This window comes from Paramisgurnus dabryanus, chromosome 7 (genome assembly GCF_030506205.2).
Source record: "Paramisgurnus dabryanus chromosome 7, PD_genome_1.1, whole genome shotgun sequence".
In the NCBI taxonomy this organism is placed as follows: Eukaryota; Metazoa; Chordata; class Actinopteri; order Cypriniformes; family Cobitidae; genus Paramisgurnus; species Paramisgurnus dabryanus.
In genome coordinates, this window is record NC_133343.1 from 24,219,070 (window position 1) to 24,291,158 (window position 72,089).

Below are 72,089 nucleotides of genomic sequence, written 5' to 3' on the forward strand. Positions count from 1 at the left end.
ATTTTATTACCTTTCATTTTTAAGTAATGGACTAAAGTCCTAGCAAGAACAATTGAATTTACACAAAAAAATGTAATCAAGTGTGAAAACTGAATAGCAAACAGAAAGCAAAACTGAATAGAATGTAAACTGACACCGGAGAGAGCAAGTCTCTTTGTAACAGATGACATGCTCAAACTCATGTGATAGCTATATATCATTAACAACAATCTGAAGCATTACAATGGAAGTAATCATTTCAAATAATACTTGTTTTATGTGAATATGTGGAGCAGATTAGAGAAACTGTGAAATAAAAAATGTGCATCGAACAAGAGATCATTAAAGATACATAAGGAATATCTTTTTCTAAAGTCTACTTCTATAGAAACCTTAAGGGAAAACACCACCATTTTTCAATATTTCACTATGTTCTTACCTCAACTTAGACAAATTAATACATACCCATACATACATTATACCACGGTTAGACATTGCTAAGACATTGCTCTGGTGGTTATTTTAAGACATGTGACAGGTCAGGTGTGCGTTTACCGAAACTTAATGCATACCTGTGGAACATTTCTCAACCAATCAGAATAAAGCCTTCAACAGCCCTGTGGTATAATCAAAAAATAACAAATCCAATCATTATTGGCCACTGCTAGTGTTTGTTGAACACAAAAGAAGATATTTTGATGGCAAGCACACAGTAGATGATACCTATTGACTTACATAGTACTGTATTTTCCAGACTATAAGATGCTAAAAAGGGATTAGCCTTGTCCTAATAATTGTAAGAGCTGTCCAAACTCAAAACAACTTGTACTGATTATCTTAAAATACATCAGTGCCCTTTGTTGTGCCTAAAGATGCACACAAGTAATGTTTTTAGTAAGGCATGTTTGTTAAAACTAGTTTTATTTCCTAATTAAACTAAGGCCTAGTCCTGGGTTAAGCTAATCCCTGTCCGGGGAACCACCCCTATAAGACTAAAGTCGAAAAACATATATAAGTCGCAATGGACTACACAACGCATTTATTTAGAAAAAAAATTCACAAAATCCAAGCCGAAGAATAAACATTTAATCTGGAAAGACAAGTTATTCAACTAAACAATTGCACACAGATCAGCAGGCTGAATAGATGACCGTACATTAACGTAATACAAACAGTTACAAACACGATACACAATAACATACTGAACATACCTGGAAGGGCTGAATAGGCTAAATAAACAGAACAAGCCAACGCACATCAAGTTTGCAGCCTCGTCAATCCACATCACTGAATCCATTGACTTACATAAATACAGAATCAGCATATACCGGACTCTCTCGCAAAACGATGAAAAAAAATTTACTTATCCACAAGTTTCCTGCGTCCCATGAGGCCTTGCGTCAAAAGTGGGCGCGTCTTCCAGTTCAAAGTAAACAAGCGGGCGCATAGCGGGATGTGACACTCGTTCATTCATTAGTTGGCAGTCACTAAATATATAGCAATCCAAACGTGCTAACAATGTGGGAACACAACCACAACGAAATAAAAAAGGGTGAAATAACAGTACCTTTACCCTCCGCAGTAGATGGTTGGGTACGGATTATCCTGTGTTGGCTTCTTATCCACGAAGTGAAATGAGCACACAAACAAATGTTTTGGGGGTGTTTTTAAATTTAAAGGAATATTCCATTTTCTTAAAAGAAAAATCCAGATAATTTACTCACCACCATGTCATCCAAAATGTTGATGTCTTTCTTTGTTCCGTCGAGAAGAAATTATGTTTTTTGAGGAAAACATTTCAGGATTTTTCTCATTTTAATAGACTTTAATAGAGCCCAACAATTAACACTTAACTCAACACTTAACAGTTTTTTTCAACGGAGTTTCAAAAGACTATAAACGATCCCAAACGAGGCATACGGGTCTTATCTAGCAAAACGATTGTCATGTTTGACAATAAAAATAACAAATATACACTTTTAAAGCACAACTTCTCGTCTAAATCCGGTCCAGCTCGACCTAACGTAAATGCGTAGTGACGTATGGAGGTCACGTGTTACATATATAAAACGCACATTTGCGGACCATTGTAAACAATAAACTGACACAAAGACATTACTTAGTATCAGTTGACATACAACAGCGTAGGAACGGTCCTCGTTCTCAACACTTGTAAACACTGGGGCGGAGTTTCGCGTTCGTCCTCTGTGACCTCTTGTGTGGGGTCATGTTGGCGCATCACGACCGAATTTAAACGAGAAGTTGTGCTTTAAAAGTGTATATTTGTTATTTTTATTGTCAAAAATGACAATCGTTTTGCTAGATAAGACCCTTATGCCTCGTTTGGGATAGTTTATAGTCGTTTGAAACTCAGTTGAAAAAAACTTTTACGTGTTGATTTAAGTGTTAATTGTTGGTGTCTATTAAAGTCCATTAAAATGAGAAAAATCCTGCAATGTTTTCCTCAAAAAACATAATTTCTTCTCGACTGAACAAAGAAAGACATCAACATTTTGGATGACATGGTGGTGAGTAAATTATCTGGATTTTTCAGCCATATTTTTTTTGATTCGTTGTCTTGGGAGGTGATGGAAACACAGGTACAGTCGTTGGCAGGAACACTCCTATTTAGTTTTAGGCTTATGTTCAAAACACTGACGTTTAAGCCACTGACCTAGTTTATTCCGGTTATATGTACAACCACGAACAGCACGTTGTCGCTGAGCTCCATAACATCATCTCTCATAAAGATTTGCGACTTTAAATATAAAAAAATATTCGAAAAACACCTAACCTGTTCACTATACACCACACAAAATACCATTGATATACTACTTCCACTGCCTCACTGGAAGTTTTACCCACTTTTTTATAGTAACGCCCTCCGGAAACTTTTGGATAGCTGGAAAATATGGTAGATAAACACAAATGCTATGGACGTCAATGAGTAGTACTATCTACTGTGCGCTTAACATCCTTTAAAGCAACACTATGTAGTTTTTTTTACCTTTTAATAATGTCTCTAAAATTATTTCAGTGATAGAACAACTTTTAACTGGACAAATTGTACTGTTGCTGCAACCTGAGCAGCCTCCTAGCTGCTACAAGCACACTCTGAAAGTGGCGGTGGAGGGTAGAGCACACAGCCCCGCCCCTCCCCCTGCCTGCAGAAGAGTGTCTGATACCAGGCACTGTTGCGCTTTTCAACCACATGGGGGAGCTGTAAGTCATTTTTACATGGAAACTACATAGTGTTGCTTTAACAAAATATCTTCTTTTTTGTTCAGCCTAATAAAGAAACTCACACAGGTTTAAAACAACATGAGGGGGAGCAAATAAATACAGAATTTTCGTTTTTGGGTGCACTACCCCCTTAAAGCCTCATAGTCATACAGTGAACATCTTTCCTATGAGATAACTCCATAACATAGCTGCTGATATTTATTGTTTGCAAAACTATTTGAAGATGATCCATCTTTTGTTCTCGCCATGCACATACTAGTCTCCATGAGACCTGACTGTGGTCCCTGCATGGTTTTGTAACACTTGAGAGAGAAAGTGGATTACACGAACAAAAGTCAACACGGATGGTTGAGGAAAATATCCTGTAGCCAACGGCTTTTTTTACTTTACTGTATCAGTTGAACCACAACAAACCACAGTGAATGCAGTGTCACTAAAATATGCAATACGATCAACCAAAGGCCCAAAACAGAAAGCACAGTGGTTGAGGCATAAGCCATTAATTTGAGCAAAGGCAGACTGTGCATGGGCTGAATGTGGCAACAAAAGGAGTTATATAGTTATACTCCCTTGATGGTAAGACAAAATCCCATGCACCTGTGTTTCAGGTTAGCCTTGTAATGTTTAAGAGGTCTTTCGGTAACTGTGAGTGAAAGACTCTGGTCTCAAAGCATTGGACCAGGGGACGACTGCAACCCAGCTGTGTTTATAAATGAGGAACATCCATCTGAACCTCTTTCTACTGGCAAAGGAGAACAGATAGAGAGAGAGCTCCACACTGTGGTGAGATTTCTGCATGCATGTTATGCTTTTCTCCTTAATGAGGAGCAAGATGAGTGCAAGTACATTTCGGTTATACTGCTGAATCAAGGTATTGTCCCTGGTACTTCTGTCTCACCATTTTATAATAAATGTAAACAGTGCAGTTGCATATTTTATATTTATCTATTTTTACTTTTTTGTCTGTATACTGCGCATAACATTTATTTTAATAAAAAAAAATGAATCCAGCCTGATCTCACAAGAATTTGTATATATTTTACGTGGATCATACAAAACCAGTAATGAAACCACTAACCCAAGTGGTGTAGTGCAGGGTACGCAGGTATACGGAGTATACCCACCTCTTTATTTGATGGCAGGGGGTATACCCACTTCTACTGGGGCATAAATTAAGAGTATACCCACTTCCCCAGACACCACTACACCACTGACTAACCCCAACCTCATGGGCGAGAGAAAATCATACAAAAATGTATGAATGTGGTCGTATTAATACGAAGCCACCTCAGGAGATTGCTTTGTATAATCAAACTGCATGAGAAAGTATCATGTGAGCATGACTTCTCAGTAGGAATAAACAAACAATATTTACATCAAATGAACGGCCTATAGATGTTTAATTTACTTCTCATTTACATTTTTAGGATTAATTTGAATATATGTTTTTTTATCAAACGCTAGTTTATGATCTTGGGAATGCTCATCAAGGTCATCGAGCGGTTAACATCTAAATAATCGGAGTTTTTTTTTCTCATCAGAACAATGTCTGTCCTTAACTAACCCTATACAAGGAAACACACACATAAACATGCTTTACTTTTGTAAGGAAGTTGTTTTTAAACCAAACTTGTGGGAAGCCAGCTGCATCGGCTGTCTGCGCATGCAAAGACCCAGGGGATTCCCGCCTATCAGGTCGATCAGATGATGATGATGGCATTGTGGCAACTGAGCGTGGAATCCAAACTTTCTCATCCAAACCCAAATCTTTTTTGTATGTTAATGAGTGAGGAGGTGGATGTAAATGAGATGATTTAGATATGGAGCTCCCAATCCAGCTCCTGTCATAACAAAAAGTTAATTAAGAAAATAATCATTCTATTCGGCACACTCATTCAGCTCTCGCGCCACGTTCCCTAAAGAAAAGAAAAAAAATCCACTTTCTGTTTTTCTTACAAATGAGCATCCTACATTAGCCATTCGGAATGCTGTGGGTTTAGTGTTGGATATTCAAATCAGGATTGCCTGTGGAAAAACTTAACTCAATTACTTTAGGGAGCCCCAATTGCCTATGCTAATATGGGGAGCTATACGTGATGTTTACCTTCACCGTCAGCCCTCAAGTGATTCTTAATAACTAACTGTCTATTAAAGGCATCTTCGACATTTACATGAACAGTCATATCTCTCCGAGCTTGTTTGTTTTCTCTTATGGTGGGGTTTGCATAGAAATGCTTTAACTGTGCCAATCCTTGGAATTTTAGCATCACATTTAAACTACCTCAGTTCAGTCTCAGATAAGATATTTTAGCATTGTACCTGCCATGTGTTTCCTGTCATTCCTTGTCATACAAAGAAAGTCGATAGTAATATGAAATATTTGCTTCTCATTACTACAAATGGTAAAGTGAGTTATTGAAAGAATGAGTTTGGATATTCAAATTGGATATTTGTGCACCAATTACTATTCTGATAGATTAATACTTGGCAGTGATCATCTCTGACAGGTTTTTGCTCAGAATTCCCAGCTGAGCTTCACATGTAAATCCCACCTGCATTGGTCTTTTACAACACCTGTTCACTTTCTCTTCCATGTGAGCTATGCAGGTTTTTTGCAGCTGATTAACAAATCACATCAGGTGCATAAATGGAGTGGACAGGAAGCCCATTCCTCTTGTTATCAGTCATTCCCATGGCCCACCCCCAAACCTGCCTTCACCGCTCTTCCAGTTCTGAGGTTTGTAAGAGATAAATTGCTAAGAAGTTTATTATGAAAATACTTTAATATTCCCACATTATTTATACATTATTTTAAAAAGAAAACCTTATGAAGATGATATGATAAATAAATGAGTCACCTGTGGTTTACAGTAGCATCTGCCAATATGTTTGTGCAGTCTTCTATGTGGGATTTTGAGAATTGCTTTAGAGAATTTCGAGCAGGGTGGTGAAGTACTCGGTGTTAAATATGTTTACCCATAGCTCTGGGGAATCTCTTGAGAATCTCTTGCGGAATATCTGGGAAGTGTTTCAGGAAGTCAGTGAGAAATATTTCATTATTGAACATACATCTCTGTCCTAAAGCCTATGATGCTTTAAGTCCTCTGATATTTTATTAAGACATTGCAGCTTTTAAAAAATCTGTTGTTTCTAAAATGCATCACAAATATTTTATTTTCATTTATGGTAAAGTTTTATGCTTACAAGAATTTAAAAAATATTCTCAAAAGCCATAATGCATTAAAATAAAATCATATATTGCAACAAATAACCAAATGTCTTTGCAGTCTAGGCATGGTTACTGTTCTGCATGCAGGCGTCTTGATTTAAAGGGTCCCTGCCACTTTCACATTCTTTTCTCCCTCTAAACTTCAAAAGGGGTGAAACATACCAGATGTCACTAATCCGAGGTGTACGCTACGTGAATATATTTATACTGGAGACTGCCGTTCTCTGCAAGGATAAAATTTTTTTAAGTAGAAATAAAAAAGGTAGTAAAAATCAATAGTGCGCACCCAGGGCCATGCACAGACCTTTTGAGGGGCAGGTGCTGAAACTGAAAAAGGGCACCCCCTCCAAATAAATAGCACATAATAATCGTCTTAAAATCTTTATATTTATTCACTAATAATGAATGAAAAATTACATTTTATGATAGCTTGGCATACAGTGCAAAGGATATCTGGCCTATTTGTAGTTATGTGTTTGTTAACTGCTTATGAGCTAATTTTTATTATTTGGTTAACATGTTTTTGTATGTAATTGAGAAGAAGAGGAAATAGGAGATTAAAGATCAAAATAGGAGATTATAGCCATACCATTAGGATTTCCAACATTAGTATCTGCCTACCTGGCAAAAACTGTGCTGAGGACCAGGAACCTTGGTCTGGAATCCAGGGCTTACCTTTTTGTTATAAGGAGCACTGTAGCCCCTGACAGAAAATATTAGGAGTGCAAGCAGAAAATTTTGAGCATACCTTAAATCAGCCTGCAATTATTCAAATTTTTCCCAAAATAACTGCATTACTGAACAAATACTAAATAGACTCAGTTGATTTCAGAATAAAAAGTTATGAACCAAAGAATCATACAGCCCTCTTTACTAATTCTAGGCATAATATACATACACATAAGTTATATCCAGATATTGTAATGAGATAAGTGGCAGGGCAATATACATACTTGTATACTTTACACGTTTCTCATCTTCTATTCTAACTGGGCATCTGATGTCTACGACCTTTCTAATCTGTAATGTTTTTTGGGTTAATGTAGGCTAGAAGTTATCTATATCTCTCATCTCTGCAATGTCTAATTGGCCTGTCTTCTCACGGTTCTGAGTGAGATGTGTTGACTTTACCCGAGCTGTGTAAGCCCATCGGTTGAGACGAGTTATGCAAATAAGCGATACAAACTTGATCATGCATTGTGCATTGTTGTCACGGGTGCCCTTCACATGAATTTTTGACACTGCTCGCGCTTTGTCAAAAACTCCATTTGGTTGCAGTTTGGAGCCCTTGGTGCCCCCGATTGCCCACTCGCCCAATCTCGTCTATGGACAATCCGGCCCTGCTAAATGCTCATATTTATAAAACATGAGCCGTTATGGACATACTAGTGTTTCTTTCGTGATGAGACAGGATTGTACTCAAACAACAAGATATTTATTTACCGTTGCAAGACGTTCAGCTGCTGCTGTGGAACTTCAGCTCGCTGCACTCAGGGGGCAGAGTTAAGAGGTTTGACTGACAGTTTGAGCGGATCCAAAAAGATTTTGTCACAAGTTTTTTTTTTAATAAATACTGTATATTTGTAAAACAGACAGCCAGACGTTATGGGTTACCAATAGCATTGATTTATTAAAGAAAAAAATCTAATAAAGCACCTCCAAAAAGGGAACTTCGGAGTGTAAGGACAAAAAAGGCATGTGTCTGCACAGGTTGAGCCCTATCTGTGCACGTGTCTGTGCGGAGCAGACGACTGATGGAATTATTTTTTGGGGGAAACAACCTGAAAAAACGTTTGGCCGGACTGAATGTAATGGTTAGCCATTTGGCATGTTTCATCACTGCTTTGTTAAAAATGAAAGATTACCAAAGCAAAAAAATGTAATTTATTATGTGTTTACAGCAGTAGCAAGGAACCAGACCAAATGAAAAACATTGTAGTATAATTTATTATAGTCAACTGTTACATAAATATTAATGTCTACTACAGTATTTTCTTCAGTTTATCAATTCACTATATACACAACTGAAAACTTATATATATACATTGATAAAGAAATTGCTATAAAATATAACAGTTTACACTACAATTTACCACAGTGTACTATAGTAAATTATAAAGATCACTCACATGAGGTCAAAAACCTTGTGTACCTACATAGACATTTGGCTAGCTCATTTGGCTGCCGCCCCACATGTAAATTAACCAAATAAAATTGTGAGTAATATTTTTTATAAATGCTAATCAGGCGAACAGTGCAAATAATAACATATAATAAAAATAACATATAATTTATTTATGTTTAGCTTGTTTAAACAGTCTTTTTCTCTGAATAATGTTGCTAACTGTAACAGTAAAAGTGGAAAGTTGGATCAACTTCAAAAAATACTTCAATTGGTAAAACTTAAAAAAAATTCACTTTAGGTGAAAATTGTAAGTTATTTTTTTCTACCAATTGAAGTAATTTTTTAAGATAATTCAACTTTTCAATTTGTGTGGTGCAATCATCTTACCTTCTCATATCAGAATTCCAAACATAAAATGAATTTTCTTTCGAGTTCCTTGTCATCCTTGTTTTTCAGTTTCTTGTGACAGTACAGTCCTGTATCCTGTGTCTAATCATGTGATCTAGATCCTGACACATTTTAGTTCTAGTCCTGGTTCTTGCCCCTCATGTAAGGATCTAAACTTATGCTCTGTGTCTTTTGTGCTCAGTGTTTATCCTTATACTGTATGTTGGAAAACATACCTCATGATGACCTTCGTTGGCGATGTGCTTTTCTGTCTTGTACTCTGTGTCGGCCCTTGTTTGTTTTCTATGCACTGTATGCTCTCCTGTCATGAGTCTTGACAGCGCCGCTTTGTTTCCTCATTAATTATCCTATTATTAGTTCATGCCCTTTACCTGTTTTCCCTCGGCACATTTCTTAGTTCTTCTCATATTTAATACCCTTGTGTTTGCTGTTCGGTGCTGGTTTATTGTGTAATGCTGTCTTGTCTACTGAAGAGAAGGGATTTATTTTGTCCTATGTGCCTTTGTAAATGCTAGTTTTGCCCTCTTGAAGGCCTTTTTGTTTTAGGCATTTTTGCGTGTGGATGCTGGGCCCCTTTTGTCCCTGTCCTGTACTTGTTTGCCCTTTCAAATATTTTGTTGCTGTTGTTGAAGATCTGGGTCCATCTGGGTTTTGTCAGCAATCCTGCGCATTCCAAAAGAGGGCCAGAATAAACACATCATTCCTGTCCTCTTTAAACTTGCCTGAAAGTTTGGACCTGCATAGTGGATTTTAACACCATCTACGCTCTGTTTCAATATATACGCTTGCCTAACAAATGTTTACAGCAACGTGTATGGTTTCAAATAACGAGCCTCTGTCTGCTGACCTTTGAAAATAATTTCAATTCCATAGCATCACACTAACAACATTACATATTATACATTTTAAAATTGATAAAAACTTCTCAAATAAGCAAACAATTGGTTATTTTTATAATACATTGTGTTGTCTACATCAGTGGTTTTCAAACTGGGGGCCAGGGCTCCCAGGAGGGCCGCGAGATGGTGCCAGGGGGGGCCCATGACATTTTATGAAAAAACATTCATTTATCATGAATTCTGTGTAATTAAACCTAAAAAAAATAAGGCTACTAACCAAAAACACTACTTTTTTGTATAATTAATTTTTTTTATTAACATGTTGAGTTTTAGAACTTTTTTTGTCACAGTTTTTTTTTGGGGGGGGCGCGAAGGAATGCACCGTACACAAGGGGGGCCACACGCTCAAAAAGTTTAGGAACCACTGGTCTACATTATCAATGTTGTGTGGTCAATTATTGTATTTTTATTATATTTGGTCAATTATTGTAGGTTGTGTGGTCAATTATTATATTATAGTAAAGCTATAGCTGTCACTGGGGCGGTACCCTTTTAAAAAGTACACATTTGGGTGATTCTAACGAAATTTAGATATAGAAAGTGTCCAGCATCAGAATTTTTAAAAAGCCCTTAAAGCTTTTTTGCACATATAAGATTAAGGTCTGAACTCGCTATAACCATATATTTTAGGATTTAAAAAGTATTTCCTATAGAATTATTTACATTTTTCAAAAATTATCATTATTTATATTATCAACATAATATTACAATAAGTATATGCATTTACAAACTCATGTTTCGGTAATGAAGAACTAAAAAAGTTGTCTATGACAAACAAAATTTTAACTTTTATCTGGAGAGAAAAAATAAGAACTGCTTACCTGGTAGCCATCTTGAGTGTAACATTAAATTATGTCCCTTACACCATTTTTTTGAAATGTTAGTTTCCCGAGGGCTTAAACAATGATTGAAAATTGTTTGTGGAGGATGAGAAAATTGGTCTTGGACACATTTATATTCCTTATTATTGTCTCTACATTTACCAATGATCACCAAATATTACGTTTCTTTATTGTAAATGTTTATAACATGAAGCTTATTATTATTTTTTTTTTTTTTTTTTATTTTTTTATTTTTTATAAATTAAATATTTTCATGTCACAGAACCCAAAACCAGTCATGGACACGTTGCGGTAATGAAAATTTCCCCTTCAAATGTGGAAAAAACAACAAAATTGGTTTGTATGATGTCATTTGAAATCATGTGCAAAATAGTACATGAAGAGATGTCTGTAACTGTATGCTTCTCATTTTGATAGCATTTACTTTTTTATCAAAATGTTTCATGACACCGCATAAGTCTAATTTCGTGAGAATCACCCATTTGCACCTACAGTAAAGACTTCATGGTATTTCAAAGGGACATATTGGTACCAAAGAGTACATATTAGTGCCTCACATTGTAAACAAAATTCTGTATCTGTAAATGGTCCATATTAGGACATTTTAAAGGGTGCATGCCCCAGTGACAGCTTGAGATAATTTTTGACATTTTTTCTGATAGTGTATTGCAAGCTCATAATGTGTTTGGTATGTTTATAGTTATTTTATTAAAGACCCCATACATACAGAATTCTCCATTAGTTGTTTTACGCATGCAGACATTTGTATACTACTGTACAATCCTAAGCATTTAGCAGGCATGGTTGTTTCTTTAAGATGTCAAAAAAGGCAATGACTTATGAATAATGTGCATAATGCACGCATGGGTTGCGTATAATATAGTTCTTTACTTTGGTTGTCTCCCTAATAACTCAAAAAATCAGTGGTTAAATTTCATCCTTTATTTGAGATGTCCAAAGAAATTTCAGGAAAAGCATTATCTGTATTTATAAGGCAGGGACCAGATCAGAATGGAGATGAATTGCAAGTCCACAGAAGATGTGGGATTTTAACGCTGTGTGATTTTCATTTCATCGCTTTCTTTCTCTCTCTCTCTCTCTCTCTCTCTCTCTCTCTCTCTCTCTCTCTCTCTCTCTCTCTCTCTCTCTCTCTCTCTCTCTCTCACGGTTTGGGTTTGGGTTTGTTTGAAGGTGGCTAAAGGGCAGAGATTTGGTCTCATTCTCTCCCTCTCAGTAATTACATTTATGGAAATGGTCTTGGCAGCCTCTGCCCTTTAGTTCTTTCCTAGTGCAAGAAATCATGGAAATTCATGACTTAGCAGAGGAAAAATGCTTTTTGAAGACTTTAGCTGAGTAGATGGCGTGGATACACGGCACAAAACTGTTGGGAGGGGGCAAGAAAGCTGGGTCGCCAAAGCACATATTTTGTCTTCTGTTGATTACTGTCAGTTTCTCCCACAGTGATTTATGTAAAGCAATTAGCATGAGTAATGTGGGAGCACCAGCTTCTGTGTTTGTTTGTTCTCCCAAAAGAGCAGTGAAAAATTAAGCACCTGCACAGATCTATAACTAGGCTAACCATTCTGGAAACAAACAGCCGGGCATAAAAACGGCTTATGACAGCATTTTCAATTACTGAGGATTTGATATGCTTCCATCACTCTTTTCGGAAAAATAATGATTTAAAGGAACACAAGTAAAGGCAATTAACAAATTGATATATTATAGTACACATAATCTCTATTTATAGATCTTTTTTTCTTTGCTAGTGTATGTGATTTGCAATAACGCAAAATTGTGAAAAGTTTTATAGAAATAAACCTGAATTACGTTTTTGTAATACAGGCTTTTCAGTCTAATAGAGATGTTTTCATCTGACGTACATGCTTTGCCAAAGTTAGCTAGACAAGAATTCAAGGATCTGTTGGTAACATTGTATTAGGGTTGCGCGTATACCAGTTTTTGAAAATGACAGGTACATATTAAATTTCAAATGGTACAATACTGTTGCTGTTCCGGAGTTCACCGCTAGGTGGCAGTGTGTTACCTAAACAGAGAGATGAGATCAGGGGCCGTTTTAGTAAGGAGGTTGAACTCTGATTTGACTTACAGTACTCTAAGATGGGAAGTTTTTGGTTACAGAACAGCTGAAAGACTTGCAGTTTGTGGCACCACATCTGCTACATTTTTGCAACTTAAATGAGGCTCAGCGGAGCGCGTCGACTGACGCCACAGGTATTCATACAAAAACTGTCATGTTAGACAGAGGTAGTGATAAATGTGATGTGCAAAAATCTATTTGTTATGGTGGTCAATTTTGATTTTGTGGCGGACTGACAAATAAATGAATGTATGGGAAACCATCGATGTTCTTGCTCCCACTTTTTGAAAAGCTTTAGGGTAAAATTATCCAGGCAGTAAGAGGCTGTGGGAAGGGCTTTGTTTTTGTGACATCACATTACCAAGAGAATCAAAACAGAATGTCTAATGCTGCTTTATTTAAATGGAAATGTTTACACACTGCCAACACACATTTATGTTCAAAAACCTTGCAAAAGTGGATTTTGCAAAATATGGGCCCTTTAAAGAATGAAGAATTGTTTAGCATGAGAGTTTTCTGGGTATCAAACCCACCACCTTTTGCACCTACGCAATTCTCTACCAGTTGAGATGCAGGGACATTTACTTTATATTTACATTTATGAATTTGGATGTGTTTTTTATCCAAAGTGAATTGCAGTACATTTTTTGTCAGAATTTTTCCCATGCTTTAAACCTATGACCTTTGTGTTCCTAATGCAATGCTCTGCCAGATGAGCAACAAGAACCCAGATAATACAATTGTAGTATTTACTGTATAGATATTTGAACAGTCTAGTTTGGTGTTTCTTTCAGTTCCATTTCTTTCTACAATTAGAATTCAGCTGGCCACCTCAATACAATACAATCAGCCAAGCATTAACGGAGGCCAAGGACTTTGTCTTGGCCCCTTGTTGCATCCTGTTATCTTACTCAAAGGATCCTGTTCCCTTGGCAACACATCCCACTAGATATTCTAAAATCACATCAATATCCTTTCCATTCTCTTTCTTTAGCTCTCTCATACCAATGTAATATGTTGTTACACTACATGTTGAGACACTACGACAGTTCCCCTGACCAAGTGTGGGAGGTCACATCCCATACAATCCTTATAGACCATATAACAGGGCTGTGGCCCTCTGTGAAGCTGTGAGATGGTGCCAGAGGGCCCCAGTTTTATGACATTTAATAAAATACATGAAAAATCATAAATTCTGTGTAATTAAATGTCAGAACAATAAGGCTACTAACCAACAACACTACAGTGTATCATTAAATTGTTTTGTTTAATTCAAATTCTAATTTGAGATTTTTTTATGTCATGACTTTTATTTAAGTGGGCCACGGAGGGATGCACCCTAAATTGGGGGGGTCTCTGATCTAAGACCTCATTTTTGTCATTTAGCCCTCATGCTATTTCATGGCAGTTTGTATGTATTTTACGAGTTCGTTCAATTCCTATTAGTTTGTACGACTACAGTCGTACATTTTTGTATGATTTGCTTGTGCCCCTGTGACGATGGGGTTAAGGGCTGGGATAGTGGTGGGGTTCCCTTTCAAGGTAACTCGGCACTTGGTCATGAAATTTCACTATTGGGGAAGAACGCCACAGCATTCGCTCATCTGAATAATCTGTTAAACTATAGGCGGCGAGTGATGACATCAACATTCTCTGCTCTTGCTTTCTAGTTAACCTGCACCCGGGATCAGGAAGCCTGCACAGCGGTTTCTTCCGACCAGGAGCTCAATGCAATGTTCTAGCTCCGAGGAGTTTAACGTTATTAGTCTGCATGAAGATACACAATTCACGCACTGATATGAGGAATTCAATATTGACTGGCCAAATGAAGTGTTTAAATCATGGTAAAATACCATTTTCTGCCTGTGTTTGCACAAGCACAACATATATTACCCTATAAATCATGTTGCGTTACATCCAGTTTAGAGCAAAGCGGCAGGTAGGGCTAGTGCATGCCTGCATACTATAGCATACCAGGCTGACTTACTGGGGGAAATAAATAATGGACACAGATTTATTAAACATGATCAGACAAGTGGCAGATCTCTCTCTCCGTTCTATGGCAAAAATGTTTGCCGCTCTATGTCCGCTATGGTAGCCATGGAGAAACAATTACGGTTAAATCTATCAGGCATTAAAGGGAAGATAAACACTTACTTCTCGATCCTTCTTTTTAAACCCCCGGTTTATTTTGCAAAGCTGTCTGCTCTGTCATAGATAAATTCCAAGAGTTAAACAGGTGACATTCAAAAAGTTTATTCCCCGTTGTGCTTTTCCTCAGAAGTCTGCGGGTACAATTCACCCCCAGCAACCAGTTCCCCAATATTATAATGTGGTGTCTGAAGCAACCCCCCCACCCCACCCACAGAGCTTTGGGGCCGAAACAGCAGTCGCAAAATGAAATGCAAGAATAAGTTAACCTTAGATCAGCTATCATTGCGAATCGTAGGGCTAGATCTAAGATCCTGATGGTCTATCAGGGCTTTAGGTGGTGAGCTCGTAAATCTCTCACACGAACCAAGCCTCGAGGGGCTGGTTCCTTTATAATATTTCCTCTATGAGTAGAAATAATAAATAAAACAATGGCTTCTTTTCACTAAAGAGAAAGGGTACAGGATGCAATTCACTGTTCATCCACCAAGGTTCATAGGGGTTTTCCACCGAGGTGGACCCCATGAAAGCTCAGGTGTTACAAGAAGTTTTAAATCTCCTGGTAAACAGGGTATGTTTCCACCCTCCAGATTCAGTCTGGGCTTCGCGGACAGTGTTTTTACATCTGAAAAATGTGTATTTACACATCTTCATCAGAAGTTTTTGGAAAAGCGTTCCGATTTTTGCTTCCGGTAGGCTCTTTCCCCCACACATTATGGCTTAAAGGGACACTCCACTTTTTTGAAAATAGGCTCATTTTCTAGCTCCCCTAGAGTTAAAAATTAGATTTTTACAATTTTGAAATCTATTCAGCCGATCTCCCGGTCTGGCGCTAGCACTTTTAGCATAGCTTAGCACAATTCATTGAATCCGATTAGACCATTAGCATCGCGCTCAAAAATAACCGAAGTTTTAATATTTTTCCTACTTAAAACTTGACTTTTCTGTAGTTACATCGTGTAAGACCAACAGAAAATTAAAAGTTGTGATTTTCTAGGTCGATACGGCTAGGAACTATAGTCTCATACCGGTGTAATAATCAAGGACTTTGCTGCCGTACAATGGCTGCAGCAAGCACAATGATATTACGCAATGCCTGAAAATAATCCCCTGCTATTGAAAGTAATCAAGGGGACTGTTTTCGGGTGCTGCATAATATCATGGTATCAGTGGTACTGCCAGACCTGGAGATTGGCTAAATGGATTCCAAAATGGTAAAAATTACATGTTTCACTCTAGGGGAGCTGGAAAATGAGCATATTTAAAAAAAAGTGAAGTGCCATAAAAGAGAAATCCCCCCCCCATAAAGAATATTGTTTCTTGGGGTAGTTTGGGAATTGGGACGATGCAAGCATATCTGTTTCCCACTCGCACCGACTCAATCCTAACAGTAGTGTCCAGGATCATATTAGGCCCCCGTTCACACTAAAGTATTTTAAGAAAATATTGGGTCCAATGGCAGCAGCGTCCAGTGTGATTTTTTTTTGGCCTATTGCACATGAGACCTTCTCAGTGGTGACCCTAAAGAGGATACCGGTTCTTATGATCAGGGTTACACGCTAATGCCTTCGTTTTCTGTCAGGGAAGAATGACATCTCGGCTTGGATGAAGAAAACCACTTCCAGCTAAACCTAGCGAAGACGGAGCTGCTTGTATTTCCGGCACAACCTAAGATAAAGCTTGCTCTATCCATTCAACTGGGCAACACAACCATTATTCCTTCCAAAACTGCCAGAGACCTTGGCATAATCTTTGATGACTCTTTATCTCTCTCCACTGGCTACGGATTGAGGCGCATGTCAGGTATAAGTCACTACTGCTCACTTACAGAACTTCCACTGGCACTGCACCAGCAAATTTCAAACTTTCCTGCATTCCTACGTCCCATGCAGAACCTTACATTCAAGTAGCAGCGCCTTATCTTACCTTGAAAAAAGGGCACTAAATCACGTTCCTAATCATTTTCCTTCACTACTCCCTGCTGGTGGGATGATCTTCTTTTAGGAGTCCGATCACCCACATCTCTCGCTACATTAAAAAAACAACTAAACACTAAAATACTTGACAAATTGATACCGACTGCAAACACAGCTCTTCTATCTTAAAAAAAACCTCCTCTCTCAACAGGTAATGATCTGGAATTCCGAAAACTTGTAAATTGGTAAGCACTTCTTGTATCATTGCCTCTCTATGACAAATTGTTCCTGGCCATAAAAGCAATTTAACCCCCAAAACAAAGACAAGGGTCAACACGCCAAGCACACCATCAGTTGTGGAAGCTATTTTGCTAGCTCATAGGTTAAGCATATTGCCTTAACCTCTGCTCGCCAGGGCACATTCTAGGAGTATGGCATCTTCTCAGGCCCTTCTATCTGCGGCCTCCATGTAATATGAGTGTGATACTTCAGGGTAATCCACCCTGCATACTTTTCAAACATTTAACATCATAATAAATCTAGAATTTCATATAAGCAGAGCTGTTTTTACTAACCTGGGTGCCTGCCGAACTTAGCACCCCACACACACACACAACATTTCAGGATGGGAAGTTCAGTCTGGAGTCGCTCCGTTTTGGCGTTACTATGCTCGAACAAAAACTGTTCAGACCAATCGAATTGTCAGGGAAGGCTTTATACGATGATGTACAAATGATCAACAGTAACGTAATCAACCACAAGAAGATATGGACAGCGCATTGATTTTGAAAGCGGTCAAGGCATTTGTTGATCCGAAAGATGTTTTGCCATCCCTCCCACGGAATTCGACAAAAGTTTAATTTATCAGCTTGCTCCGATGGTCGCTAAGAAGATGGGACTGCAAAAGATATTTCAAAATACATCACACACTCGGTTGCTCTGGTTGTAGTTTTTTTTTTTGTCTTGGTTCAGTTGAAACGGCCCATAATCACAGCCCAAAAGAGCTGTATCAGACTCAAATTCTGATTGGAATTGAGTATGACAACGTCAGGCTATATTTTTACTTCATTTCACTAAAATGTAAAAACTAAAGAAGATAAATAACTTCATATTTCCCTTCAAAAGTAATAAACATCCCCATGTACAAATAAGGAATGAGAAATTACATTACAACGTCAATTTTTGGCTTCTGTTCAGCAGGATATAAAATTATTAAAATGGCATACTTGTCAGATACTGAAAAATATGGGACATCCTTGCATATATTGTTAACTACAAAAAAATGGGTAGAAATAAGGTTGTAATATAAGTCTCCACTGTAAGTTTAGTTTTTGGATATGCCACTTATTACCTTTCAAGGATCCCTTTGTTCCTGCATTTTTATGGGCTTGTTTTGGCAAGACCTTTCTTTGGCAAAAATATCAAATATGCATCTAAAATCTTAAATGCAACACGTTCTGGCCGTGTTTCAGATAAACCGTTATAATCTGAATTCAACAGGACCCACAGAGAATTTCTTCAGCTTAAGTTTTCAGATGTCTCACTCACTTTGCCCAGATGGTAGTGGTTTTGTGTTCGAGTCATTAAAATGTAGGCGTTTTACGAATAGAAACAATCGGATGGATGTAATGAGATTTTTCTGATTTACAACTAACCCGACATTGCACAGACTAGCATGACTACATCTGAATATTTCTCATGCGGAATAAATGAAACGGACTGCTTAATAGTCAGGCGTGATGCAAATGTGAAACAAACAACATTTGGGAGTTTGATTTTAAGGTGGCCTTGCAGACGTTGATAACGTTAAGCGTATGCGGTGATTATGTTTTTGCCAAATAGCAGGTGGGTACACAATTCAACCCATCTGTTACGCATTTGTGTGAGGAGAGAAAACACCAAGGTTGGAGATTTGGGATATTTAAGCTACATTTAAAACAGTAATGCAGGACATTGAAAGATAACAAATGACTCATTTCTGTAATCTGTGTAATAGTTTTGTGTGGTTTATAGGCATTTCAACAGGTCCTTTGTTAGGATGTCAAAGGCATTTATTTTTAACCGTCTGTGCAATCTGTGCATTCTCTTGTCAAACACAAATAAAGATGATAATGCATTGGTATTTCCACAATACACTGTTTTGATCACACAAAGAAGTAGTGGCAGGCAGAACAGCGAGAGATTTTATATTCATATATTCTGTTCTGATTGTGGTTAAATTGTTGTATTCCACATGCATTTCTATATCAAAAGGGTTACTGCATAAAACATTGTGTTAGACAAGGTATTACACTTTATTTATTTATTTTTGAATTTTTTCTTCTTTCCACCTGGCCACCGATACAGATAATACGCTATAAAAAAAAAGATTATGCTACATAAAGAGGTTATGTTTCCAATAGCAAGCCACATCAAATGAAATAGACATGAGGGTCAGTTTGTGTTGACAAAAGATAAGTGCACAATCTAAATCCTGATGGAATTACTGAATATTTTTATATTTCTCTAAAGGGTGATGTTTGATTATAACTGACTGTTGGGAATGAAGAAGGGTCAGATGTGGGCTTATCTGGTACGTAGTCAAAATAATAATTCAGGTGGGATGGAGATGTAGGTGGTTATTTTAGGTCTGTTGGTCCTGTTGGAATCTGTTAAAGATAAGACTCCCTGCACCCCATAAACGATTTGTGGCATCGGTTGTGTTTATGTACAGTAGAGCGTCACAGGCAAAGAAACATGTTTTTGTGTAATATCTGCGAACTATCTGTGTAAAGTTACTCCTTTGATTGATTTCAGTATGTTATAGAATCACCACCACTGACAAGAATATTCATTCATATATTTATTTATTTTGTGAGCCAAAGATGCACATAGTGACAGTCCAAAGATATGAAATGCCATTTTGAAAAGCGGCATTCGCATATCTCAACGCTTGTCACCTTGCCCTGCCTGTCCAAAACATCCACCTTCCTGCCTCGAAATGTCCTCCCCCATCTTTTCTCCTCAGAGCTCATATATCATTTACAGGCACCGTGACATTATTGTCTCTCTATCATACTAATGATGACAGTGATATAACCTCATCATATCCCTGTAACCATAGTCTAAATCCAGACAGGCGTAAACACTGAAGTGATAGACAGGATGCCAGAGGAATTATTTATCTCATGTGGCCCTCTAGTGGTAGAACAGCAATAATACATATGAGTAAGTGCACTCAGCAGTATGCACATTGTGTCAAAGCTCTTTGGACTTACATATTCCCACTCAAAATTACTCTTGAGAGACAGACCGAATGGATGTAATTTGTAATATTATATATTAATGTTGATGTTAATATCAATTTATGTAACTGAATACATTATTATTCATTATTAATGTTGCTGGGTATATATCCTACTTGCTGGAGACTGTGCACACTAAAACACCTTACGCATGGGTAATCTATTTGTTTTGTCATAAAATAAATTTTTGTTAACTTTATTTTATAGCTTTTTGTTAGCATCCTACAATAATACATGGTGCATCATGTAAAATACCAGAAAATAATTGTGTATTACGGAAAATTCTGTAATTTTCTTGTGCCCGTTATGTTATTGTATTTTTCAGGCACCCCAGCTGCCGGATTTTTTTCTTTTTTAAGGGATTTTTTTACAGTGTTAATGTAAAATCACAAAAAAAATGTATTTTTGTATTACAGAAAATGCTCGTTATTTTACGGTATTTTTGCGGCACCCCAGCTGCAAAAATTTTACTGTTTTTAACAGATTTTTTTTAAATTGTGTATTACGGAAAATTCTGTAATTTTCTTGTGCCCGTTATTTTATTGTATTTTTCCGGCACCCCAGCTGCCGGATTTTTTTCTTTTTTTAAGGGATTTTTTACAGTGTTAATGTAAAATTACAAAAAATCTATTTTTGTATTACAGAAAATGCTCGTTATTTTACGGTATTTTTGCGGCACCCCAGCTGCAAAAATTTTACTGTTTTAACAGATTTTTTTTTAAATTGTGTATTACGGAAAATTCTGTAATTTTCTTGTGCCCGTTATTTTATTGTATTTTTCCGTCACCCTAGCTGCCGCAATTTTTTCTTTTTTAAGGGATTTTTTACAGTGTTAATGTAAAATCACAGAAAAAAACTGTATTTTTGTATTACAGAAAATGCTCGTTATTTTACGGTATTTTTACGGCACCCCAGCTGCCAAAATTGTACAGTTTTTAACAGATTTTTTTACAGTCTGTGTGCAAATCAGATAAATGGTCTACAAGGAGTTCTCATGGCAATTCATACGTATTTTACGAGGTAGTTATTTCATATTAATTCAAACATTTTTGTATGATTTGCCTTAGCCCCTCTGTAGAAATTACAGTATTACTGGGTATTACTGGCAACTAGCTGCCAGTAACTTACTGTAGAATTTACATTTATGTTATTTTTTTATTACTGGCAACAGTTTGTTCAAAGTTAAATCTTCTACAGTAAGTTACTGGCAACCAGTTGCATAATTACAGCAATTTTTTACAGTGATTTTTTATGATAATCATATGTTTATGCACGATATTATCATATGAATTTATACGATTTAGCCAACTTCATATGTACAAATTCTCGTGACATGGCAACTTTCCATCAATGTTTTTACATCCTACAGTAGGCCTATAAGGTTATTATGAGAATGACCAATTTTCTGAGATATTAATAATATTCTGTTTATTTTAATAAAAAATTAAATAATATGAAGGATCCAAATAAAGATGCAATCCATTCCAGTGACGACTGTAGTTTTGTGCATAGAGACCAAAAGCGCTTTGTTGGAATGCTGTTTATATCCCACTGTGTTTTGTTTTGTTATCTGGCGTGGGGGGGGGGTGATTTCATGAAAATTTGTCAGAGGAAATCCCCTCTAATAAAACAATTGGGAATGTGCGCATCAGAAATAGGAATACCCAAACAGAAATTTCCCACATCTGACCTCAAAGATTCTCCTGTGAAGTTATTTGTCATAAAATAATTTTATCTAAAATGATCCAGCATTTGTCTGAATGTAAAAAAAAAGTACGTATTTAAAAACCCCTAACCTAGAAAATGCACTTTCAAATGTGTTTCCAGCAGAAAATGAGTTGCCAGTGTATGCAAAAACATCCTGTAACACAGACTTCGCCTTAGGAACGAATAGTTTAACCTTCTGAAAGAGCCACATGTTTTGATTTAGTCCAAACCACACTTGTAAACACTTTACCCTCTAGCCTACTTTGCATACGGGGAGGGGAACAGCAGCTTTCTTTGCGTTTAAAGAAACACATACAAAAACATTGCGTTTTCATTGCAGCCACAAATGGCCATGTTCAACATCATCAAATAAAAGATCTGTGGTGTATTTTGATTTTTTAAACTTTAAAGTGCCCATCTTATGACTGCTTTTCCACAAGTTATATAGGTGTATGAGTTCCATAAAGCATGTTTCAAAAGTTGTTTGCTCGAAATAGCTTGTAGGAAAAGATTGTTACCCATCTCTAGTAGCCTCTGTTTCAGGGCAGTTCAGATTGTGCCGTTTTGAGCTAGTCTTACATATTTATGAGCTGCTGCTCCTTTGATCACGCCCCACTACTAACGTCATGTCCCCGTGCGCCTGCTCAGTGGTATCGTGAGCAGTACAGACCATACGGTGTTATTATTTTATATATTATTATTATTAACGGTTTATGTTGCCAACAGACAAATCATGCAGAAAAGTATCACTAATAAGTACACTACAGGTGAAGAAACTCATGACACACAATGAGTAAATTGTGATGTTACGTTAGCAGTCACAACAATAAACTCGTTTTCCCTGGACAATGCTAACATATTCCCATTATAAAACAGTTTCAAGCGCATTATTTTCGCAAATTACAGAAATTAAGACCCGGCAGGGAATGTATACTGCTTGTGGGCCACGTACTAATTGCTAGAAGCTAGCGGGAGGTCCGGACCATAAAGTTATAAGAGGCTCGGGGGTTAGCATCGTCAGAAAAGCTGGGGCTGTAAGGCCCGGTCTCGGTGTGTCAAACTCATCATGACACAAAGATTCCAGCGTAAATTGTGATGTAGCAGTCTGAACAATACACTCGTTTTCCCTGGACAATACTAACATATTCCCGTTATAAACATTTTCAAACGCATTATTTTCGCAAATTACAGAAATTACGACCCGCCGGGGGATGTATACTGCTTGTGGACCGCGTGCTAATTGCTAGAAGCTAGCGGGAGGTCCGGACCGTGTATATATCTATGCGGACCGTAAAGTTATTAGAGGCTCGCCTCGTCAGAAATGCCGGGGCGTACGGTCTCGGTTAGTTTGGCAAAAAGCTTTTAGCTCTAGCATCATAAATGTAGTATTTTGTGACAGAAGATGACAACATGCAAAATATAACGTGACTTCTTACCTTTGTGATGAAACAACGCGATCGCGAATCGAATCCAGTCTGTTTCAGATGTGTGAATGATCCATGAAAGTCCAATAAAATACATCCAATTACCATTTTTGTCCACAAATGCTTATAATCCGTGAAATATAGATACATAGTCTGTTGTTTACATCAGATTTCGCATGAAGGTCTTATCGCCTACAATCTGAGGACTGTTTGCGTCGTAACACACTGTATATAAGATTACTCCGGGTTCCAATAACCACGCGTTAAAACTTTGTTTTTAAAAGTAGGTGGGAGTATAATCCATAATATCCAAATAGCGCTCTTATTTCCGTGAGACATGATAACAGCACAGAGGGTCTCATTCAAGTGACTGCTCTATGCTCTCTAGCTACCTGGTGGGTGGAGACCTGCGAGTGGGGTGGTGGGCGGGAAAATTCAAACTGAATGTGACGAAACTTTTTGTTACGTCACAACGGAGCTGAGTTTTAACTCGCGCAATCTGAGACTCAAGGCAGAGGACATTCAGAAACCTGTATCTCACTCAAAACAGCATGGATGGATTTTTTTCCAAGTTTGTATGCGTGTGGGAGCATCAGAGACACAAATGAACACCCCAAAACCCAGAAAAAGTGAGTTTTTCATAATACGGGCACTTTAAAGAAACATTCTGGGGATACCAGAACTGAAAACACCTAGGTTAGCGGCCCTTCAATATTGCAGTTACATATTCATTAATAACATACGGTACTTAAAAGTTGATGTCAACTTAAAAATGACGTTTAGTAATGTCTCTGAGGTTGGGGTTGATAAGATGTCATCCAAATGTATACATGCTGTATTTGTCATTCTTTAAAATCATTTAAAAAGGGATAAAGGTTTATCAGAATTACGACTATGACTCTGTTTGGTCCCTGCACAGGAATACAAAACCGAATACAATTTTGGGTACATTACCGTACCTTAAGGACCTACATTGTTAAAGAAAAATTAAAATATGTACCCTAGGTGTCATTGGGGCAGCACCCTTTAAAAAGGTAATTGTATGGACCATTAGGTACAGACAGGGGCGCTGCTAAGGATTTTGGGCCCCATGAAAAGAATCTTGACAGGGCCCCAACACAGCTGAGACTTTTTTCATATTAATTTACATAAAACCATGCGCTTTTATGGTATTTTGACTACCAATGGGGTGAGAAAATTTTAATTGAATTAAGTGTCTTATTTCACAATTTTTTTTCTCACCCCATTGGCAGATCATTTTGCTTGTGGTAAGGACAATTTCACTTAAATTGTATATTAATTTGTCTTAAAACTAGACTCATTTACTCATCAAGAAAAAGCATCTTAATTTAAGAATTTTTAGATATTTCTACTGAAAACAAGACAAAAATACTAAGTCAGAAAGTAATTTTTTGCAGTGTTGAACGTTTAACTAAAACTGTGTATTGTTATTTTTTCCAGCGTTTTCTTGACCTAACATGGGGAGAAAATTGAGATCCCTTATCATTGCAAAAAAAATGATTTTCAAGAAAAAAAATTCTTAGTTTTTGTTTTTTTTTCAGTAAAAATATCTAAAAATTCTTAAATTAAGATGCTTTTTCTTGATGAGCAGGACGACCCAAGAAAATAAGTCTAGTTTTTAGACCAAAAATATTACATTTAAGGGATTTTGTGCATAAAACAAGCAAAAAAATCTGCCAATGGGGTAAGCAAATTTGTCTTAAATTTTTCTTGAATTTAGTGTTTAAGAAAAATGTTCAAGATTTTTTTGCAGGCAAATTGGGTAACATAATGTCGACCCTTTGCCTCTTTCACTTCTTATTTTTTTTTTCTCTTTCCGTTTTTGACTTTTTGGCATTTTCACTTCCTTGTAAGTCAAGTTGATATTCTGCCGACGCTATAAGTGAAGTCAAGCTGTGTTGCCTGGATTATACAATTTGGGCGGACTGAACCATTTTATAATAATTGAGAGGGGGGCAAGGGGCCCACGGACGTTTGTGTTTCCTAAACAAATACATTTTTTGATACCAGGAAACCGCAAATAGAATAAAGTTAATAATTTTTACTATTAAATATTTTTTAGCACCACAATTTTGGGGGCTTCTCTGGGCCCCCTCTTACTCGTGGGCCCCGAGAATCGTCATTGTTTACCCCCCCTTTACAGCACCCCTGTGTAAAGATATGTAAACATTGAGTACCAATATGTACCTTTGAGATACTAATTTGTATTTTTGAGGTACTAATAAGCTCTCTTTGGTCCCAGAATGTATTTCTGAGATACTAAAATGAAATCCTTAGGTGCAAAGCTGTACTCTTTGAAAGGGTACAGCCCCAGTGACAGAAAAGGTACAGTTTTGTACCTTTATTTCTGAGAGTGTATGCAAATGAAAATTATAGTTTTGCAAATATACATAATGTATCGATTGCTAATAAGTTCAAACTAATTATATTTTTTTCTCAAAATGGTATAAAAAGGCCAGCGTAGGTCCAGACTGGAGTAACAGCCTGGAGTGATGGTCTGATCAAACCGTTCACAGCTTTGTATTCTTATATCTTTTACTCTTCATTTGCCCCATGCAGGCACTGCCACAATTCTTTCTCTTACTGACCCAAAGTCTCATCTCTTCCACATTGTGTGCTTATGGATTTCAGCCAAAGCACTGCTGATAACAGGGATTCATTATCTGGACTTTTCTCCATATCAATTCCTTGAACTGGAGGATGGGGGCAACTATGTGAAGAAAAACATAGGGATTACTTACCAGCATCTGTGACTCATACTATATTGTTTTCAGGATTTTACTCAAACAGCATAAAATGTGAAAAGATAACACGTACAGATGATAATTTTATGAGCACAGATGGTGGAAAATCCAATTCAGCAAAATGAGCAACACTTGCAAAATAGGAAATACGTTTGGGTGGGTCACTTGATCTATTTAAAAATAGAGAAGTTACGAAAACGTAAAAATGGGGGTCAACCCCAGTGCAGTAAGATTGTAAAAGAGATTGGTAAAACTTTTTTAGCAGTTAGCCAACGTAAATTTGTTTGTACTCGTTGATTTCTTCATATTGCTATTCAAGTTGTACCAGAAGAGGATTTTTTTTATTTTATTTAAATGTACTTTTCAATGTAAATTGTAAATATTGTGGTATTATATAAATTAATTTTAACTTGATTCTAAAAGTTATGTCAACTTTTCACAAGCCAAAGCTTAAATTACTAAGTTGAATTGACTTAATTGTTTTGAAAAAGTTGTTTTAACGTCATGTTGCATCAACTTTGAGGACAACAAGTTTTATGTGTTAAAAATTGGTAAGCATAAAGATTTGAGCAACTTTGACAAGGGCCAAATTGTGATGGCTAGACAAGCATTTCCAAAACTGCAGCTCTTGTGGGGTGTTTCTGGTTTGCAGTGGTCAGTTCCTATCAAAAGTGGTCCAAGGGAGGAAAAGCAGTGAACCGGCAGCCAAGGCTCATTGATGCACATGGGGAGTGAAGGCTGGCCTGTGTGGTCCGATCCAACAGACGAGCTACTGTAGCTGAAATTGCTAAAAAGTAAATGCTGGTTCTGATAGAAAGGTCTAGTGGAGTCCATGCCTCTACAGGTCAGGGCTGTTTGGGTGGCAAAAGGGGGACCTACACAATATTAGGCAGGTGGTCATACTATTATGGTTGATCAGTGTATATATAAAAATAAAAATATATACACATATTTATTTACATCGGCATGCACAAACTACAATTGGATTGCTTTACAAGTCAGTCAGATGTGTACCATTCCAGGGTCTACAAACTGTTTACAGTCAATTAAATACATTTTGTGAGTTATTTAATAAGCACCATCTGTTCTCTGATTTCATTTATTTTTCCAGGGTGCCGTATAACTTATGCATTACGTCTATTCTCAATGGACAGCCCATCTGGTTATGATGAGCTCTCTCTTAAAAGCTTATAATGAGCTTTATAGAAACCTCACCCGTGTCATGATCTTACATGTTAAATATCTTACAGCAATTCAAAAATGTAAAAAAATAGGTTGTTTATACAATTGACCGTGTATGGTTCATGGAATGTTGACCGCAATAAGTATCCAATCAATGGAATTTATTTGATATGATCTATATGAGAAAAACAAATGTAAGCACATGTTGAAAATCTGTGTAAACCCAAAAGCATGTGCATGAGTATACTGATAGTTTCCAAATGTAAACAGGTTGGTGATGGAATCCAATACCATTCCATTTACGTAATATATGCCTGTTAATGCACATTTAAAAAAAATCTAAACCCCACAATATATTTAATAAAAATGTCCTTAGCAGAGTCACATATTGTTGTCAATAGCTTTCAAAATTCGTCACCCTTCCTGTTATCTGATTACACACAAACTTCCTGCGTCTTTAAATGGGGTGGGGTCCAAAACTAGCGGTTTCCCCACCAGCTCTTTTCTTTACAATGTGGGTGAGTATATGAGAGCTTTTGTACTGGGCTGACTGAACACTGAAGTCAACGGTTGACTGAGAAGAGGACAAGGTTATTTCTATCATGAGGAGGCAGAAAGGAATCTGACAAAGAACACATTGCCATCATATATAAGGAGGGGAACTGGTGTGAAACAAGTGAAGCAAAGGACAGATATCACTACGTGTTTTGAGTTTAATGGTAAGATGCTTTGTACTTTTTAATTTGCTTTTAAAGAATACTTGACTACTTAATGTACTTTATTAAAAAATAAAACAAATAGTTATTGAATGCCTGATTTTAAATCAGTTTTACTCTAACATACTGATTTAAAAAGAAACAATTATTGAAGGTTAAATGCTTTTGCAAACTACTGTATGGTTTGGTATTACTGGAACATATTATAAAATAAAACAAAAGATACATTTTGTTTTTATATACATTTTATTATGTTATGTTCATATTGCCAATAAATGTATGTGATAAGATACTAGCCAAAGGTATGTGAGTATATAAGTAAAAAAACAACACTTTAATTTTTTCCCAACTACATTTTAAAGTCAAATGCAATGAAAAGTGTTGTACCACAGATGTGTTTGTATGCTTATGGTGAGAAAAGTAAATTCCTTAATCTGGTGCATTTCCTGACAGGAAACATTTACGTGCAACAGACTGTTTCATCATGAGGTTCACGTAGCACAGCGAAACTCATAGTTTATAGCATATTAAATCACACAAATCACAGTTTTTAACTGTGGCGTTCAAAGCACAAATTTATAGGTAACACATGTTGCCCTTCTGCAGCTACATTTAATTTGATTTTACTACTGCAGCTTAACTTAGTCATCTGCTATTGAAAGCAGAGCACGTGTGCTGCTTAGAGTAGCTGTTTATCTACTTTCTATATGATTGGTGAACTGTAATTATTCTTATAGCAATCCATACGTATTTTACGAGGTGGCTATTCGTATTAACTCACATTCTTACATTTTTGTACGATTTACTTTTGCCCCGTGACATTGAGGTTATGGGCGAGGTTATGGGTGGGGTTTCATTGTTGTTTTTTATGCTAAACGTATGTTTTTGAACGATTCGCTTTGTATTAATTCATCTGAATTAGCCAACTTGTAAAATATGTACAATTTCTAAAGAGATCAGGCTGAATTATTAGAATTTTTTAATGTATCCTGTTATACATATCTGCTGTAGAGAGAATAGCTTCAGACAGAAGAGTCTATAAACACTGTCTACGTTTATTTCTGCGATAACAACCTGTTGTCTACAGTATACATTATCCCTTACATAGTATACATTTATCAAATACTTTTGCATAGAATCTGCTTAATCCACAGTGTATAAAATTGGCTGTGATTATGCAGCTGGTTGCCAGTAACCTACTGTAGAAGATAAAGACTGAAAATATTTCATGTTCATTTAACTTTGAACAAACTGTTGCCAGTAAATAACATAAATGTAAAATCTACAGTAAGTTACTGGCAGCTAGTTGACAGTAATACTGTAATTTCTACAGAAATCTTTTACAGTGCAGGCCTCAGGTCATTCAGAAATATTGCTTTGTTGGAAGAATAAGAGTCGAATATGCTTATTTACAAGAAAACATGTCAGACACACTTAGAGGAAAAGAACTAGATATTGACAAAGCTTTGTGGTTCTTAGTTTTGCTTTTTCATTTCAAATAAATGTTATATAAAAATGTGAATATCTACCGAGCCCCTAAGGTGACATTGGAGTAAAAAAAATCTAAAGATAGTTTCACATGCGCACGCGATAGTTTCACGTGCGTCCGCGAAAGTTTCATGTGCGCACGCGAAACTAAACGCGGTAGTTTTACATGCGCACGCATAATTAAACCCGGTAGTTTTACGTGTGCACGCGATAGTTTCACATGAGCACGTGATAGTTTCACGTGCGCACGCACAACTAAACTTTGTTTAATTTTTGCTCCATGTCCCCTTAGGGGCTCCGTAGATATCATTTCATATTTAAATATTTATATTTTTCTGTTTGTCTGCAGGAGTTAATGGACCTGTTGTGGTATGTGATGCTCGGCACCTGTGCCCTGAGTGCTGTTGTCTCTACTTGTCCAGATCACTGTCAATGTAACGGCGTAAAAATCCGATGCCAGGGGTTTATGATAAAAGATTTTCCATCTTCAATTCCATCAAACACCATCAGTCTCTTCATTACCAACACCAGCATACCAACATTAAAACCATCTGATTTTGAGAATTTGACTGATACGCTCACTTCATTTCTAGCAAAGGATTCAAAAATAACTGAGGTGCAACCGCATACCTTTAACCAAACGCTGAAACTTATTGCCTTGGGAATAAGTGGGACAGAGCTAACTTCTTTACCAGAGGATCTGTTTCAAAATCTAAAGGTGTTATCAACTCTGACATTGAGTAATAACAAACTTAAAGATCTTCCCTCCTCGCTTCTCCACCCCCTTACAGCTTTAACCAAACTGGACCTGAGCAAAAATAATCTTACCTTCTTGGCAGATGATGTGTTTCACAATTTAGGACAGTTGCAAGAACTTCAATTGCAAAGAAACTCTATTGAAAAGCTTAATGAACGTACTTTTAAAGGACTTAGTCAGCTCAAAGCTCTTGTCCTACAGCAAAATAATCTAATACATATATCAGAAGGAACCTTCAATGACCTGGTGAACCTTGAGACGCTGCATCTTCAAGACAACAAAATTACGCAGTTACCAGCAAATCTCTTCTCAAATCTACAAAAGCTGAAGAAACTCTTCCTCTCCAACAATAGGTTAACATTGCTTCCCCATGGAATCTTTTTTAATCTTCCCAGCTTATCTACTATCTCACTGTACAAGAACAAACTCAACCGTTTGTTGCCCGGGACCTTTGGTCCAGTGGCTCTCCGAGAGCTCTGGCTGTATGACAACATGTTAACCCACCTAGAGGAGAATGTTTTTAGCAACTTAACCGAAGTTTACCTTTTGGTACTTAGTAGGAACCAAATTCAGCACATTTCACCTGGTGCGTTCAACGGCTTGATGAAGGTTGAGGAGATCTCCCTACACACAAATCGATTAACAAGCATCAAAGGAGGAATTTTCAAAGATCTTCCGAAGTTAACCAACATATCTCTGGAGAACAATGAAATCAGACAAATTCCCGTTGATCTATTAGATGGCGTATCTCGGTTAAATCAGCTGGAGCTTCAAAATAACTCTCTTCCAAATTTACAAAAAGAATTTCTAAAGTCTTTGTCTGTGGTCGATAATGTCATACTTACACCAAATCCATGGAGGTGCGATCATGACATAATACCTTTATGGGATTGGCTGAAAGACTTTACAGGCAAAGTAAAGAATTTTACTTCTGTCGTGTGCGACAGTCCCGCACAATTGAATGGGATACCGATTAGAGATCTTAAGGATGAAAACATCACAGCAGGCACACAAGAGCTTGACGACGCATATGGAAGTGAGACGGAGGGATGGAAACTATCTAAAGAAAGTATCATCATCATAGTAGCCGTTCTTTGCTCTGCTCTCATTGTCAGCATCATTGCTTGTGTTTTATGGAGGAGGCACATGCGTGGCAGTCAAGACTTGGACCGTCAAAGAAAGAAAAACTCAGTCATCTGACATTGTTTGAACATTATGTAAAGTATCATCACTGTTTAGTATTCACTGTTTTCAATATCCATCCTTATTATTTTAGTTAGTGGAGTCATATTAAAGGGGACAGAGAATGAAAAACCATTTTTACCTTGTCTTTGTTGAATAATGAAAGTCTACCCGCATTCACGAACATACAAAAAGTGCTAGACATGCTAAATATCTCAGTCTCATAGAAATTCCTCTTTTAGAAATGTCAGCCAGAAAACGACATCACAGGCATCTCACTGCCCCTCCACTTTAAAATAATTGGCTACATTTTTTGAGTGGCAGCAAAGTCAGCCAATCAGTAATGAGATTGCAAGTTAAGCCAGTAGGGGGAGCCAAATAGGTGCAAAACCACTCCCCCACCCTAATAGAGCTATCTGAGAGAGGTTTTTAGGAAGCTTCTAAGGCATTACAGACCCAAAAAAAAAAAAGTGTCTACATGTCACATCACAGAACAAGGATAAATACCCCCTTCAATCATTCTATGTCACCTTTAAAAAAAATATGTTTGTGTTGAATATTTGTCCTTCTGAAATTGTGTATGCATGTGAGAGAGTGAATTTAGGTACACGTTGTCAAAATCTCAAAATGTCTAAAATCACATTGACTCAAATGTTATATATATTAAATGTTAAAAAACTCCACTTTCATAAGTCTCACATTTTGGAAAAAAATCCAGTATCTGTATTCTTCCCTTTTTTGGTCACTCTCAGTGTAACATAGTTTGAATTAAATCTATTTAAGATGATCACAGCAGAAGCGTTTTTTGTGTATGTAAAAGGAAAGTCTTAAAATAAACCATGAATCATCCGAAGGTTGTAAGTTGGTATGCACTTATTCTAGGCATTTGTGTGGGTAGACTTAAGAGGCCATGACCTCAGTGAGTGTTTTGAAATACCAGTTTAATGTTTTAGACATCTGAGTTAGTTCACTAGGTTACAGGTTATTAAGAAATCATGTCTGAGCAACACTACACAGATATTCTTAATAAATGATTTAATAAGACTTTGGTAACTATCGATTACCAAATCAATAATTTACATTCAAGTAAAAAAGTGAGATAGAATTGCATTTTAAAGAAAGTGCTTGTTGGTTGCAATTTCTTATCTCTTTAAACAGAAAACGAACTTTCCACACCCTTACAGAAGCCTTACAGCCTCACAGTAAAGACCTGGACAGAGTCATTTGTAGATAAGAGTTGCAAACTGTGTTCTTTATATTTTCTTTTGAGATCAGCGCTTTGAATGGTCGTAATAAAAACATGAGCAGGTAGGAGTAATTATTTTACCTTTGATTCTACACATACTGTACTGTACACACTGTTAAAAATAATGGCGCTTCACGATTCCATAGAAGAAACATTTTTGGTTCCTTAAAGAGTCTAAACATCTGAACAACCTTTCTGTTTTCCAAAAGATTCATTATAGTGAAAAAGTGTTCATTACATTATATAAAGATATGAAAGAAATTCTTTTTCTAAGAACATTTGACTGAATAGTTCTTTGAGAAACTAAAATGGTTCTTCTATATATGGCATCACTGTAAAGAACCTTTAAAGCACATTTTTTGTAAAAGTGTGTGTTGGTCAGAAACATATCAATAGTAACAGTCTGCAAGTTTCAGACATTGTGGACATGACGAAACATTTATCTTGCAAAACACTGTTCATATAATATACAAAATAAAGTAATATTATATTATATTGTATTGTATTACATTATATTACATTACATTATTTTTAATACATGTTGCATAAGCAGCAGGTTGTTATCATAGAAATAGGCCCTGACACTAATCACGGTGGGTAATTTGCAACAACAACCGGCTATTTACCTAAAGGAACATTAAATATTAATTTAAAACATTTTATTTGCTCATTTTTAATGTATGCAGACCCCTTAGCAAAGGTAAACCCATTTACTTGTTTTAAGATAAGACAAGAAAGACGTAAAAAAATTTACTGACCACACTATTTGGTTTAATCATTTGTAAAAATAAAGTCACATATGTAATTAAAAAACGTTCATATTTCATTTTTGTGTATTAAACTGTACCTGTCAAAATTGTTTGCAACATACGTGTTGCTGCGTGTTATTAGTTTTAAGCCGTTGTTATCTGGGAATAACAAACGTGCCAATGTCGCAAAAGGCCAATCAGATACACACATAAATACATACATACATACATACATAGACATAAATGTTTATTTGTTATATAAATATATTGTTATATAAATATTTTATATTTATTAATAAATGATTTTATTATAATTGTTTTTATATGTTTTACTCACCATCTGGAAAATTTATTGGCATTGATTATGCATGAGATGTATAATTTGAATTATTATTGATATTAAATTATGTTAATGTATCTCAGTCATGTTGCCTACTATAACCTCACTCTAAAAAATGCTGGGTAAATACTGGACAGAACACACAGCTGTGTTGTTTTAACCTTGGGTAACAACAACCCAGCATTGGGTAATTTTTAACCCAGCAGTATGTTCACTCCAATATTTGCCCACTATGGGTTAAAAACAACCCAACATTTTTGGTAGAGTAAGTGCCAATGTGGAGTTAATGGCATAAATACTGTATCTACAAAAGAATAAAACACACAAGTCATTGACTATTGGCAACAGAACATACAGCTCTGGAAAAAAATAAGAGACCACATCAAGATTGTTTTCAGTTTTTCTAAATGGACTATATAGATGTATGTGCTTAAGGAAGATTATCATTTTTGTTTCATTCTGAGATCTACTGTACCAACATGATTTTTTTTTTTTTGCACTGATTTGCAGAAAACATAAACAAAAAAAAAAGATACAATGTTTTCAAATCTTGTACCTTAAAGAAAACAAGTTTATATTTATTTTTAAAACAGCACAATACTAATGTTTTTACATGTATTTTAGGAATAGTTTAAAAATGAAGTTGATGGAATAACTCTAATTTTTCATCACATCTTTCATGTGTCCTATCATGCTCTCAGTCTTTTACAAACTCCTGAGGTTTGCTTTTGTTGGAATGCAGACACTGGACTAAAATGTTCACAATACATCAACCGTAGAAATTATTATTCTGGAAAATATTTACTATGCATGTTTTGTTCTTTAGCAGGTATATGCCTTTAAGAAGTGCACTGGTATTCGTCTGCATACTTGTGCAACTGCACTGGAGCCATGAACAGGGCTGTGAAAAGAGTGAAGACTGCAAAAACAAAGATGTGTATGACAAAACTGTGACAGCAATACCAGAAAAGCTGAAGGATGGAGCTGAGGAAGTATATTTTGTAGGCAGTCAGATTAAAACCATACCAAAAGGGGCTTTTTCTAACAACACTCAATTCAAAAAAATTGAATTTTTAGGAACCTCAACTCAGTCTGTAGAGATAGGAGCCTTTGAGGGTTTACCTAATATCACGGCCATCGAGATATCTGGCACCGAAGTGACAACATTACCTGTGGGTGTTTTTAAAGATCTCATCAACCTTACAAAACTTACTTTGAAAAGTAACAAAATCCAGAGCCTTGAAAAAGGGATATTTGATGATTTAAAAAAACTTAAAAACATCTTTCTAAATATGAATGAAATCACAGCCATTGAGGAGGGGGTATTCGATAATTTGGAGAATCTCCAAATGCTTCATCTTGGAAAGAACAACATTAGCTCTGTATCAACATCTCTCTTTTCAAAACTTAAGAACCTGCAGATTTTCAGGATTTATGAGAACCAACTGACTGCTATTCCTGATGGGATTTTTGATAATTTTCCTAATGTGAAAGAAATTGGTTTGAATGGCAACAAAATCTCGTCTTTACAACCAAATTTGTTTCCACACAAAAGTAAATTATCAACCCTAACTTTGGACAGTAATCTTTTATCCGAACTACCAGAAAATCTTTTTGTTGGTTTCCCTGCACTAAAGACTCTAACTCTGCATAATAATCAACTCACCAGCCTCCCCAATGTTCTCTTCGGAGAAATGCCGAAACTAACAGATCTGAACCTTAGCAAGAATAATCTTTCTTATATTCCAACTGCAGTTTTCAGCCCACTGAAGAGGGTGAGAAAGTTAGATCTCTCCTCAAACCAGTTTTTGGGTTTATCTGGAGAATTTTTTGAAGGTCTCGAAAAACTGTCTGAACTTAATCTTCGAAACAACTTCATACAATCATTAAAAGCAGAGGATTTTGAGAAAATTCGGTCTCTTACTAACCTCAAACTAGAAAATAACAATCTACGAATCCTTCCTGGAGATGTTTTTCAAAATCTTCCAAAACTCAGTAGTGTTTACCTGAACAATAACCCATGGCAATGTGACTGTGACCTGTTGCCTTTCTTTGAATGGATGATAGACAATAAAGAAAAGATCAAGTCGAGATCTCCAGAACTTTGTGAGTCACCTATAGATATGCAAAATCTACCTATCTTGGATTTAAAAGAAGAACAATTGATATGTCGCGCAACAACCCAATACGTTACCACTACCATGACCACCACCACATTGCCTACCACAACTTTATTGACAACAACATTAACAACAGTTGCACCTACTACAACAACTTTAACAACAGTTGCACCTACTACAACAACTTTAACAACAGCTCCTCCTACTACAACAACATTAACAACAGCTCCACCTACGACAACAACATTGACAACAGTTGCACCTACTACAACAACTTTAACAACAGCTCCACCTACGACAACAACATTAACAACAGCTCCACCTACGACAACAACATTGACAACAGTTGCACCTACTACAACAAGTTTAACAACAGTTGCACCTACTACAACAACTTTAACAACAGCTTCACCTACAACAACTACATTAACAACAACAGCACCTACAACAACTATACCACCAACCGTTCCGATAACCGCACCAACTACTCAACTCACAACTTCACTTCCTACCACCGTCGCTACAACGAAATCTCCAACCACTACGTCAGCCCCCACAACTGCATTAACAACCACAATACAACCTACAACCACCACCATTGTCACCACCACATCAACAACCACCACCACGATGCAGCCTACAACTACATCTCTGATGACAACAATCGCTACGACTTTTTCAACTACATTGAACCTCACCACCACAACACCTTTTCCCACCACATGTAGCAGTTTCATCTACCTTGACTCCCATCAACAATCTTTTTCAAGAGCTACACCTACCCACAGGTTCTCATCATGCAAGGCTCTTCTGATATATTACTCGACAATGCTGATAATAGAAATCTGCTGTACGGTGGTGCTGGCTAAGTATACATATTCACTATACTGCTCTCTCCAGAACAGAGAGAGACTCTACAACCAGGTAAAACTGACCCATTTCTCCTATACTAAGTCCATAACACTCAGACCTGTGGATGAGGCAGAGACTGTAGCTCTGTGAGGAGGTTTTTTTTTTTAAAGACTACAAGAAGTGAACTGCTTTTTTTATAAGAATGCACTTTTTGACTTGATGAGGATCCACAGGACGATAGTCTGGACTACAGAAATGCTTTAAACCAACGCAATGCACTTTCCATATAAGTTTCAATGCTCACATTTGCACTTACTGTCCTTATTCTGAAGTCATCTAAAAATATATGTATTCGTCTACTATCTGGTCAGTAGTGAGCAGTGCCTGGTGGTACCATCGCATAGAGATACTGCACTGACGTTTACTCTTAATGTTACACAGAAATGTAATATGTTTAAAAACTCCTGTGTCAATTACTGAAGCTAAAGACAACTGTGACACAACTATTTCATAAACATGTGCAGTATAAAAATTCACTTTTGTTTATAAATACATTTAAATAACAAAATCTGTTGAAATATCAATTCATGGAGTCATCGGAAAATCATAGCAAAATTAACTGACAGCAAAAATATGCCACAGTTAAAGTCTAGGCCTACATATTCAAAATATAATATGCTTTTCAAGCTAATTCATACTTGTGCAGTTTGCAAATAAGAAAATCATATTGGATCAATGCTTACCAATTTTCCGTAGCCTACCGTGAAACATTCCAGTCATTCAAAACCTAGGCGTGAATTTTTTATTATTTTCAGCCACTTGGTGTCATTATTGCCTCATTTGATTTAATTACTGGTGGTTACTAGGCAGTCAATTTCACAGGTTTTTTACTCATTTATAGAAAACAAACAAATGATGCTGACTTAATGCAAAAGACTGCTATATGGAAGCTTGTTTCCGCCATGTTGTAAAAAATTATAAAATACAATTATGACTTTGTATCTCAGAATTCTGAGATATAAAGTCACAATTCTGAGATACAAAGTCAGAATTTTATTTTATAATTTTTTACAACATGGCGGAAACAAGCTTCCATACTGCTACTTGCTGCGTGCACTGTTATAAATTAAAACCTTAATGGACGCTTATACGCTGTGTGTAAAAATTGACCTTTCATTTTATAAATTATTTGTAATCAAATAGAAAAATAAAGCTTGCAGTCGGCACAGCTGATGTTGCACCATTGCATATTTAATGTTTTCAACTAAATGCATTTAACTACAAATTTTAAATTGATTTGTAACATGACATTTCATTGGGAAAGGGCTACAAACGGATGCATTCTACACAGGGAGAGTACACAGAGATAACGTCTAAGAGCTGCTGTTGTTCAACATTTATCTAAATAGCCTACACTATTATCTGCTGGTGAAGAAATGATTTGGTCAGAAATATTGACAACATTTGCAGTGATTACAATAAATTCAACATAAAGTTATTAACATTAAACACATGTTCAAAGTGAAATAAATTAAAATATTGTATCTCTGTACTGTATCTCTCAGCCAATAAATACTAACAGGTCTGATAATGATAAATAAATAACAATGGCTATGGAGACAAAAACACAAGGTAAACAAAATACACAGAGTATACAGAGAATAACACTAAATAATCTCTCTTTTAGTATAAGTAAATTATAATAATATAATACACTGGCAGTGATACTATACAAGTGGATGCTATATAAACTGATTGTCACAGATGCTATTGGCTACTGTCAAGGGTAAACGGACACAATCAGCCTATTGGCTGCAAACAGTGATGGATGCTATCCACACAAAGTGTAAATAGTTATGGCAGTTGTATTAAATGCAAATGGCCTGAGGAATAATGGGTGGGGTGAGTGTAAACAACCTATGCCAACAAAGCACTAATATATTTCAAGTCCTGTGAACGATAGAAAAGATCATTATGGCAGTTTATAGCCATATTTGTCATCTGTATGTGTTACATTACAGGACAGCCAAAACAGCTACATAACTGGTAAGTTTTCATAAGATGTTTATATACTTTTCAATTAGTTAAACTTGTGGCTAATAATACACAAGTACACAAGAACTCTAACCATTTGTAAATAATGTATAGTTTAAAGTTTTAGTGTGTACTAATACTCATGAGCTCTTATAAACTAAAGGAAACAACTTTACATTAATTAATGGAGTGGCCATTCAGAATTGCCATGTTGATGTATAGTGGCATTTTGGAGCAGGGCCGGCCCATAGGGTTATGGGGCCTTAGGAGAGACCATGGGTTAGGGGAAGGGAATATACAGTTTGTACAGTACAAAACGCTTAGGTTACTCACGTAACCCCGGTTCCCTGAAATAACGGGAACGAAGCATTGCGTCAGTTAGCTGACGCTATGGGGGGGGAAACTCCTGTTTACTCCGTGACTGAAGCCTATTGGTTAACGTCTGTACAAAGTACAGACCAATGACGTTTGAACCCGCGCGCGGGAGGAACGCGTCCCTATATAAGCGCGGTTCAATCGTCAGCAGCTCATTATTATTCGACTGAAGCGCGCAGCCGAATAACACTCGCTGCGTAGACGTTTGTAGCACGGCAAGAGACGCAATGCTTCGTTCCCGTTATTTCAGGGAACCGGGGTTACGTGAGTAACCTAAGCGTTCCCTTTCAATACGGTTCACTTCGCATTGCGTCAGTTAGCTGACGCTATGGGGGAACGTAATCCCATCACGCCGTGCATACACAACGTACTGAAGTGCCTTACCGGAGAGACACTGCGTGTGGCCCTATACCCGGCATATTCACAGCTTTAAAAGCAAATGTGTAAGCACCATATAAATTGTTGACGCGCACACGGTGGGGTTTTAAATGCACCGGGGGCACATAACATAGCACAAGACGGCGAGGTACGCACCGCGGCTGTGCGAGATAAGTAAATTCAGAGTCACGTTGGTGAGCTCGCTGAGCGCACCGTGGTGTACACATAAAACGCATGAGCGTGCATGATTGAGCCGAGAGAACCTGCGCTCGTAGGGCAGGGACGTCTAAGCTGTACAATCTGACAACGTAGACGGCGAAGACCAGCCGGCCGCGTAGCAGATATTAAATATAGATATAGATACCCCTGTAGACCAAGTTCATGAAGAAGCCAAACTCGCACAGAGTGGGCTCTATATAGGACATAGCTCATAGAGGGGCGTGAGCCAGTGCGATGGTTTCAACGATCCATCTAAATAACCACTGTTAGCAACAGACATACGTAGTGAGTGATCTGCGAAGCTCACGAACGGCCGATCTGACTATAATATGCGGCAGAACGGTTCGTAGCGTGGGATTATACAGATACCACAATAGTGTGAACCCCGGTGCACCCTCGAGCGCATCGGGATGCATATAGGTAGTATTATAGTGCACAGATCGGTGAGCTTTCCAAGCGCGCCGTAAATGTGTATTGACTATAAATTGCACGGGCACAGGTGAACACTTGAATACATCGTGAATGCATATAGATGAATCAGAGTGTTATAATGCACAGGCCGGCAAGATTCTCGAGCGCGCCGTCATGTGTTCTGATAATAAATTGTGCGCACACGGGTGAACTCTTCAGTGCACCGTGAATGCGTATAGATAAATCAGTGCACACAACGCGCCGTGAATGTGTACAGATATGATTGATGAACGTAACGGTGGGCACCCAACGCACCGTGAACGTACACAGATGAACAACAATGTATGTGTCACAAAGCATAACACAGCTGTGTATACAGGTGAGCTTTCCCAAGCGCATCTTATTGTATACCAAAATGTTATAGCGTGTACATGTGAGCTTCTCTAAGCGCACGGTGGACGCATATAATTAAAACCCATATCGTGCATACAGGTGAGCTAATGGGCGCACCTTTAATGCAACAAACCTCAGTAGTGCGCGAAGCAGGGATGTCGAAGCTGTAAACTGACAACGTGGACGGCGGGGACCAGCCGGCCGTGTCACAATTGTCAAATGAGAAACCTCTAAGACCATGCCCATGCTCTAAGACAAGTGAGCATAATTGTCACGGGAGGTGATAACGTCAACGATCCATAAATAGCCTGTATTGACAGGTGCTCTAGTGAGTGATCTGTGACGCAGATGAACAGCTGATCGTCTGATGTACGTCAGACGTATGTGTCATACAGGACCTTGGACAGTTCCAGAGCGCTGTGCCTCGGGCACCGTCCGCATCTGAGAAATGACAGGCTTATGAATAAAGTGAATGGCCAGCTGTAAAAGCATGGTTCGCTGTTACCGCCGCCGTCCGCATCTGAGAGATGACAGGCTTGTGAATTAAATGAATGGTCGGTCGTAAAAGCGTGGTTCGCTGTTATCACGGCCACATAGATATAGGTAGGGGAGAGAGCCGCCGTGCCTCTGTAGTGAGGAGAAAAGTGTTCCCCCGGCGATTCGCGGGGGGTTTTTACTTTCAAATGTCACTAGACAGAATGGATCAGACTTTGCATAAGGACGCCTCGTGAAAGGGGTCCTAGCAGCTTGTGTCAATGTGTCATAAGGCACGTAATGTAGGTCGTGTCCCACGGATGCCATCTCCGCACGCCCATCGTAATGGGTTAATATTGGTAGTTTAAGCATGAGATGCGTATCACTCTGATTGAACATAGCTTATAAAGCGATGCAATGGGTTTATAAAGGAGATGACTCGTCAGCTTGTTCAGGGGGCGAGATCTCAGTCTGGTTCGGTAAATAATGAAACCACCGTAGATTGCCCGACCGCATTATCACAATAACACGGTCGAGAGTGCTGCAGTGCTAAATCATCCTCATAATGTACCGTATTCACAGTACAAGGTGATTTATATGAGACAAACGGCGTTCCACGCGCCGAAGGCTGATTGCCGTCGTAAAGCGTGTTCAACCCACAGCAAATGCTGGGCTAGCTCGTAATGACAGCACTTCATGCAGCCGTGTGTAACTTAAGCAAGCTTCCCGGCCGTCAGCTCGGGGCGGGACCTTTGCTTAGTCAAACTGAAGTGGACTTATGAACAGAATGCCACGATATTCAGCTCTCTGAGGCTCGTTAGAGGGGTACGTGTGCCCGTCTTAAACGAGATGCCGCGCGCGTCTGACTGTGCGCGCGCTTTAAGCTTTGAAACTTATTGTGGCGGGTAGCAAGCTCACTTGAGGTTGATATTACCCTTAATATCTCCGAGTATTGGAGCGGAGGTGTGAGCGTCTTCGGATCCGCTAATATAAATCAGCTATATGGCCGAAAAACGTCATAAACCGCTTGGCTGTAAGCCTTTGAGTGGCCGTCCGGAGAGGGCGCGATTCAAACGCTTGGAGCCATGCAAAAGTCTGAGGCTGTCCTTCCTCTAGGAAGAGAGAATAACAGCCGTAAGACCGTGCTCGTTTGCGCCATCAGCATCGTAGCGGAGAAACTGAGGTGGGCTGCGAGCGAATTTGGCAGAAAGGTGTTAGAGACACCGTACAGTCGTGGGGTGTCAATACACAGTATATGGCCAAACCGGGGTCTTTTCGGCTAGCGTCGATAGAATTATGGACAGCGGACCGTGTGTGCGTATTACTGATTGCTTGTCAGTAAGGCGATAAAGTGTTTAGAGACACCGTACAACCGTGGGTGTCAATACACAGTATAGTAAGCACAGAAATTACTCTTTTTAGAGGAATTAAATACCGTTCGCCACTATAGTGAGGTCGCATAACCGACAGTATTACACAGTATGTTTGGATAAACAGCACACAGAAAACATTACAGGGCAGTCCAGCCGAGGCGCGACATAACCCCTTTTCTCCCAGACAGTTTCGTTCTCTGTTGATGCAGCTGTGCTGCGGAGACCAGAGCTCAGCCGTTCAGGTGCACAAGCCTCAGTAGTGACGGTGACCGAACGGCTCACGGAGCAGAGCAGTATGTCTAGGTGGTTTAATGTCAGACTGAACCCATCGCAGAGAGGAAGTCTGCCGTGAGGCCCGCGGTTTTGCCGTTTATTAAAAGGGCAGAAAAACCGGGTATATATATAAGAATGTACCAATATTCAGCGCACTGATATAGGACGGGACTGAATAAAGGGAGGTATTCGGGCCTCAGTATATTATAAACAAATTCGTTCTGCCTCTGATTCCGTCTAAACCAGAGAGAAATTACCAGGCAGACGAAAAATGAGCTATCTGAAGTGAGATCGGCTCAGGCCAGTAAAGCTCTATAATAAGTGTTTTAGCGCTCCAATAGAGGCGTGTCCGCCTTATCGAGCAGACGAATGAGATCGTGCCGCTCCAGGAGGGGAGGGGCATGAAGCTCTCTTATAATGAGTGTTCTTGGTGCTCCAATAGCGGCGAATCGGCCCTATCGAGCAGACGAATGAGATCGCGCCGCTCCAGAGGGGAGGGGCATGAAGCTCTGTAATCGTTGAACACTGGACAGCTGCATTTAGAGGCAGCGAGCCGTAATACCGCGTGCTAGCTAAGCCGTTAAGAGACCTCACCACTGTGGGGAAAGGAGCGAGGGACTCCGCGAGCGTGGAGCACGAGTGGCTGTGCTATGACAGAGACAGGAGCAGACCGCCCGTGTTTGCTTGTCGTATGCATCTATCCAGGTCTACGGTTCCCCGCTTGTTCATCTCAACAAGAGAGGAACGGCAGAGGGGAGCAGCAACACAGACAGAACAGCCATGCGTCGTGACGGTATCACCCGATGCACTCGGGGGATTAATATATGTGCCAGAGATCTCGCCACTGAATTTGAGAGGAGCGAAGGGACTCTGTAAGCATGAACGGTTGCGGTGTGACAGAACACAGGGGGGGTTAGTCCGTGTGTGCTTGTCTATGCATCCATCTAGTCTCATGGCTCGCCGTGTGTTCATCCCGGCGAGAGAGGAACAGCAGGGGGAGCACGAAACATGGATAAGACAACCAAAGCATAAGCGCGGTCCCGGCGTGGGAGGTGCCAGACCGGTAACGCGCTCGGAGGAAATTCATAGCAGAGAGGCTCACCGAGCCGCTGTGCTGGACGCTATTACAACAGCGCCTGCTCTTTTAGCGTATAGCTTTATATTAAAAATATTGATCTTACCGGGCGGCCGCAGGGGAGACCTCGTCAGGCGTGTCCGCTGCACAGGGCTCGTACCACGGCAAGCGAAGGCTATCTTCGGTTCTCGGCCGGAAAGCGGCAGGGGAAGACGCTAGGCCTGGACTCTGCTATCTTCGGTTCTCAGCCGGAAAACGGCAGGGGAAGACGCTAGGCCTGGACTCCGCTGCAGGGCTTTTGTCAACGGCGAGGTAAGGCTTCTTCTTTTCTTCGGAGCAGCGAGAGGTTCGCGCTGAAGGAGAAAATAAAGAGCTGCTGACGATTGAACCGCGCTTATATAGGGACGCGTTCCTCCCGCGCGCGGGTTCAAACGTCATTGGTCTGTACTTTGTACAGACGTTAACCAATAGGCTTCAGTCACGGAGTAAACAGGAGTTTCCCCCCCCATAGCGTCAGCTAACTGACGCAATGCGAAGTGAACCGTATTGAAAGGGAACCATTATGGCTATGGAATTTGTTTTTTAGCACCAGTGACCTCCATTTCATTTGTTTTACATTTTGAATTCTGGCTTTCAACATTTGCAATGTTTCTAGTTGCATCTTCAGTGATTTTGCAGCTGTTTGCCTTGTCTGAAGAGATTTCTCAACCAGGGGGATTTCCAAGGAGGCCTTAACATTACTTAAAATTATTCAAATAAGACAACACGGCCATTAAAATAAGCTCAAAGAAGCAACGATCATTATTTTTTTTTTCATTTTTTGTAGTGAATATAAATCTTTCTAGTCTTACCAAGCTAGTTCATTTTTATGTGGAAAAAATTGAATGAGTGAGGGGGCTTCAATTATTACTTCACAGTGCTATTTTCTGATTGGCTATAGCCTCTTTCTTTTCTTCTTTTGGATTGGCTCGCTCGACTCTCCCGATTGCCACTTCGCTACTGTCATCATCATTCAAACCTGACGACGAACCTTGTTGTGTTGTCTTAGTGATGAGTAATGGAATGACTGTCTGTCACGTGACATCTACCGGTAAGCAAAACTTGTTGTGCGTGTGCAATCTGTATGCAGTGGCGTAGCAAGTGAGTCCCAGGCCCATATGCAAAAAAAAAATGTATGGGTCCCCTTAAGCCAAAGCCACCCACAACCTTGCCCGTTGGCACTGTTAACTGTGGCGTTATATATGTGACGATATGAAGGGGGAGGAGATTTATACTGCATTCAGCAAATTATGTGAGCAACATGTACATGTTTGTGTTTTTCAGAGAAAATGTTTATGTGTGGTTTTTGAACAAGCAAAATTTTAAGTAATTAATAAAGTCCACAAAACCTATACTAAATATGTTTTCACAAGACTTGTCATTGTCCCGACTCTTATATGTGTTTTTGTAATCATTATAGTACAAACACAACAAGGGATGAGCAAGGTTAACTTATCTTTATTTATGTAAAGCTGCTTTGAAACAATTGACTTTTGTGAAAAGCGCTATATAAATAAAATTGAATTGAATTGAATTGAAAATCAAGACTTTGTGCTTGTTTACTGACGCGATTACTCAAGTATGTCATGACAAGTTATGATAGGTTTATGTCAAGTTGTCATAACAAAGACATCTCAAACAATGTCATCTTTGCATTAAAAATTACATAATTGAACGAATGACACTTAATGACCGTTGTCATAAATGTGCATAAAATCTTCTTCATGTTCATAATCACATTTTATGATCTAATCATTGGGCTTTAGACTTCAAAATAAGCCAGATCAGAGCCTTCTGCCTCCATCCCGGCAGGGAGAGGCTGTCAGTAGTGATGTACTGCCGTGAACCCTGCACCCTGCCCCCACATAACAAGTACATTAATACTTTGTGTCCTCCTTCCTTGCGTCTTTCCTTGCTTGCATCAAAGGAGGGTGGAGATAAGACGCGGGAAAGGAAGCGAGTAAAGGAAATGAGGATGCACAAATAAAAATTGAGAAGCACCCATTGCTATCATATATAAGAAAACTGGTGTGAAACAATTGAAGCAAAGGACAGATATCACTACGTGTTTGGAGTTTAATGGTAAGATCATTTGTACTATTTAATTTAGTTTTAAAGAATACTTGACTAATGTATTTATAGAAATAGAAATTAACTAAAAAACATTCAATAAATATATATTTTAGCAGTTTAAACTTTTAAAATAAAACAAAATGTTATTGAATGCCTGATTTTAAATCAGTTTTACTACAACAAACAGATGTATAATGAAACAATTATCGAAGGTTGAACGCTCAAACTTCTGTATAGTTTGGTATAATTAACAGATTATAAAATAAACTATTTGCAAACTAAATTGCATTCTTTGTGTTCATATTGCCAATAAATGTCTACTAGCCAAAGGTATGCAAGTATATTTTTGTGCTTTTGTGAGAAAAAAATATTCCTTATTCTTGGGCATTTCAGGAAACATTTACTTGCAGTTTCATTATGAAGTTTACAATGCACAGCGAAACTCAAAGTTTACTGTATATCATGTTCAATCACACACATTATAGTTTTTAACGTGTACTGGCCGTTTAAAGCACAGAATTAACACATGTTGCGCTTCTGCTCTTAATCATTAAATTCATTAAACTTTAATCTAAAACATTACTGAGAAATGTTGGTGAATCGGAGATATTCAGCAACTAAAATGATGAAGTAAAATAATAATCAACGACAAAGTGGTCTTTTGATGCTATTGTTAACAATTTCCTTTTTTCTCCATATTAATTCCTTGACCTTGGGGAGGGGGCAACTATGTGTAAAGAAATCCTAAGGATTACTAGCATCTGTGACTCATATTGTTTTCAGATTTTACTTAAACAGCATAAAATGTGAAATGATAACATGTACAGGTGATTGTTAATTTTTTGGGATGTCACAGAGGGTGGAAAATCCACTTCCACAAAACTTGCAAAACAAAAAAAAGGAAATAATTTGGGTTGGGTAACTTGATCTTTCTCTGTAAAAAATAGAGAAGTTGAATAAATGTAAAAACATGAGGCACCCCATACAGTAAAATTGAGTTGTCTCAACCAGGGTTATTATAGTTTTTTAAAAAAAAAAGGTTTTTTATTTCCGTTTATTTTTAGTTTTTGTTTAGTGGTGCATAAATAGTTATTTGGTTTCTATTTTTCAAAAATCATTACTTTTAGTTTTATTCAGTTTGAGTATAGTTTTAGTCTATAGCGTAATATGTGACCCGTCACGGAAACCAGGGACTCAAGTCGGCAGCACAAGTTTCGAGAAAATGAGAAACAAAGTTTTTTTTTCGAAATTTGTGATTTTCGTTTTATTGCAGAATCTGTTAGTTGAGATCACGAAGAAGCCTCTCCATGTTTGAGATAGCAGTTTTTGTATATTTAAAAGCGTACATTTTGCGGTTAAAATAGGCTTGTTTTTCCGGAGATTCTAGCGTGCAGCGGGGGGCGTCATTGTCTGTGTGTATATTTACATACTGTATAAGCTTTTGTTTTCGCCTCCGCCCCCAAAGGGAACAGCGTGACTACTAAATAAGGATAGTTCGCCCAAAAATGAAAATAATGTAATTAATGACTCACCCTTATGTCGTTCTAAACTCGGAAGACCTCCGTTCATCTTCGGAACACAGTTTAAGATATTTTATCGTTAGATTTAGTCCGAGAGCTTTCCCCTTCATTGAAAATCTATGTATGGTTTCCATGTCCAGAAAGTTAATAAAAACATCATCAAAGTAGTCCATGTGACATCAGTGGGTCAGTAAGATTGTGTTGATGCATCGAAAATACAGTTTGGTCCAAAAATAGCAGAATTACGACTTTATTCAGCATTGTCTTCTCTTCCGGCTCGAACGTGACTGTAGTGACGCGCTGCCCTGTTCCTCAGACATGTTTGCTAAGTTTTTTTTTTTTTTCAAACTTATAGCCTGCGTCTCCCCAGACTGTAAAGCTCGGGCGCACAAAACAAAAGAAAAATAAAAGAAGCTGGGGCGGAACAAATAACAGTCAGCCGCATTGTACGTCAGCCGCGTCACTGACTTTATGCGGCGCCGCAGTCGGATGACGTCAAAGTACCGCGAGAGCTCTTCAAGAAATCTTACGGAGTAGTTTAATTTCGACTCGCTCTCGCTGTACTTTGACGTCATCTGTATGTCAGTTCTTGCAGCGCAGCATGAGTCCAAACACACAGAAGTTACACAGATATCGTTGTATTCTTCATATAATTGGCTACATGTTTTGTCTATCAATATTTTCCATGAAGTCATTGGCTGATGGAGGAACGAGCGAGCCATTGGTAACCTCTCTAAAGGATGTCACGTTTTCGACGGCGCTGTTTGGATGATCTATTATACTACTTCCCTATTTTAAATACAAATTTTGAAGGCGGGTTCATGTGTTTAACGGAGTGTAAGCTCATATACCCTTACATGTTACGATTTAAATAGTCTTCAGATTATATATTATATTGTATTACCAGACATTCATGCGAAATCTGATGTAAACTATCTATATTTCACGGATTATACGCATTTGTGGACAAATATGGTCATTGGATAATCTGAAACAGACTGGATTCGACTTGTGATCCCCACAAAGGTAAAAGAGTCATGTTTATTTTTGCGGGTTGTCATTTGGTCATAAAATACTACATATGATGCTAGAACATCTCAAAAAGGGTTTTACAGGGGGCATGGCTTAGCTAAATGAGATGTAAATGAGCCCTATTGTCTCCCCCAGCTGAAAAGAAGAGTCCCTTTCGTCTCGATTTTCTCGGTTTGAGTATTTCTGAGTTCCTATATTCAAATGGCCACAACTTCTCCAAATCTTATCAGATTTCCATGTGTTACACATCGTTGGAAAGCTTAGACACTGCACTTTCAGAATCTGTGAATAACTCAAAATGCACAGATCCGACTTGTGTCCCTACTTTCCGTGACTGGGCACATATTATGGTAGTGGTGGTCAAAAGTTTACATACAGTACACCATGCCAAATCTGGAAATGTTGAAAATAAGAGGAGCATAAGAGGATTAAAAAAAATACGTTTTTTATTTAGTCCTGCCCTTTAGTTAGCTACCAGCAGTGAAGCTCTGTGCCCGCCAATATGTGATTTCGACAAATACAAAATTATCACAATAAAAAAGCACACCATATAAGTTAGAATGTTGTTATTGGTGAGTTTTGGGTCTTCCAAAGATTTGAGAAATGTTTAACGGTGGGAAAAAAATTCATTTGGCACTTGCCACTTTTTTAGCCGTTCAATCTAAGTGAAGGAAGGGCAGGAGAAATACCACACCAACCAACACTTTAAATTCTGCTGGGTTATTTTACCCCAATGCTGGGTAAATATTGAACCAAACACATGTTGGGTTATAAATAAACCTATGCTGGTTTGTTGTTAACCCCACCAAAAGTTGAAACGACCCATTGCATTGAAAAAACCCATCATAGGTTTATTTATAACCCAACATGAGTTCTGTCCAATATTTACCCCGCATTGGTTATAACCCAGCAAAATTTTGAGTGAATCAGCACATCCTACTTGTATTGTATCTTACATCCTATTTGTATTGTACAAAATTATGTAAAAGTGACAAGCAATGTGACCTCTGCATTTAACCCATCCCATTGAGTAGTGAACACATACACTGCAAGTCATGAACACACACACACACACGGAGCAGTGGGCAGCGATCCCAGCGCCTGCGGATCAATTAGGGTAAAGTGTCTTGCTTAAGGGCACCACCCGCCAGCCGTGAGACTCGAAACATCAACTTGCAAGTTATAAGCCATACTCATTAACCACTAGGCTACAACTGCCCACTGTGTGCCCACTTATGCCTGTGTAAAACGACTCAAAATCAGTGCAAGGTTTAGGGCCCTATCTTGCACCCAGCGCAATTGACTTTGTCAGTGACGCATGTATCATTCGTATTTTGCAACGGCGCACAGCGGGTTTTTCCCTCCACAGACGCACGTCGACAAACTAGGGAATGAACTTGCGCTCCCTGGGCGTTTCAGCGCAAAAAAAGAGGCGTGTTCCGGCGCAAACCATCCCTGATGCTATTTTGCAGTTTCAAAAAACAATTGCGCCACTGACCAGAAAAAAAAAGTTTAAAGTCAGTGGCGCGTTGCGCGTTGTTCATTATGCTATTTTAAGGGTGCATGCTTGACCATAATGTAATGCGTGCACAACGCGCACACTCTCTGCTTATCTAATCTACACAGATGCAACAGTTATTTTTGCAAATCATAAATTGTTACACTAAAAAATATTAATACACGAGATAAGGGGAATCATAGTGGTGAGCATTGTGGTGATAGTTTTTATTTATTGTGTGGCTGCGTTAAAAAATTCTCATGCAAATAACGATTAAAATATTTTCATAAGTTTGTTGTGTGGCTGTATTACGTTTATTTTATGTAAATAATAATTTAAATGTTTTCATAAGAAACCTTAATGTATATGAACTTGATTTGTTAGTCTACTTTGGGGTTGGACCTTGCGTTTCTTGGGTCCGATTTCAAAGCCCCCAAACCCTTTCAGCGGTGAGGGTGGACGCAGCGATGTCCTCTACTAGCGTCAGGTCATGTGTAGAGGCAGATCCACCTCCCGTTACACGGCGTGCCCGATTTATGCTGGCAAGCTTGGGATTCCCCCGTACAAGGACATCGGTCTCCTCGGCTGTGAACCACTCCTGGCGTGCGCCACGTAAATCCGTCATAATAATAGCAACCCGCCACGGAACTTGCGCCCTTGCGTTTAAAGGGAATGTTGGATAGCGTTCTGATTAGTTTATTTGACGTTACGCCCAAACCACACCTATGAATAATGAACCTACTTCAGACCAACCCCTTATTGATTTGTGCCCGGCGCAAGAGTTATTTCTCACGCCGGGAAAATAGCAACAGCGCCCATGATCCGCCCACAAACTCACTTGTGCGTTGCGCTTCGCACTTGCGTTTCAGATCGTTAAAATAGGGCCCGAAATGTTCCCTTTTAGTCGGTCACTTCAATGTCACGTCGATGACCCACAAATTGGGAACTTGTTAGAGAGACCAATCTGCTTCGAGTGTAACTAGTAAGAGCCAATGAACATTGGCATGCAGTACAGTGGGGCTCGAAAGTTTGGGCACCCTTGGTAAATATGAGCAAAGAAAGCTATAAAAATAACCTTTAATGTTTTTCTTTAAAGCTTTAATAAAAAATCACAAAAATATAATGTTTCATTAAAGTAAAACAATTGAAAGTGTAGGGGAAATTACATTACAAAATAAATTATTTTCTCTAATACTCACTGGGCATGAATATGGGCACCCCTTTATTTAATCCTCTTTGCTACCTTAATTTGCATGAGTACCAGATCAGAGCCTTCTTGTATAATGTCTGATGAGGTTGAAGAATTCATGTCAGCTGATCTTAGATTAGAATTTCTCCAGACCCTTCATATGTTGCTGCTCTCTACTCTTCAGTCATTGTCTGTATGGTTCAGGTCAGGGAATTTGGATGGCTACGGCAGGACCTTGATTTTGTGTCAGGGACCCATTTTATATTTACTTTGAGGTTTGTTTTGAACCAATGTCCAAGCATCTTTTTTTATGTAGTTTATGTAAAAGGTCTTGAAATAAACCACGGATCATCAGAAGGTTGGAAGTTGGTATGCATTTAGGCATTTGTGTGGGTAGACTTAAGAGGCCATGTCCTCAGTGAATGTATTGAAATACCAGTTTAATGTTTTAGACATCTGCTACTGTAAGTAGTTTGCTGGGTTACATATTTAAAAATTATGTCTGAGCAACACTAGACAGAGATTCTCAATAAATGATTTAATAAGACATAGGTAACTATTGAAAACCAAATCAATTTATGTTCAAGTCAAATCAGAGCTGTATTTTAAAGGTTTAATGATATTTCTCTCTTTGAACAGAAAACAAACTTTCCAAACCCTTACAGAAGCCTTGCAGCCTCACAAAGACACGGACAGAGTTTAGATAAGAGAAGCAAGCTGCGTTCCTTATATAGCACTTTGAGTGGTCTTACTAAAAACATGAGCAGGTGGGAGTAATTATTTTTCCTATGCATTCACACATACTGTACACACTGTTAAAAATGTTGGTGCCTCACATAGAAGAAAAATGTTTGGTTCCATAATGAGCCCCTTTTACGTCAAAATTTTGAATTATTATTAATATTGAATTATTTATTTTAATGTTTCTCAGTCTTGTTGCCTAAGTGTAATTATACCATAATAATTGAAAAATAATATTAAAATGAGGATTTTTTTAAAGGGAGCATTTCATGAAAATCTGACTTTTCTATGTTTAAGTGCTATAACTGGGACCCAGTGCTTCTATCAACCTAGAAAATGTGAAAAAGAACAACCCAGTAACTTAGTTTTGGTAAACCAATCTATGCAAGCATGTAAAAAATAGGTATTTGACATTTGGCTCCCCTTGTGATGTCAGAAGGGCATCTTATAATAATACCACCCCTTATCCAACCACAGCACTGCCATTAAGTGCAGATTTATAAAACTATAAATGTTTTGCTCTTAGCAGGTATATGCCTTTAAGAAGTGCACTGGTATTCGTCTGCATACTTGTGCATCTGCACTGGAGCCATGAACAGGGCTGTGAAAAGAGTGAAGACTGCAAAAACAAAGATGTGTATGACAAAACTGTGACAGCAATACCAGAAAAGCTGAAGGATGGAGCTGATGAAGTATATTTTGTAGGCAGTCAGATTAATACCATACCAAAAGGGGCTTTTTCTAAAAGCCCTCAATTTAAAAAAATTGAGTTTTTAGGAACCTCAACTCAGTCTGTAGAGATAGGAGCCTTTGAGGGTTTACCTGATATCACGTCCATCGAGATATCTGGCACTGAAGTGACAACATTACCTGTGGGTGTTTTTAAAGATCTCATCAACCTTACAAAACTTACTTTGAAAAGTAACAAAATCCAGAGCCTTGAAAAAGGGTTATTTGACGATTTAAAAAAACTTGAACAATTGGGTCTACGTATGAATGACATCACATCCATTGAGGAGGGGGTATTCAATAATTTGGAGAATCTCCAAATGCTTCATCTCGGAAAGAACAACCTTAGCTCTGTATCAACATCTCTCTTTTCAAAACTTAAGAACCTGCAGATTTTCAGGATTTATGAGAACCAGCTGACTGCTATTCCTGATGCGATTTTTGATAACTTTCCCAATGTGAAAGAAATTGGTTTGTATGGCAACAAAATCTCATCTATACAACCAAATTTGTTTCCACACAAAAGTAAACTATCAATCCTAACTTTGGACAGTAATCTTTTATCCGAACTACCAGAAAATCTTTTTGTTGGTTTTCCTGCACTAAAGACTCTAACTCTGCATAACAATCAACTCACCAGCCTCCCCAATGTTCTCTTCGGAGAAATGCCGAAACTAACAGATCTGAACCTTAGCAAGAATAATCTTTCTTATATACCAACCGGAGTTTTCAGCCCACTGAAGAGGGTGAGAAAGTTAGATCTCTCCTCAAACCAGTTTTTGAGTTTATCTGGAGAATCTTTTGAAGGCCTCGAGAAACTGTCTGAACTTAATCTTCGAAACAACTTCATACAATCATTAAAAGCTGAGGATTTTGAGAAAATTCAGTCTCTTACTAACCTCAAACTAGAAAATAACAATCTACGAATCCTTCCTGGAGATGTTTTTCAAAATCTTCCAAAACTCAGTAGTGTTTACCTGAACAATAACCCATGGCAATGTGACTGTGACCTGTTGCCTTTCTTTGAATGGATGATAGACAATAAAGGAAAGATCAAGTCGAGATCTCCAGAACTTTGTGAGTCCCCTATAGAAATGCAAAATCTACCTATTTTGGACTTAGAAGAAGAACAATTGATATGTCGAACAACAACCCAATATGTTACCACTACCATGACTACCACCGCATTGCCAACAACTTTATTGACAACAACATTAACAACAATTGCACCTACTACAACAACTTTAACAACAGCTCCACCTACTACAACAACATTAACAACAGCTCCTCCTACTACAACAACATTAACAACAGCTCCACCTACGACAACAACATTAAAAACAGCTCCACCTACTACAACAACATTAACAACAGCTCCTACTACTACAACAACATTAACAACAGCTCCACCTACTACAACAACTTTAACAACAGCTCTTCCTACTACAACAACATTAACAACAGTTCCACTTACTAAAACAACTTTAACAACAGCTCCACCTACAACAACAACATTAACAACAGCTTCACCTATGACAACACCATTAACAACAGTTGCACCTACTACAACAACTTTAACAACAGCTCCTCCTACTACAACAACTTTAACAACAGCTCCTCCTACTACAACAACATTAACAACAGTTGCACCTACAACAACTACACCAACAACCATTCCGATAACCACGGCAACACCACAGACCACCACAGTCATAATCACCGCACCAACTACTCAACTCACAACTTCACTGCCTACCACTGTCGCTACAACGAAATCTCCAACCACTATGTCAGCCACCACAACTACATTAACAACCACAATAAAACCGACACAACGGTTCTCATTATGCAAGACTCTTTTGATATATAACTTAACAATGCTCATGATTTTAATCTGCTGTACGGTGGTGCTGGCTAAATATACATATTCACTATACTGCTCTCACCAGAACAGAGCCATACTCTACAACCAGGTAAAACTGACCCATTTCTCCTATACTAAGTCTATAATACTAGTGGATGTTGATGAGGCGGAGACTGTAGCTCTATAAGAAGTTTTTTTTAAAGACTACAAGAAGTTAACTGCTGTCTCTGATAAGAATGCACTTTTTGACTTGATGAGGATTCCACAGGACGATAATCTGGACTACAGAAATGCTTTTAACCAATGCATGAACTGTTAAACTTTGCATATTAGTTTTAACACTCCCAGTTGCACTTACTGTCCTTATTCTGAAGTCTTCATCTACTATATGGTCAGTAGCAGTGGCGGCTGGTGTCTGCTCTTCTGAGGGGCGCAAATTCAAAATATGTGTTTGTTGCGTCATGTGAACCATGCGCATCGCGTGTTTTGTCAAAATAATTGCCTGCTGCACATGCGTCAAAACCGTTTATGATAAAAGAGACGCTCACGTTCACAAAATACACGCAAGACACTCACTTAACAGTACACTAAGGGGTTTTCACACTGCGCTTAACCCTGGGTTATCTTCATTCTAAACCCCGCTTTTAACCCAGGGTTATGAAACCCCGCATTGTGGTGCCAAACGCATGCAGTGTGAAACAAAGCAGGGTTAGAATGTTATGACCCTAATTAAACACAGCTGAAGTAGCTAATCAAGGCTTGATAATTACAGACAGGTGTGTTGAAACTGGGTTGGAGACACGTGATGCACATATGTTCACTTGACGCACAGAACATATATTTTGAAATTACGAACCACACACATGACGGGCTACATACCTGTTGTGACAAACTTCACATCATACGCCCTTGAAAAAAGTAGTCACCGGCTATGATCCCCTATGATTACGATGAGACAGTGAACCACTTTTAGTGCTATTTAGCACTGTTTGTCCCTTTTCTGGGAAACAGCTATGTTATACAGCAATATAATATGTTTCAAAACTCTTGTGTCAGTTACTGAAGCTAAAGACAACTGTGGCCAGGGGCGTAGCATAAGGTCCCAGGCCCTATGAATAGGCATTCCTGATATTCAAACAGTTTTGCACTATAGATTTTGTGTTCTAGTTTTAAGTTTGTGCTCACCTTTCTTTGAAAAGTCAGTCACAAATCGTTTCCCCTCGTTTAGTTTTTCCTTCTCCTGTCTTTCCTTTCTTTTTTGGTGGCCTGATTTAGCTTTGTTTGAGAAAGACAATTCAACCGCACCGCAGAAGTTTGCGCTCCACCAGACGATTAACTAATATAAACAACATACGCGTGCAGTTGAACTAAACCAATTGGCACGTTAGCAAGGGGTGGGACCGTGAAACTTTAGATAGTTTTTACTTATACAAAATGTGACTTATACAAGTCAGTCAAACAATTATTCAGCCAATACACTAACTTTACATTTCATCTTACATTTATTATCAAATTTAATTAGGAAATGAAAATATCCAGGTAAAATAAAATTTATAAAAAGGTTAGTTCCAATCCTTGATTCTGATTGGTCAATAGGTGTGCTTTATTCACGATAAAACATGGCTAAAGGGGATCGCACAGCAGCCGCGCAGCTCAGCGTCGCGCCGCGTCCAGTCGCGTCTAGGACAACTAAATAGCGCGAGCTTCGTCAGATTGCATCTACTTCAAAATGCAAAATATATGTTAGCAGCCAATGTTAATCGTTAATGATTTGGGACAAATATGATGTTATTTAATGTTAAACTATGTGATTGGCGCTGTGTGGCACAACAGGGATTTGAGCAACTTCTTGAGTCACAGCTGGGCGGCGCGGACAGGCGCCACTTGGCAGTGCCGGTGTGCATATACTCATAGAAAACAATGTGTTCTATTTTTTTAGAATGGTGCGGCGCTGAGCGGCGCGGCTGGTGTGCGATCCCCTTATGACCGCTTCACCCAACGGTTGTGTTTATTACTGCGCCCTTAGCAACACCCTTAGCAACCACACGTATCGGTTTGTTGTTTTTATTTGAGCTTTCATTGGAACACATTTTTGTTTATGGTCAGGGACTACTGTATTTTTTATAGCGGAAGGAATGCTTTTTATTGATTTAACTTCATGAAAGTTGCACTAATATTTTTTTTTATTAAAAAATATTTAAGCAATAAGGTTCTTGAGGCAAGTGCTGTATCGTGAATAAGTAACGGCTGAAGGGGTTACATATTCCAGACTTTTTAAGAACCCTCTCTTCCCTTGGGGCCCTGGTAATCAGTACTGTTTTTACCCCTAGTCCGATGCCCCTGACTGTGGCACAACTATTTCATAAACATAAAAATTCACTTTTGTTTATGAATACATTTTAATACTGTAAATGTTGAAGTACAATTAATTGCTTTGCACTGATGTTTCCTCATTTATAAGATGTGATAAAAGCAACTCCGAAATAATAAAGTTGAGAACGTTTATGTACTTCTCATTAACAAAACATAATAAAAATCTGTAATTTGAAGAACAAAATGTGTTGAAATATCAATTCATGAAGTCATCTAAATTGGTCTAAATTAACTGACAGCAAAAAATATGCCACCGTTAAATTCTAGGCCTACATATTTTACATAAAATATGCTTTTCAAACAATTGCATAAGAACATCATCTTGGATCAATGCTTACCAATTTTCAGTAGCCTACCGTAAAACGTTTTAGTCATTCAAAACCTAGGCGTGTATTTTCTTATTTTCAGCCACTAGGTGTCATTATTGCCTCATTTTATTGAATTACTGATGGTGTCTAAGCCGTCAATTTCTCTGGAAATGTGCAAATGAAGACTGATGACTGCTACTTGCTGCATGCACTGTTATAAATTAAAACATATTGCATCTTTTTTTATGAATTATTTGTAATTAAATAGAAAAATAAAGATTGCAGCCGCCTGAACTGATGTTGCAGCACTGTATATGTAATATGTTTTTTGGTTCAACTAAACATTTTAAATTGATTTGTACAGTTCATTGGGAAAGGGGTACAAACGGATGCACCCACACAGGGAGAGATCACAGAGGTAAAGTCTGTGCCACGTTTGTTCAACATCTATCATATTACTAAATAGCACACTATTTTGTGCTAGTGAAGAAATGGCTTGGACAGAAATATTTTTTGCATAATTTGCAGTGATTCAACATACAACAAATTCAACCTGAAGTTAATATTAAACAATTGTTTAATTGTGAAAGAGATGAAAATATAATGTGTCTTTATAATAATTAGGCAGGTTACTACATTGCCTCCTCCTGACATAAACATTTATAAGACAAAAATATCTCTAAGCCAATAAATACTAACAGATCTGATAATGATTCGGTATTTATGTGATAAATACAAAACAGTGGCCATGGAGACAAAAACACAAAGTAAACAAAATACACAGAGAATAACACTAAATAATCACTTCTTTAGTATAAGTTATAATAATATAATACACTGGCAGTGATACTATAGAAGTGGATGCTATTTAAACTGGATGTCACAGAAGATAGATGCTATTGGCTACTGTCAAGGATAAACGGAAACAATCAGCCTTTTGGTTGCAAACAGTGATGGATGCTATCCACACAAAGTGTAAAGTTATGTGGCAGTTGTATTAAATGCAAATGGCCTGAGGAATAATGGGTGGGGTGAGTGTAAACAACCTATGCCAACAAAACACTAATATATTTCAACTCCTGTGAATGATAGAAAAGATCTCCACTTTATAGCCATATTTGTCTTTTGCATGTGTTAGCAAAGTCACATTACAGGATGGCCAAAAAAAAGATACTTCACTGGTAAGTTTTCATAAGCTGTTTAAATACTTTACAATTAGTCCAATTTATGGCTTTCCAAGGACACACAAGTACACAAAAACTTTGTGTTGAGTTTAAGTGTGTACTAATACTCATGAGCTCTTCTAAACTGAAGGGAACAACTTTACATTCATTGATGGAGTGGCCATCCAGAATTGCCATGGTGATGTATAGTGGCATTTTGGAGCCATAGTGATGGCTATATAATGCACGTATATTTTATCTAGCCACGGTGAAATGAAAAGGAAACAAAACCGCTTTTAAAGCCTCGGCTGCATCAGAGTTTAGTTTTTATGATGCAAATCATGCCGACAAAGAGGCATTTCAGATGCAAAACATAAATTGATATAATGTAGGAATATTAATTATGTAAGTTCAATTATTATTTGTCAGCCACTATATATATAACATGTATTCTCTCAAAAATAAAGGTGCCATAGAATACCCCGAAGAACCAATCAGTCAAATGTTCTTATAAGAACCATTTTAGATGCAAAAGCCCCTAAACAGCACCTCCATCAAAAATAAGAAAAATGAAGTTGAACGAAAGCACATTTTCATATGTACATTTTTACATTTTGAATTCTGACTTTTAACATTTGCAATGTTTCTAGTCGCATCTTTGGTAATTTTGCAGCTGTTTTATGAAAATATACGTCATTTGAATTATACTTTATAATGTAAATATAAAAAATCTGTAATGTGGAAAACAAAAATGTGTTGAAATATTGTTTCATGAAGTCATCAGAAAGCCAAGGCATGGTCTAAATTAATTGACAGCAAAAATATGCCACAGTTAAAGTTTAGCCATTTCAAACTGGTGCAATGTGCACATGTAAATTTTTACCTTTTACTAAATTCTGACTTTCAACATTTACAATGTTTCTAGTTGCATGTTTAGCGACTTTGCAACTGTTTGCTCCTTTATGTCTTGTCTAAAGAAGATTCTCAACCAGGGGTCTGGGGCCCACAGGGGGGCTTCAGCAGATTTCCAAGGGGCCCCTTAAGATGTTATTATTGATTATATATTTTATATAATAGATGAAATTATTCAAAATAAGACAAAACATGCATTAAAACAAGCTAAAAGAAGCCACAATCAAGATTTTCCTCTTTTTTTTGCCATTTTAGTAGCAAATGTACATCTGTATAGTCATACCAAGCTCTAACTTAACAATTGAGTGAGTGGCTTCAAATATTGTTGTGGGCCTTTAATAGAAAAGGTTGAGAACTTAGAGGGTTTTGCAGCGAAAGACAGTCAAATTTGATAAATACCTATGAAATGACTATAGTGACATTGTGAAAATGACCCGGACGGCTGTATAACCAATATCCACAGCGGAGCTGTCCAGAGTTTATTGCTATCTGGGATGGCACACTGTATTAATTACTGACTTATAAGGTAAACATTTGTATTCATTTTATTCCCATTAAAGTACAATTGCTGAACCTAAAAATGAGAGCCTGAAAAAAAATGCTCATTTACAAGCAAACATGTCAGACTCATGTCATCTGAACTCTTTATTTCTTTATTACCTAATCAAAGTCTTAAGAACCTTTTTTTTTAAACTACAGTACGTGTATGTATGTTACAGGTTGTTTATGAAAACATATAACCAAAACGGTTCTTCTACCCATATGTTTTAAGAGTTTGATACCATATCTGTTGCATTAATTCAGTAAATCAAATACTTTGCATGAAAAGTCATGGTTAAGGGTCATTTATCAAGAAAAAATATATAGATTTAACAGTTTTTAGAAATAGAAAGCATCAAAAGGAGAAAAAACTCTTGAGTCAGACCAATTAGCCAATTACCAGACTAAATAGCAGTCTCCTGAGGAGAGGTTAAGGAGTAAGAGCACAGTCTCTCTCATTCTCCGTCACCATGCCCTAGGCATAATCAAGTTATCATATCAACAAATCTCTCATAAGGGGGCCCCACGTCTGACACCAGCAGAAAGAAAGGCCAGTCGACGACTAATTTCCAGCAGCAGGGCGCTGAGACTCGCCTGCCAGGCGGGATGAAAAGTACCTGCGGACCCCAGTCGAGCTGCCCTCACCATCCTGCTGAGAGTGCACTCACGCTGGGCACAACAGAGCACGCTTTCCCTGTGTCTCAACTGGAAGGGGGGTAGGTAACATCATAGAGGGCCAGAGGAACGTTATTTGGCAACGTGCACAAAAAATGGGGAAGACAAAGCAGTGATCATGCGGAGTGTGAGGGACCTCCTGTGGCCACGAGAGGGGCTTTAGGGTCAGAGTTTTTAGGGCTGGAGTGGTGCATCTCTGAAGAGGTTAATGTACTTGTTATGTGGGGTCAGGGTGCAGGGTTCACGGCAGTACATCACCACTGACAGCCTCTCACTGCCGTGACGGAGGCAGAAGGCTCTGATCTGGCTTATTTTGAAGTCTATTGTATTAAAGCCCTAGGGTCAAATCATAAAATGTGGTCAGGTTTTTGATGATTTTCGTGGGGTATAAATATATTACATGGAGACGGTGATTTAAAATATGACGTTGCCAGATGTGTAACTGCATGCATTGCTTACTGAATATAAACATTTTACTTAACCTTTAGTGAAATGTGAGTGGGAAATATGAAGCAAATTGTTCTTCGTGATTCTACAAAGCAAAATTGGTAGTGAAATGCATAAGCTCTTGCATGCGCAGTGCCGGATTATGGAGACAAAGATAATCTGCGTGCTTTAGTCCATGGCTTTCACTAAGATGTTTATGTTTTGCTGGCTGATGACACATGGGGGCATGAGGCTGGGAACCGCCTGGTGCTAAAATGCGATGTCAAGATAAGAAGGTGAAGAAGAGATCTGGATTAAAGCATGACATAATGTTTGACATTCACTGTCTTCAGGCACCAAGTCCTGTGATGAAACAACAATTGTGCATAATCTGCACACAGAAGACTCTTTCACACAACATAAAGCAAAACACAGTGGATTGCCCTGCTGTCAGTGTTTTTAATAAATGTCTTTAATTTTCTCACATAGTGTTTTCTTGAACAAGAAATGATCATAAGAAATGACAATAAGTAGAATTTCAGGCAGATCACAAGCATAGTCTGGAGTATGCTGTTGACATTGTTTCCTTTTTATCTTGTTTGTTTGACTTTTATTTATATAGTGTATGCAAATTGCCTTGCTCACATGCACTATACAGTATGTAAAATTAAATTAATATTATTATTATTATTATTATTATTACTTTTATTAATAATCTAAAAACTGCAAAACAGATTGTCAGCTGCTTATGTGATCACACTACAATCTTTAAAAAAATAAAGGTGCTGCTGCTTGAGTGTTGTATGGGTCCACGAAGAACCTTAAAGGGGCCATGGCAAGAAAATCTGACTTTTCCCATGTTTAAGTGCTATGGTTGGGTCCCCGGTGCTTCTATCACCTAGAAAATGTGAAAAAGATTAACCCAGTAACTTGATTTTGGTAAACCATTCTCTGCAAGCACATAAAAAATAGGTAGTTGAAATTTGGCTCTCCTTATGATGTCATAAGGAGCTCTTATTATAATAATACCACCCCTTAATCTGCACTATCCAACCACAGCACTGCCATTTAGTGCAGAAAAAGAAAAAAGGAGAGAAAATAATTCATAGCACAACTTTGTTGTTTCAATTGCAACAAACCACCATCATTGTGATCAGTGTTTGCATTTCATCCGCTCATTTGCATTTTAAAGGACACACCCAAACGGCACATTTTTGCACACACCTACAAAGTGTAAATTTTAACATGCTATAATAAATTATTTATATGGTAATTTGAGCTAAAACTTCACAAATGTGCTCTGGGGACACCAAAGATTTATTTGACATCTTAAAAAAGTCTTATGCCATGGCCCCTTTCACATTTTGTTTCACAGTATAATGTTAAAGGTTTTTTAGATTATAAAACATACATTTTTTTTGTATATTTAGTACATTATTAGGGGATGGCATTGCTATTAAGAATCTTTGTAGCAGCTCTAATGGTTACCACATGATAAAAAGGTCCACTTAGACCAATGAAAAACATAAGTAAAGTGCATTTTAAACATTTGCCAGATTTGCAATGCAGTTAACTTCTTTAAGCTTATATTTACATATATAGAACTTTCTTTATCTTTATGAAGCATCTGTTTCCAAAAACCTCCTGGATTTTTCTCACATCTTCCCTTTAAACGTTTAATCATTGTGTTCGTGCACAAACACATTCTTTGTGAATCGCTTCGTTTTGAAACCGCCAAATTGGAAAATTGGAATTAGCCCTTCTGGACAAATTCCACTTAGTGTTCAGAGCCTCCGTTCTTAATGATCTTTCTGTCTAGTTTTCCTTCCCCTCTTGACCAGATGCACTGAAAGGGATAGGACAGGTATGGTGAAAGCCCAGTGGGGGACTGCAGAAGTGGGGTGACCCTTAACCCTGGCACTCACATTATTCATGTTGGACGAAGGCCGCGGAGGCAGCCGGGGCTGCCTGCTGATCCCCACAATGCGGCCCTGTCCCCAGGCCATGGTTGGCAGAAAGACCCCCTGGAGCTGTAGTCACCATCTAAAGGCTTTTCAGCACGGTCCGGCTGGCCAGGGCTAAGCCCCCGAGCGGGGGGGGGGGGGGCGAGGCCGAAAGCTAGTGCGGGAGAAAACGTGTGAAAAAATACAATAACGAAAGAGATTCGAAGGAAACAAAAGGCTTTAGAGTCCATCTTAACCTATTACAAACAGTGTCAACATCTGTGGTTCTCCGTATGCCCCGCTCAAAGAAAATAATCTAGTGCGTAAAGAGCCTGTTCATGCGGCTTCCTCGTTGGAAAAGGATACAGTGTTACTTAATAAAAAAAAATAGTCGTTCACGTTTGATAAAAGCTCTCCTTCAAGAGCAGTTAAAGCATTGCGACGCATGCCTCAAATTATAGCTTCAAAACCAAACACAGAACGCCAAAAGTTCACTGACTGGTTTGGAGAGATTTACGTCCAAATTTATCAAAAAAGGTGATTTGAAGTCTTTCAGGACGTTCCCAGCGGTTAAGAGCCGTCTGTGGCCTTGGAAGAACACCACATGGTTTGTGTGATTGTAAACAGGGCACATGCGAAGCCCAGACATGTAGGAATGAATTCTCGCGGGGTGTACGAGAGGGCGGCTGTCACTGTCTCTTTCTTTCTGCTTCGCTCAGACGCTTCCCTGCCTCTTTATTGCGGTAAATTCCAGCCACAAGACGTGCTCCACATAAAAAGTCGCTTCATGTCCATGACGTCAATGTGAAAGGAATCATTTAATGTCATGACCGGTTTAGATCCCACCCTAATTTATCAGTTACCGCCAATTGATCCTAACAGGGAGCCTGTGGAGATCCAGGTGCTTATCATTATATCTGCTTTGTTGTGTTTGAAAGAAACTGACAGGATATGAAATACTGTGGGCAGATATGGGCAGAGAAACACACTTTTGCTTGGACAGCGTACACATGAAATATGACTGCATTTAATTTTCTTGAATGTGACTGCGTTTAATTAATAGACTTATAGAAACGGTTTGGGGGGAAGCGTGTAGTCATGTATTCTATGTAGTCTCGAAAAGTCTTTACTTCTTCACAAAGTGTTTTACGATACACCTGGAAAACATATTTTGTTGTATACAACCCTGTAGATGATTCATTTTGTGCTGTGAACTTAACTAATGCATTCAGCATAGGGCTTATCAGACAGAAAGAAAAGTAAACTTTTTTACATATATAATGTAAACACTAACAAAATATGTACCTTTGCTGTCATTGGGGCTGTACCCTTTCAAAAAAGCTTTGCACCTAAAGACTTCATATTAGTACCTCAGCAGTATTGGTACCATATGTATGAATATCTGTACCCAATGGTACATTTTAGGACCTTTTTAAAGGGTACTGGCACAGTAACAGCTGGGGTACATATTTGGACAATTTTTTCTAATAGTGTATGTGTATGTGTGACCAGGGTTTAAATTGGGCTGGGGCCGTCCGGGGCTAAGCCCCGGCATATAGGCTGACGGTCTCGCTCTGCTCTTGCCAGTGTACCCGCTGTGCTGGTGCGTGTGTACTCGCTGCGCTAGTGCACGTGCACTAACGCAAAGGGAATAATGTGTTTCCATTCATAAGGGGGCATACTCACCAATGCAAGTTCAACGATTTCTGCGAGCGGATTACATACAAAGTCAATGCAAAGACGCAATCAGACGCGTCCGCACGGAGCAATGCAAATGACGTGAATCGGGCGGCGCAATTGCCGCGAAAACACGCGCTTCTCCCTTTAAACGCGTCTTCTGGCAAGTTATGCAACTCAAGCGAAAAAACTCAACTTCAAGAATGTGCTTTCACGCAGGATCATTTGACATTGTAGAGACGAGAGAGAGGTAAAAATGGTGCCCACGTCGAGAAAACTTAATAGAAGACTAGAAACGTGTAAAGGATTAAAGTATGCATGTCACTTATCTAATTACAGTATGTTAACTGGATAACACTGGATATAACTCATTGTATAGTTTAATAAAATAATGTATTTTGATTACACAAATCTAACCTAACTATATGATTGTTTTAGCTTCTGACCAGTTAATTTTCAGTTAGTTTTCTTGTTAATTGAGTATTTTGGGGTATCTTATGCCTCGAATTATTCAAGAAGGTTGATTCTTTTAACTTCCTTCAAAGTTTGATCAATTGTGCATAATGACATGTGCAACAAATGAATATAGGGTGTCAAACTCCTAGATTTGCATCATTTAAAATTCAGACGCTCTTTTTAAAATATTTGTGGTCAACCTCTGGCACGGCTTTAAAGCTGAAACTTATCAAATCCTATCAGACGTCCAGAATGTCATTGAAACACACAAGTGCCTTTGCTGTCATCAGTATTAAACATGTTACCCCTTGAAGTACCCCTCCCCACAGAGCCCCCCCACATAACAAATCCCAATTTAACCCCTGTGTGTGACAATATTTACACCGATGTACATGTGAAAATGATAAAAATGATGCCATAATAGTAATGCTGACATGGTAATGTACACCAGAGCTCTGGTTTAACAATTTATGGATGTGCAACATGGTGCCCATGCAGGAAAATGTTTATACGTGGCATTCCCTGATCCGGTCAGCCTGCAATTTTCCCGCATTACTTACAGTCTTTCCACTAAAAATGCTGGGTTGTTTCAACCCATGATTGGTTTAAATGTAGACAAACCCAACTGCTGCTTTTAAATTAACGTACACTAAAAAAAATGCTGGGTGACTATTGGAAAGAACCAACGGTTGGGTTTTACAAAACCCTGTGCTGGGCTGTTGTTACCCAACCATGGATTGAAACAACCCAGCATTGATTTATTTATAACCCAACAATTTGTTCTGTCCAATATTTACCCTGCAATGGGTTAAAGTGCATTGCTAAAAACAACGTTATTTTGTGTATTTGTTATAATACAATGTGTTCACCTGGTTTATGGTTAAAACACATCTTTTTCCACATACCGTACATTTTTGTAAATCCAGATTTCCTAATCTTCCTCAAACACACTAATTTTGTACAAAACTTGTCGATCTGAAAAGCACTCTGTCCTTGGCCAGCTAATCTGTACGTTGTGATTGGGCTGAATACCTCTGACGCCTGCCGGAAATGTGACGCTCCTTACCATGTTTGAAAGAACAGGAGTTAACTTACACACTGTGAGTCAAAGCGGGAAGAATTATGATAATGTCGGTCTTGTCCACGTCAACAGGCCCAGAAAGTTAACAGTTGCCTACAATCCGTGTGTTTGCTGTAGTCCAAGAAAAGAGATTTTGCATATCGTGTGTACTAATACACACTTACCAGAGCCGATCCCTTCTTGGGGCCCTAAGCAACTTTGTGAGGGAGCGCTGTCATCGCCTTCATAAAAAACAGTCACTGTCTCAAATGTCTGCTTAAATGTAGCTATAAACAAAATGTTAACTAAAACACGTGTTATCTTATAGCTGTACATTTTTGCCACATGTAGGCTACATTACTGTGACACTCATCAGAAAACTTCCTAATTATAACATTGACACATTTTTTTGAAAAGGCCTTAATCTGTTACATTAGTACTTAGAAAACAAGGTCTACTGCCAAATATATTATTTTTTCAGATATGTAGAACATCAGAGAAACAAATTTAAAATTATGAATAAAATAAAACCAAAATTGATGTCAGATAAACTATACAAAATAACTAAAAACTAAGGCATGATCAGACTCCACAGATAAACATACCAAAATACATAAATAATTATTTAAATATGCAAACATTAGACCTATTGTGCATTGTTTTAAAATGCTAACAGGAGCCACACTACATCTTGCATGAATAAATGTGTTTATTTTTTAAAACGTATGAAAGATTTTGATTATTAATGTGTACAAGCATTTCTAAAAAAAACCACACTGGACAAAAACTGAATCTAGGGAATTGGACTGCAGTGTTTGTTATAAATCCATTGCATGGTTAGTCAAGACTAAATAGGAATTTAAAACATTAATGTGTTCAAAATCTTTTTACTTCACCTTCACGGCGATTGTCTTTTCTGCTCCGGGCGGATATCTGTAAACCATATCCGAATGAAGACGCATGTTGATAGGCGCGGCAACCGCATGCGGAGCTGCACAGATTATAGCTGAAGATCTTTGCCCGAACCCGACGGGACCCGTCGGGACCCGACGGGTTCGGGCGGGTTCGGGCTTCATTTCTAACATTTTACACGGGCTCAGGGCGGGCTCGGGCTTCCGCTCCGGCTTTGTGAGGTAAATGAGCGGTCAAGTTCAAATCAGTAGCGCAGGATCGCGCTGAATTCATTTACAGTGGATTTAAGGATTTTCCTCATCAAAAACATGTAGCCTAATCTTGGTGAGTAGGTTTTTCAATGTATAACTAAATATGAATCGAGTCTTACATAATTTAGACAGAGGATATAGACTAATGTTGGCAGTAAGGGAGAGAAGTGCCGACGCAAATCCCGCGGAGCCTTTCTCTTAATTTCGTTATTGCCAAATACCCATCTTAATTCAGAATGTATTATCTTAATTTAATTCGTTAAGAAATAATAATTGTATTGGCATATTTATAGTGTATTGCATAAGCCTATTTAGAATGAGATGTTACAATGTTACAGATTATTTCTTTGTTTCAACTTCCAAGTGGCGTGTAGATTATTAGTCATGAATAAATAATGTAAAAACCTGTGTAAATTTCTAATTCTTGACAAAAGCTGTGTGTGTGCGCACATTTAAATAATGTCGGGCTGTAAACGGGTTCGGGCTTTTAAAAAGCTGTCAATCTAAATGTACGTTCGGGTTCGGGCTGCATTCTGTCGGGCTCCGGACATTTCGGGCCTAACTTTTAAGGCCCGATTACAGCTCTAGCACAGATGGACTAACAACTGTAATTAAAATATCGTAAGATCAGACTACTTGTTATAATTTTGAATGGCTCTCGCGGCACAATGATATCACTCGCAGCTGGTCTGTGCAGCGCTGCATGAAGTTAAGATCAAGGGGACCCTCTTGTGGTGCGGGGCCCTACGCAGCTCGCGTAGTCTGCTTATAAGGAGGATCGGCTCTGACACTTTCACACCAAGGGAAAAGGTAAAATGGGTTGTTTGGGTCAAATAGACAGTCTAAAACCCATTGGTTAAATTTGTCCGTATTTTACTCAAACATGAGTTTAATCAACCCAGCATTTTTACAGTGTCTCATATCAATAATGAGTATTAAAAAGGATCGAAAATGAAATAATTGGCAAAACAATGCCTAGTGTGTATGACAGTGCACAGCAACTTCTAACATGCATGTTTTTTATTAGATGTTTATCTGATTGAACAAATGTCTCTAAAGAAAATACAAAACACTAGAAAAGGTCTACTCTGCTCTTGTTATATGAGGAGACCTCTCCAGAAATTAATGCCTGTAAAATCCTGCTTAGTCAAGCATTAGACCTCAAGGCCTCTTGGTGGTCGCAGTTGTGCCGTCCTTTAGCGTTTTAGTGAACCGGGCCGTAATGTTCATTACTCGAACTCCACGAGGGAGAACCAGCTTACCTTTGTCCACTCCAAAAAATGAGACTAAAATTAGAGATGGCTGACCTGAAGCAAATGTTAGGTTATGCAAGAGGGGGAGAGGGGAACCCACTGAAACGATAATCTCTTGTATTGCTCTCCCCATGGTGCACTTCATGTTCGCTCCTCTATCAGGCAGATAACAAGAGCTGTAAGCTCCTTAATGCTGAATTACAATTATTGGAGTAGGATTTGACAAGGAGACTCTCTCTTTAATAGTGACCCCCTCTTCAGTCTTTAGTTCTTCTGATGAAGTGCTGTAATGCACATATAATGAAGCTTTCATTAAGCTTCAGTGGCTTTTCATCGAGGAGTGACTGTGTTTTTATTGCGTTTCTGCTTAAAGGGTTAAAAAATTACTAAGGCGTTACAAAAACATCTCTGTGGAGTCGTGCTGAAAATTCAGAGCAAGGAATTCTGGGTAGATTTAAGCAGATAAAGATTGCAAAGTACTGATTTTGAGTGTAGCGACATAACAATAATCTTGGGGAGGTGGGCTCATTAGAAAACTTATTAGCTTGTCTCATGAATATTAATGAGGAGATGTAACGTTCAACCAGTAGTACCACTTTACTTCTTGCATATATATTCAGTCCACTGGTTAAAAGAGGCTATTGCTTGCACTTAAAATCCTTGTCTTATGCATCCGGCTTCAGTATGTTTCCTCACGTTGTGGTGCAAAGTCTCATATAGTACACTGATTGTTTCCAAAAAAAACAACAACGGGGGGTTGGGCATGTCGCCCTAAGTAATAATGCTTGCTGCCCCCCTGAGTGAGCGAGTATGTGAACGACTATTTAGTGCTTGAGAAAAAAGTGTGTAAAAAGTATTATAGACAACTAACAAACAAATGTTGCGGTCTTGTTAATTCTCGGTTGCCTCAAGACTCACATAATTTCCAGACTATAACATCATTATCTTACCCACTTTCCAGTAAAGTTAAGTCTGTGACCACTAACACTTGCTTTATGCGCCTCTACATCTGTGAGTTAGATTTTTTGTGAATTAGACAAGGTACATTATACAGTTTTTTTTTATTATTATTATTATAGTGATTCTAGTGGAAAAGAACTATAATTCTAATAAATGACTTAAGAAAAAGTGACGAGTTTGGTTCCAAAACGCAATAAATCCATTTTGACTAATTTGACAAAAAAAATTCTATACCAAGAAAGTAACAAGATAAAAATTACTATTTTCTGTTACAAACTTTCACATAGCATCTTTAGGTTATAATAACATAAAAAATTAAAATCCATAATGTAATTTTCAAAGATTTATTATTGCATTATAAAAATGCAATAAATCCATGAGAGTTTTTTTTCAAAATGCTATAAATATATTGAATCAATATTTAAATGTGCATCAAACTGTGCCATGTTATATTCATTTAGTTGACTAGTGGTATACACTGATAAAAACATTCATTGCATAAATCAAAACACTTACTTTGTCATATAAAGAACACTGTCATTGCTGCTGTCATCTTTGGAACGTCATAATTAAACTTTTTTGACAGCGATCAGCTGTAAAATGTTTTGGTCCTGCTCGATTTGTGTTGACTTTGAGTAAAATAATGGAAAGTTTTTCATAAGATCTCCTGGGGTCAGTGTGTTAGCATGACAGAAGCTTGATGCTGTTTTGGGAGAACAAGCAACAGCCGGCATTTTTCCTTCGCAGGAGTGCCTCTCACATAAATTATTCGAATTTGATGGCTTACGTTCCACCACAGGTTTATCAATGCCATCAAAAGTATTATTTTGTTTTTGCTTGTTTGTTGATCACAAAGTACAAAGCAGATGAGGAAAACTAGGATTCCGTGTGTTTCAAAGCGCTGCCGTTATTGTTTACAATGCATGGAATGGTGCGCTGTGACTGGTTAAGCGGATTTATTGCATTCTGCAGAGAGGGAAGACTGCCGTTTGTTGTGGTTTGGAAAAAAGGGGAGAGAAGATGACAGAATAACACGGCGGATATCGGATTTTGCATTACTTTTTGATACTGACCTGATACAATACTTATTTTGGCAGTAACATAAAAAAGCCATTTATCGCGTTTTGGAACCAAACTCTTCAAATTGTTAGTGATAAAAATATGTATATCTATAATTAACTTTAATGGGCTGTAATAATAATGCAATCGCACGCTGGCTAACATACTAACCACACAACTGCCATTTAAGGTAAAGGAATTTTTATGAAAAATTTATGAAAAAATAGATTTTTTAAACACATCTAATATTTAAGACATTCTTTTATAATACGTTTAAAATAATTCAAATGCTTACTTTATTTTAAACATGGGGAAAAGTCAGTTTTATGTGTCATTGAAAGGCCCACACATAAAACCAACTTGCTGGAATCTGGCCTAATCTATTGTTAATGTTTCCCTTTGTATATCCAAAAACACAGCACTTTCACGTCATTAAAAGAGTAAAAGAAGGCTACTGAACTGTCTTTTTTTATATATTGAGAGGCTTTGTAGTCTTTGAGTCTGTTGATATGGTAAATCATTAGACCTGCTGCTTTGCCTTTGATGCTTTTCTTTATTTCATCTGATCCAAAAAAGTCTCAAAGGAAAGAGAAAACCCAAACTCTTTTTGCCTTTCACACAAATTGGCAGATGCAAGTCATGCCACTCGAACATCAATGTAAAAAAGGTGATTTGGGTCCGCTGTATCTTTACATCTTAAAAAGAACATTACAAGGTTACCCCTGTGCGAATGCCATTGAATTTAACGCATGTGTTTTTTCCCTTTCTAATTTATTTTTATATCTCTTTTCTCTGTTAATTGCGAAGCATTATTTCTCTAATAGGATTGTCAACCGCCAAGCACTACAGGCTTTAAAGAAATGCTTTCCAGTTGAAATGTGCCTTTGAGCGCAGATTTTCCAGGGCTTTCCTGCTTCACTTTAAAGCTCGATCCAATTCGTGAGCTCTTTCAATGTAACTGGGATACAAATCCATGCTATTGGAGCTATCAGAGGCCTGCAATGAGCATGAGAAAGCGGCATTACATCTTGCTCTTTTCGTAGGGGCCTTTTTGGCTCATTTTTGAGCGCAGGGCCCATCCGTTGCAATGCAGCCCGCATCGGCCTGCCAAAAGTCTCTGTTACCGGGATTCGTCATAGAGGAGTCGCAGAATCTCATTCGAAACAATGCTATCGGCCATCGTTTTCATACCGCCCAGGCTGTCTCTATCTTATCGCAAAATGCCTTTGTCATGCTAGCATCTGCCGTAGCGTTCGCTCCAGGCAAGTTCTTAAAATACAGGGACAAAAACTCTCCAAGAGTATCCACCAGGATGATTTTCTAGTTAGCCAGCGTGTCCTCTTTTAAATTTTTAGCTGTTCAAGGTTGCGGTGACAGTTTTGTTTTCACCACGACATCTTAGCGCACCAATGTGTGCGAGTGATAATCAATCCTTGGCTCTCGCATGAAGTTACGCTCGCACCGTCTCCATGCCATCCACCCTCCTGTAGGTTACCACAAAAGAAACACATTTGCAAACTTCCTCTGCAATTTCCCTTTGCTTTTGTTGCAAGAGGGAAAATCACATTCTGCTGCTTCGTAGCTTAACCTGAACGTTCTTTAGTGATGGTTCAGAAATAAATGAAGACACTGAAAGGATGTGAAGAGAGCTGCTTGCAGGGAATGGTACCCCATGGTTTTCTACTTCAGCTTATTAAAAAAACAACGTCAGTGTTAACATTTAGGG

General features: G+C 38.1%; 2 protein-coding genes across 2 annotated transcripts; both read left to right on the forward strand.

Annotated features, from left to right (window-relative positions):
• Positions 1–27,748: 27,748 nt before the first annotated feature.
• lrrc15 (leucine rich repeat containing 15) lies at positions 27,749–32,240 on the forward strand. Its single transcript, XM_065272596.2, has 2 exons — positions 27,749–27,974; positions 29,809–32,240. Exons 1-2 carry the CDS (start codon positions 27,972–27,974, stop codon positions 31,414–31,416), a joined length of 1,611 nt encoding a protein of 536 aa, XP_065128668.1. The 5' UTR covers positions 27,749–27,971; the 3' UTR covers positions 31,417–32,240.
• Positions 32,241–32,431: 191 nt separating this feature from the next.
• Positions 32,432–58,626, forward strand: LOC135757918 (uncharacterized). Its single transcript, XM_065272690.2, has 4 exons — positions 32,432–32,706; positions 34,560–36,851; positions 51,673–51,828; positions 52,329–58,626. The coding sequence occupies exons 1-4, from the start codon at positions 32,699–32,701 to the stop codon at positions 54,580–54,582; spliced, it is 4,710 nt and encodes a 1,569-aa protein (XP_065128762.1). The 5' UTR covers positions 32,432–32,698; the 3' UTR covers positions 54,583–58,626.
• The last annotated feature ends 13,463 nt before the right edge of the window (positions 58,627–72,089 follow it).

Bases quoted from the DNA above. Each gene is read 5' to 3' on its own strand.
- LOC135757918 (XM_065272690.2), top strand. The intron at 36,852-51,672 runs GTGAGGAGGTTT...TGTATTTTAAAG, and splicing joins GAGGCAGAGACTGTAGCTCT to GTTTAATGATATTTCTCTCT. The intron at 51,829-52,328 runs GTGGGAGTAATT...TTTTGCTCTTAG, and splicing joins CTTACTAAAAACATGAGCAG to CAGGTATATGCCTTTAAGAA.